Below are 72,089 nucleotides of genomic sequence, written 5' to 3'. Positions count from 1 at the left end.
ACCAAATGAGCGCTTACAAACTTTTTGTAGATGCACAAAGTCTCAGTCACATCTTTTAAATTTATTATGTGATTATTTAAATTAACTGATGTATTTCCAAAATACTGAATGGGGGGGGGGGGAGGAGAGAGAGAGAGAGAGAGAGAGAACACTTCTGTAGAGAGCCCCATGTCACTCTACTACTCTACTATTTATCCCACTGTAAGAGGGGGCACTTTTAACTCAGAGTGGGGTTTTGGGGGGTGGTTTTACATATAGAGTAGGAGGTAGGAACAGCAAAGTACACATCACTGAAGATTTTCTGCTGTTTAACTTGATGAAAGGTACAAGAGGAGTTGATTTGTACAATGCACTTTCTACCTAGCTTGTTGCAATGATAGTAAACTACCCTACTCCCTCAACCCAAATCCATTTTTAAAGTGCCCCCTTTTACAGTGGCATAAATAGTAGCGTGACATACTGTTCTCTACAGTCTATATCTCTCCCTCTCTCTATCTCTCTCTCAACTGGGAGTGCACAGCCACATGAATCCAGATATGAGCAGTGCAACTGGGGGGATTGTATAACTGGTGTGCATCCATACCATAACTAGTATCGACCTAGGTCCTCCATAACCTGCAGTTATCCCCTTTTTTTTAACTTATACTTCTTCCATAACAGAAGTAAAGTTATGCAGCACTGAACCAGGCACATAAGTATTTTCATGCACATCTCTGGACCCCATTCCGGAATGCCCATGCCTATTCCCTGTTCAAACCACACCCACACTATGTCCCTTTTTGAATTGGAATGAGATAGTCATGCATCGGGAGATGTGTGCACAAATAGGTGGCTTTTAAAATCCTCTGGGTGCGTGCATATCCTGTATGTGTTTACATCTCCCAATTTTGGTGCACACTAGGGCCTGGATTTTCTAAGGTTACAGACATTAGAGAATCCGGTGGTAACGGGGGGTGGGGGGGGGCACGGGCCTGCGAAAGCCGACAGCAATCACACCACTGCGGAGTAATCGCTGCAGGCTTTCGCACCGAATAGCGCCATCGTAAAAGGTAGTGCTATTAGGCGCACTACTGGCAGCAATAAGGGTTCTTACCTTTTCACAGCCAGCGATGTTTACGCCATGTCCACCCCGGTGCCACCCCGACTCCTCCTCTTCCGGTGCCGGCGCCGCCCCGATTTAGCTATCGCACACGAAAAGGGACATTCCGCGTGCAAAAAGTCCCTTTTCATGTGCGATCCCATTAGAAAATGACCCCTTGGCTTTCAAAATTCGCCTTTACATGTCATCAGGCTGTCATATAAATTGTACCTGTAAATGATAAAATACTCTTTTTCATATCAGAATTTAATACAGCTTTGACTGCACATTTTATATTTACTCATATTGCCATGGAGAATAACCTTGCATAAAGATATTAAAATGTGTTACAGTGCCTGTGACTTAATATTAAAATAATACAAAATGCAACTACATGATTCTGTTTTAGTTGAATTTCATTCATAATAAAAATGTTTTTCTTTCTTTTATTTTGAAGAGCTGACCCCTAGACAATGATGAAATGAAATCAAACTTCTTTATTTCTACCAATGGGATAAGCAAGCATAAGCAAGTGCTGACTAACTGTTCATTTAAATTTGTATCACTACTTGTAAATTTTGAAGCATCTTGTTCATTATTAACAGATGAAACTGTAATTTAATGAATCTCAGTAAGAATGACATGGTTGATATATTTATTCATGACTAAAACAAAATAGTGATGAGGTACCACTTTAAGATAATAATGCTTCTTATTCCTCTAAAAACAGCACAATTAATTGCATTATGTTTTTTTTTCTTATAGACACATTTGTCATCAATTTAATTATATTTCCAGACATGTTTTCATAAATTATATGGAAAGCTAATTCTTAAAAATTTCTAAAACTTGTATATGAAAGAAGTGATGTGATTCATATTAGATCACTTGGTTAAGTGCATAGATGTTAGCAAACAAGTTGAAGGCACTGGTCATAAAAGCATTAAGGGGCCTATTTACTGCCTTAAGCTCTTAGAAAATACCATGTTAAACAACTAATGGAGCCAGTAATTACTGGTGGCAATAACACACATGTGCTATGAGTCATGATAATGCAATGATGATAACCTTCCAGAAATAAAGGGGAATCTAACCCCAAGCAACACCCATCCCACTGCAAGAACTGCTTCTCCCAAGAACAAAAGGGACACACAGACCAGGTTCCAATCCTGGATCCCCATCTTCCTCCTTCTCCCCAGCAGATAGCCTAAACCAGGACCTCACACACTCCCAAACAACATCCCCTCCAAAAGTAAACACCCCTTAGAGCAAAACTCCTGTGCCCAAAAGAAGCTACAACCAGCATCTCTCTCCCTTCTTAGCAGCCCTTACTGGGATTCCTTAAGTTTCAGAGTTCCATGGACAAGAATAGTCCCCAGTCATTGCTGTCCCATGGCTCTATCATTCAAAATGAAGCTGGCTGACCTGAGGCTATCATTTGCTTATAATGTTATCTACTTGGATATGGTATGGGAGATATTTGATGAGACAGGGATGAAAAGGACACTAAGGGGTAGAAAGGGCACTAAGGGAGGACAAGGACATATCAGAGAGATTAAATGATTATTTGCTTCACTCTTTACTGAGGAAGATGTAAGACAGATACCTATGCCAGAAATGATATTTAAAGGAAATGAAACAAATCTCAGTGAACTTGGAAGTTATACTAGGGCAAATTGACAAACTAAAGAGTAGCAAATCACCTGGTCCAGATAGTATACTTTACTTTCCAAAATACTGAAAGAACTGAAAAATGAAATTGCAGACCTTCTATTAGTAATCTGTGAACTATCATTAAACTCAGCTACAGTAATGGAAGACTGGAGGGTAGCCAACATAACTCCAGTTCTAAAAAGCGTTCCAAGGGTGATTTGGGAAGCAACAGATTGGTGAGCCACATCAATTTGGGTACATTGTAGTGGCAGGCCTGGAAGTTCTGACATTAACTGTCTGAGCTGCAAGTACTTAGGGGAGAATTTGGTGAGGCACTGCTCATCACAACTAGGACCCCATCTGGCAATTTGCAAGGTGGCCCAGTCAATGTGGGAATGATGTACTATGAAGCATGGCAGACCCAGGATAATTGCACTAATTGCTATGGGCTTAACAAAGAGGTTGATTTCTCCTCTATGCAAGACCCCTGTTTGCATGGTCAATGGTACTGTGACTCTTGAAACATGTCCAGGTAGGTGTTCTCTGTAAATGGAGGAGATCGATAACAGGGTGTCCAAGGGAACCATGGCTAAGTAGTTGGTGCAGAGCCTCAGCAATCTGTGAATGGTAGCAGCTGTGTGAGCCCTTAGTGCTGCAGAGTAGTTGATGCAGACTCGAGGGCAAACCCCTGAGGCCTATGCCGGCAGGAGATGAATGTGCCCTATGGCTGGACAGAATGGAGAGTCACTTTTATCAGCTGTCTTCCTTGCAAGATGAGTCCTTGGGTTCTGTCAGCTAGGAGGACTTAGGCAGGTCCCTAGGGAGGTGGTGATAACTAGAGTCCAGAGTCAGGGCAAGCAGGAGGCTAAGAGAGTCAAAGACAGGCCAAGGTTGGGGCAGGCTGCTAGCAAGAATACTCAGGGCCGGGCAAGGGGGTCAGATCCAGGTGGCAGGTAAATATGCAGTTCAGGCAAGGGGTCAAGATCTAGGTGGCATGTAAATGTGGTCAGGTCCAAGCAAAAGTTAAGATCCAGAGAGTCAAGCCAAGGGTAGATGAAGACATTGGATGAGATGAGTAGCAACACATACTGCAAGCAGAAGTCCCATTACTGAGGTGTTTGATGCTTCTCCAGAGGAGCCTTATATGCAGAGAAGACCACAATGTCATCAGAAAGTGCTACTTCCAAGTTCCCATGGACCCTTTAAGTGTAGGGCTGACAGGTGCGCACACATCTATGAGATGCTAAGAGGACTGGTGGTTGGCTGTGTCCCATGCCGTGTGGAGTTGCATCTTGGACCTTGCTGCTGGTGTGTTTCTTACGTGCAGGGAATGGCAGTGGCATGCAAGCCACAATGAACCTCTCGGTGTCCTGGTATGAGTACCATGGCTCGCGCGGGCCTATCCACCTATTTGGATTAAACTTCAGTTCTATTACATCTGTTGAAGAGAAATGAAGTGAAGTCAAACTTGATTAAAATTAATACTGTCATTTAAAGTGGCAAAAGTTCTTTTTTTTAAATCAATTTCTACAATAACACAAGAATATCTTGTACCATAAATAATGAGTTATCAGTAATCTTGGAAAATTTATACAATACCATAAACAAAAAAAAAAGTTATTTACAACAATTTCAAAAAATACAAAAGAAAATAAAGGGGAGATCAAGGAAAAACGAATGAAATTACCATGAAAATATGAAAAAAGAAGAGTGAAAAGACCCACACAATCAAATGATCAATTGCCGAATCTACAGAAGAGCGATTTCTAGGTATGGGAATCCAGGAATGTTCGGAGTGGAGAAGGTTAAAAAAAACAAATTTACATTTAAATGTTTTACCTAAAACTTAAAAAGTTATCGTAATATAAATTGAGCCCCCCCTTGACAAAACTTCAGGTATCATAACAAGGAATTTTATCCTATGCTCCTGAGTTATTCAAGTGACATCTGGATAAATCCATATTTTTTTTTTACCATAATACATAGATGATCTATTTTGAAAGAAAAATCTGAGAACATTATTCCTATCACTTAGAAAGGCAAAAGAAACCAACAATGTCCCTCTTTTAGAGATCTCATAGGGTCATTCATCAAAATGCGTTATGGAGTTAACACACGCGATAATGCATTAATACATGCATTAACGCCACAAAGCATGCGATAGGAAAATTAATGGAAATGTTTGAAGTGTGTTTTGGCGAGAGAGAGAGAGAGAGAGAGAGAGAGAGAGACTGACTATATACAAAGCCTTCATATTAGTCAGGTATTTATATCTCTATAGGAGGGCCATCTAAAAGGTTGAGGTGAGGTGTTGGGGGTGGTTTAGGTTGCAAGAGTGGACATACCTGAAGGTTTAGGTTTTAGGGGCCAGTTTCTCATATAGAGAGACATACGAACAGTAAGTTACACCTTGGTGAAGATTTTACATCATTTGGAGTGAGGAAAGTCTCACAAAGATGAAATTTCTACTATGTTCTCTCACCTAGCTTGATGGTACCTTGTTATAGAGTCCATCAAGCTAGGGTGAGAGAATATAATTTTTAAAAACATCTAAAGAGGAAATCAATTTTATATACGGAAAATTCAAAACCCTCAAATTGAGCCTTCAGAAATAATTCTCAATCTCCTTTATTTGAACTAACTCAGACTGCACTAAACCACTTTGAATTTTTTCCACTGCTGCTTCTCATATATATTAAAAACTTCTAATTAGTGGCAAATCATTTCTATGAAAAGGTTGCTGTATATAGAATTGACACACAGAGAAGAAAAGCCATTTTATGTTATAAAAAAAAACAAAACTCTCATCAAGTTATGTTGTCTCAGTCGTCTCATCTATTTACGAGATATTAAGTTATACGATAGCATAAGTTACAGTTTACGATATGTTAAGTTATAATTCATTTCATATTTATATGCCTTCATTGTTCTATGTAACACTCCTAATCGAATTTTGTTGTTAAAATGTAAACCGGTGTGATTTGTATTCTTACAGGAACATCGGTATAAAAAAATTAAAAATAAATAAATAAATAAATCAGTGCTGGGAAAAATGGTTGAAACTCTTCTAAAGAGAAAAATTACTGAGCATGTAGATAATCATAGTTTAATGAGACAAAGCCAACATTGATTTAGCCATGGGAAGCTTGCCTCATCAATCTGCAACATTTTTTGATGGTATGAATAACATATGAATAAAGGTGAGCCACATGATAAATTGTATCTGAATTTTCAGAAAGCATTTGAAAAAATACATCAAGAAATATTTTTGAGGAAATTAAAAAGTCATGAGTTGGTAGGCAATTTTCAATTGTGGATTGAGAACTAGTTAAAAGATGGAAAACAAAAAGAAGGGCTAAATAGTTAATTTTCTCAATAGAGAAAGTTAAATAGGACCCTGCGGATCTGTACTGGGATCACTGCTATTTAACACATTTATAAATGACCTAGAGATGGAAACAATGAATAAAGTGAATTTGCTGATGATACAAAATTATTCAAAGTTGTTAAATTAGCAGAGGATTGTGAGAAATTGTGAGACTGGGAGACTGGGCATTCACACAGCAGAATTTAATGTGGACAAGTGCAAAATGAAGCTCGTAGGGAAAAGCAACCCAAATTATAGCTACATGGTATAAGGTTCCACATTGGAAGTCACCACTCAGGAAAAGAATCTAGGCATTATTATGAATAATATATTGAAATCCTCTGCTCATTTTGAAGTGATGCTGGCTGATAAAGCAAATTGGATGCTAAGAATTATTAGGAAAAGAATGGAGAATAAAACTGAGGGTGTTGTAATGCCTCTGAATCACTCCATGGAGAGCACATCTTGAGTATTGTGTGCAATTCTGGTAACTGCATCTCAAAAAAGATATAACAGAATTAAAATAGGTACAGAAAAGGCGACCTAAATGATATGGTTGAGGGAAGATATGACAGAGGTCTATAATGAGTGGAGTGAAACAGGCTAAACGTAATACACAATGAAGTTACTAGTTAATGCATTTAAGACAAATAGCAGAATATTTTTTACTCAATGCATAATTAAACACCGGAATTTGTCGGTGGGAGGATGAGGTAAAATCTGTAATTGTAGCTGGGTTTAAAAAAAAGGTTTGGAAGAAAAGTCCATAAAGCATAAGCATTATTAAGATGGACTTAGGGAAATTAACAACTTATCCCTGGGATAAGCTGCATAGAATCAATAAACCTTTTGGTGGGGATGTGCATTTGTTTAAAACAAAATGTGCAAAATGCGACAAATAGAGGAAATCATTTCATTTGGAGGGGGGGGGGGGGGTCCTATTTTAAATGAATCCATTTTAAATGAATGCTTCAGGCCTAGGCCTAGGCTTGAGGGTAGGTCCTCACCTGGGGAATATGCTGAGGCCTAAAGCAGGAGCCATGGCCTATTTCCGAGCTCAATGAATGTTCCTTGGCCCTGACCGTGGCCTAAGCCTGCAGCCAGGGAATCATCTAGTGCATAGGCTGAGGACCAAAGCAGTGGCTGTAGCCTAGGCCCAGGCCTTGGCCAAGACCCAGCTTTCCCTCAAACAATCACTTATCTGATCTGCTGAGTATCTGCGAAAGCAGCCAGGTCAGGTCCTGATTAATGAGCCTCGACCTGGACCCTGGTACGATGCTGAGGCCCAGCCTAGAGGCCATGTCCAATGCTTGGGTGGAGCCAGGTTGTAGGTATGATGCCATGGTCTGGCCTGGAGGCTGGGTTCAAATGCCAGGGCCACGACCTAGATTCTGGCCCTATGTGTGCACCACAGCGAATGGCATCAGTTAAAGAAGAAAAGAAGAAATAAGAGGAAGTCACCAGAGCAGATCAGAAGCCTGGGCATCATGCCTGGTCGTGACCCTAGGCCGAAGCCCAACCATCAGGATTCAGACTTCAGGCCAAACCCCGGCATCAAGTCTGTGTCTGGGCCAAGGCTCTGGTGTTGACCAAGACATCAGCCTTGCCAAGGTCAAGGTCTCAGCAACCTTCCATGTCCTCGGCCTACACAAAGCCAAGGCTTCAGTCTGGGCCTAGGCCTCTCTAGTGCAACCCAATCAGACTGGGTAAGTGGGGACTGGAAGGGATCCTGGCCCCAATATTTTTTCCGGGCGGTAGGGAGGAAAAAATGTGATGTCCCGGGATGTCCCGTTTTTTTATTTTTTTTGTCTCCTTTCTTTTTATAAATGCTTGATTTGTTTTTTTTCACATGAATGAAATGAATTAAACATTCCATAAACCAAAATTCACGGGAAAAAGCCTCCTGAAAACAAAAATGAAAAATAAAAACAATTTTTTTAGCCCTGCACATCCCTACCTTTTGGTATCCTGCCAGGTACTTGTGACCATTTAGCCCTTCTTTGGAATCAGGATATTGGGCTTGATTAACATTTGAATTAACCCAGTAGGGCAATTCTCATGTTATATCTTATCCTTATTCCAGTTTACTGAGTTTGATTAGTCAATCTCTTTTACATTGTCTACTACTGCCATCTGAAAATCTAGAATTATCAATTCATTTGTGTGCGTTGTATTATTATAAAAATTATACCAGTCTCACAGAGATTTTATTCAAGGTGGAGGCGCTACCCAAATAGAGATGCACTTGCCTTTGTAAGTTAGTATATTGAAAGCCAAAATATATTTCCTTTTCTTTTTTATGTAGACATTAGTAGTTAATAATTTTTTTTCAGGTAGAACATATGATCTTGTTTTCGCCCATTTGTTTCTTTGAAATCTGCTGATTTCTAGCAGAAGTCCTTGTGACCTTTCTCTTTTATTGTCTATCATCTTGTTTCCTGCAACTTTTCTGCTCTCTGAGATAAGGAAGGAGGGAAAAACTTAAGGCAGATGGTGGGTTAGACAGCAATCACAAGCTGATAGCAAAAGACTGTGAAACTCTCAGAAGTAGACATCAGTGGTCATCAACTCGTCAAAGATAGACATTTGAAACTGCAAAGCCTGCACAGAATCTTTTAGTCTTACAAAGTGCAGAATGTGTGACTTTAGTAGGTGAACTGTGTCAAATCCCAGACTTCGGAAGCATCAGCTATCAGATGGCAGGTAGACTTTGCTGAACTGGAAAAATTACAGTATCTTGCATGAACAGTGTTGGTATGATGTCACGGCAAGTTGGCTATCTATTGATTCGGAGAAGTATAAGGAACTAGAAGACAGTTGCTGGGAGCACTCATTCTTGATAGAAGTCATTCTTGAAAGAACTAATTCCTGAAAGAACCCACTGTTAGAGAACTTTTTAGTTACTAACCAATTCACCTATACAAACACAAACAAAGCTATGCATAACTGCAGTAATAAGTAAGAGAAATTCACTGCGCTAGTGACAAATCTAACAGTAACAAACTCACGCAACTGCTGCAGCATTCACAGCAGCCTCATCATCATGAGAAGCAGAGAGAGAGAGAGAGACCTCCATGAGAGAACCTGAGGACATCTAGGAAGAGACAGACGACCACTGGCAATTGCCAGTTCCAGTCTGTAGATGAGAAATTTTCATTGAAAGGTGGGATTTATAAATATTGTTTTCCTATTTTTCAAATCTGATCTATTTTTATTTATTTTATTTTTAGATTTTTAAGGGTAATTACAAGGAGTTTAAGGTAACATACTACCAAAAAACTTAAAGGTAGATTTTGAGAGTCACACGTATGTTTGCTGGCTGGATGCACCAATTTTATAACATGCGCTCATTATGCGAACATGTTATAAAATAGATTACTCATGTGCATGTGCACGCATGATTTTATATGGATGCGTGCATGTGTATGCAAATACTGTCTCGAGTGCATAAGGGGGAGAATTTTAGTAGGTACGCATGGCGATGCTATAGACCTATTTCCCAGTTTCCTGCCCTAGTTTGCCTAGTAGAGGAGCGGACTTCCTAAATCCCCTATCTAACTTGCCTCCCTTTTACTCTACTAGTCCTGAACCCTAAATCCTCGCTGATCACCCTTCCTTTTCAACTACTTACATGTTGTCCATAGCAGAACCAAGTTATGTGGTTGTGGGATCCCGATACATGTGGTGCGTATAACTGACTTCATGGGTGGAGTCCCAGCCCACCCATGCCCCAGACAGACCCCACCCCCATCCAACCCCTTTTTCGCCAAACCTTTTTTATCCATGTACAGGGAGATATGTGCGTGGCTGCGGGCCTCTTAAAATCCATGCTGCCTGTGCACATCCCAGTCACGCTCATATCTCCTGGATTTGCCGCATGCAGGGGCTTTTAAAATCCTCCCTTTATGTTTTTAGGGATATGTTTGTTTTAGACTGGCGATTGCTGAGATTATAGCATGGTGAATTGTTGTTGACCAGTGACAGGTTTAAGTCAGACAGGAGGGTAGCTGAATTTATCAAAATGATGTGTGATGATATATCTTGTCTGCTATTATGAAATGCATTTTGTTTGTGGTTAGGAAGCTTTATTAATAAATCTGGATGACTTCTTATCCTTTATCTGCCTAACAGTGTGGTTTACTTTCATTGTATTTGGTGGGAAGTGGTGCTTTGAGATAAAAAAGGTAAAGTTTATAAGGGTAGTCTCACATCAAAGTAGTAGAAGACATTTCGAGGAGTGGATTTAAGACAATTAAACTAGGGTTTGTTCCTTAGTTGTTTACACCTTCATGCAGTGGCATAGCCACAGGTGGGCCAGTTTGGACTCAGGCAACCACCCAACCAGAACTGCAATGCCGTCACAGGATCCCATCCCCATGATGATGAAGAGAAGCACTGGAATTGCAAGGCCATTGTGTGATCCCAGGGAAGAGGAGTGCTGGAACTACAAGGCCAATGTGTGATCTCATCACCATGATGGTGAAGAGGAAAGCCAGAGTTGTAAGGCTGCCATGGGATTCCATCCCAATGGCAGCATAATAGTAACTTTGGCTGTGCGGTTGTGCCTAATGAAAAGGCCCTGCGTGTGTGTGGTTGAGAGTGGGAGCTTCAATGTGTCTATGTTGGGTGAGAATGGGAGCTTGAATGTGTGTATGTGGGTTAGAATGGGTGCCTGGATGAGGGTCTGCGTGTCCATAAGAATGGGAGCCCTGGGGGGTGGGGATGAGAGAGTGAGAGCTTGTGTGTTGTGTGCATGATAGAGCATGGAGAGTGAGAGCTTGTGTATGGGGGGAGAGCATATGAGAGCGAGAGCTTGTGTGTATGACGGAGTCTGTGAGAGAAAGTGTGTGTGTGTGTGTGTGTGTGTGTGTGTGTGTATGTGTGAGGGAGGAAAGGAAGAAGATAGTAGAAGAGAGACACTGAAAAGAAATTAGGAAATGAGTGACAAGGGAAAAACGGGAAAAGAGACCATGACCAACTGATTAGAAAAATACAAAGATCAGGCAACAAAGGTAAAAAAAAATATTTTGAGATTATAGCAATTTGAATATGCCATCCTTGGAAAAGTGCATTTCTTATAATTTTTGTGTTTTTCTCTTCCTTCAGTAATCCACTGTTCAGTTTCTCAGGCTATTTCGGTTTTGTCTGCATGTTTCTGCTTCTAATTTATAGTCTCTAATTTCTATGACCTGGATTCATCATTCATCGCTGAATGATGAATCCAGCGAAAATGGGGGGTGGGGGGGAGCAGGCCTGTGAAAGCCCACAGCCTTTGCATCACCGCGGTGTCTTCGCTTCCCGCTTTTGCACCGAATAGCGCCACCGTGATAGGTGGTGCTATTCGGCACGCTACTGCCAACGGTATCATTTTCGCCAGCAGCGAAGACACCGTCGACTCCTCCCTCCCTCTGTCCCGACTCCTCCCCTCCCCCTAATTAGCATTATATCACATGCAAAAAATCCCTTTTTGCATGCGATATGGTCTTATCGCATGCGTTAGGGCCCTAACGCACACGATAAAGCTTTAGTGAATGACCCTATATATTAGGTAAAGATCAGTCTCTGTTTTGCCTGTGTGTGTGTGACTCAAGTGCAGTATTTCTGCTCGCATGTTGTTTGTCTGTAGTAGTCCAGCTTGTGCTGTTATTCCAGTAGGTGATATATTAATATTCTATTTACATTGCTGCTTTTTCATAAGGTTGCTGTTATTTGAATCCTGCGAGTCAGTGCTGTGACTGTATGGTATTACAAGGTTCTAGATGTCACTTTCTTTGCAGGAATTTGTGTTACTTCACAAAATAGCAGTGGAGGGATAATTTTTGCTGAGGTGACACAAGAATTTGAATATTTTTTTTCATGTTAGTTGTAATATGAATTGTACTAGCTCTGCTCTGCACCTGTTCTGATGATTAATGATTTTATTGTAGTTATGATGATTTCTGGCTTTCTGCAAAGAGGATTCATGAAATAATACATTATTTTTTGTTTTATTACATGATTGATTGGATCTGATTGTTTGTTTTCTTTGCTTTTTACATGATATACTTGTACACTTATAATTAATTGCATAAATATAAAATAAATTTATACAGATTAATAAGGAATTTTTAATGCTGGTAATTGCTTTAAATAATTGAGATGCAATATTTTAAAGTTTCATGCATAATAGCTGTTGTAAACTACTTAGAAAGCCATTGTAGGGTGCAGTAAAATGCATTATTTATCAATAAGGATATGACTAGTAGGTCTCAGACCCGCATGCCTACAGCCTACCCAAGTTATCCTTGTGCCCACCCAAAAAATCAATTCTGGCTATACCACTGCCTTCATGAGGTTAATTAGTTCCTTAGAGTTTTCAGTTCTTTCACCTTCTACTGCCCAGATGTTGGCTGATGGAAGGGATTCTTTACTTATTGCCAAATTGTTTTGTCATTGTCCAAGATGAGCATGGAGAGGCATATGTTGCTTACATAAGCAGACAGAGATGGTGTTTACAGCTGCTGTAGTAGATGCAACACAAATGGGTAATGTGCTGTCAGCTAGAATGCAGGCTGCCACTTATCAGCTGAAGCTATTTGCATGCGAAGATGAATACATAACAACATTAATGTTGAATGTTTCTGAAAGCACCTCTTACATAACCATTATGAATTTGCTGTGAAAACTCAATAACAACCTGATGCTACTATAGCAATAATATATGTAGAGCATGAATATATCCCAGATAATCAAAGCACAAGCTCACTGAAGAAGATATTTTAAAATGGTGTGAGAATAATAAAAGGTTCATACATTTTATTCCAAGAAATAGTACAAATAGTTGTAAATTAGATTAAGAAAACCATGAAGTAGAGGTAGGAATTATACCAAGTGAGGACAAAATTCAGAAAAACAAGACATTTTATATTGTAAAAACTATAGATAGTACTTCTGCTTTAAGTCTTTTTCAAGAGAAACTTGCATTCAGCAATAGAGGTGCTGGTTGAATGTGCCACTCTTTGATGGCCTATAGAAGCATTGATACATGATGGCAGAAAAGGATCATATGTCCTATCTGACCTGTTCATCCACATTAACTATTCAGCTTTACAGTTAGTACTACTCCCTCAGAGAACCCCTGTGTTTATTATACCATGCTTTCTTGAATTCAGATGCTGTCCTTGTCTCCACCACCTCTAAAGGAAGGCTATTCCATGCATCCACTATTCTCTGTGTAAAGAAATATTTCCTTAGATTACTCCTGAGTCTACTTTTTTCACCCTCATTTGATGACCTTATTCTAGAGCCGCTTTTCCTTTGAAAGATGCTCACCTCCTGTGCATAGAAACTTGGTTGAATTTACATGTCTCTTTCATATGTCCCCATCCTGTCTTTTCTCTAGGATATACATGTTTAACTATATGGTGGAAATGCAAAGTGGCAGAGATATGCAATAACCTTTGTGTATATGTTTTTATGTGCACATGCAGATGTACATGTTTTGCATTAATTATGAGTAGCAATTAGGAAGGGCTACCTACAAATTCTTATTAGGTGAGAAATAATTGGTTTAACAAACTAGAATGATATACCTCAGTTTAGCCCTCTTCCTATACATGGTTAAGTGACTGCTTGCTTAGGTTTACAGTTTTCAAGTATATTATAATTGTCTTTAGTATAGAATTTATGGAAAACTGGTATAACTAACCCTGCTGTTAATATTTTCAAAGTGACTGGTATAACTAACCCTGCTGTTAATATTTTCAAAGTGAAACTCACCTGGGAATTTCACCTGTGGGTACGAAATTCCTGTGAGCATGCAAGCTCCTCAGGAAAAATGAAAATCGTGTCCACAAAGAACTACAAGGGCAATTTTTAAAGGCATTTTCATGGGTAAAACTGTTTTAGGGGTAGAAATGAAACTTGAGTACCTTCTCTGCACATGAAAGTACATGTTTTGTACCAGCACAGAGAGAGGACATGCTCGTGGCAGTGAAATTGAGAAGGGGTTGGAACTTAAGCATAGAATTTCAATGGAAAAACTACTTGTACAAACAGCAGATTTCGGTCTATGCATATATGTTACTGATCTAATTATCAAAGGGAAAGTTTTCCCTTTGAAAATTGCCATGGTTGAGTGGGAAAATGGTACCAGCAGACTTTACACTTCAGTGCAATGTTTGAAAGTTGCCCTGAAAGTGACACATTCTTGGCAAATTCCGAAAGGATAAAAGAAAATAATAAAATATCCATCTTGAATTCCACAGTTTATCCAAAAAATTAAAGAAAAATATTAGGGTTCATTATGGATCATTTCTGTGGGAATTTTCATTTGTTTTTGTTATGCTGTGAGTCAGAGAAACTTCTGTTAAAATGCAAGTTTGCCAAAGAAATGGAATGTTTGCTTTTTTGTACCATGCCAGACCGGAGGAGCAGGAAATAGAGAATGCATAAAGCTCCTATTCTAGCCCTTTAAATGTGAAAGATTACTAAAGTTCAGGAGGAATGAGCTTCTGCAAAACAATGTCATGTGTGGGGAGAGAGGAGCCCTTCCATTGTGCAGGCAGCTGTAGTCCCACATCCATGTGGACAGGGAGAGTGGCGCTATCACTGATGTCATCTTCACAAGACCTCCTGCCCATAGACTGTCCTCAGTGGCGTGCTACCACCAGCGAACCTAAGCCATGTATCAAAGAGGTGCATCCCCTTTGGGCAGATTTGTTTGTCTCTTCATTTCTTGTATAGGTTTAGCCATGGGCAAGAAAATGAAAGGCCAAGTTTGAGCTTCCCCTCCAAGCCTCCTGTGCCTTCTTCTCTTATCCAGATAACTGACTCTGGGGCCGATGCAATACAGCTGAGCGCACTGTATAACCCGCACCCCGACGCGGGTTAAATAGGCGCTAATCCACCCCCTAATGCAATAGGGGGATTAGTGCCTATTTAACCCACATTGGAGGCGGAGTGAATGTGATAGTGCTCATTACATGCAAAGGCATATGAATGAAGCTATTACTCATTCACTCCACTTGCAAAAAAAAAATGAATGTGCGTCTCAGACGCATATTTATCGTCCAGCTATTAACGCCTGCCTGGAGTAGGCGTTAATAGCTGAGCGCAGGTAAAAGAGGTACAAAAAATAAATAAATAAATAACTCGGCAGACCGCCGAGTTATGAAGACCGACGCTGGGAAACTCGAGTTTATCAGCGGCCATTTTCATTACTGGCAGAAAGCCGGTTGTGAAAACCGACGCGTCGGTCTTCATAACGGCATCCGCGGCGGGGTCGCGTTAGCAAGGAGGCGCTAAGGTTGCGCAAGCGACCCTAGTGCCTCCTTGCTAGCGCGACCCCCTAATTTGGATATTGTATGGTGCCCCCCCTTGCGGGCGCCATGCGCGCATTAGGAAAGCGGGCGCTGACTTTTCAGCACCCGCTTTCCGTGATTTATATTGCATCGGCCCCTCAGTAAGCATTTCCGTTTCAAAGACTTAATACCTGAAGACAGTGTGAACTAGGAGATTCCACCTCCATTCTATCAGCGTCACCAATATCCTTAAATCCTGAAGGGGCCTTAAATTTCACAGCTTAGAGCTACGCTGTATGCAGAAGCTGGGACAGAACCTGCAGCAGCCTATGCTTCTGCGGCTTCAGTTCTTCCTGGAGGGGAGCCCGCAGCATTGAGAGAGGTCCAGGCTCCTGTCCCTAATATATTTGAGACTGAACACGATTTTTCTGTTTTATTGTGTGGACAGCAATAACTAAGTTAAAGGAATTCATGTCCACTAAGATTGACGCTACATTGGCCTCCCTTGGAACCTAATCCTCTCAGGTTACTGACTGCTGCAAGCTTCTTTAAGATCGTGCTGATCTAAGCCCCCGTCCCTCTGGGGTGTATTCATAGTGACCCACCCGCTGCGGTGCCAGAGACGGCTTTGGAACAGCAATGGGGTTTCAGGTGGTATCAGAGGAGTCACCAATTGTAATTGCCCAGCGGGGGAGGAAGGATAGAAAAGGAATTCTCCTTCTTACCGGGTCTCCCAACATCAGGAATAGGGGTCTGGAACCCACCCAGCGAGTGAGAAAGCAGAGCTCAAATAGAAAAAAAAATTGAATGTAAGCAGATAAAATGTTACAAATTCTGAGCTGTGACTCAGAGTTATTATCACAAGTTTGAACAGTAAGAAACAGGTAATGAAAATATTATAAAAGTACTATAAGTTTTTTCACAGTTAGCACAAGTTGGTTTCTCTATCAAGTATTTTAACTGAAGAGAACCGGTTCTCCTAACTTTACCATAAAGCAATCAGATAAGTATGGTTTGAGTACTAACTGCTATATTTCTATATCAATAATTTAGTAATTAATAATGCTATGAAAAAAGTGAATCTTGTGTCCCAATTCTGTCCTGCAGGTGCAGCAGGACAAAATCACCACTCTAATTGCAGGTACTGTAGATAACAAGTGTTCTCTGTTGTTTGTTTTCTGTGTTGTTTTACTCTGTATGTCTATTTAACTCTTTTTTTCTTTCTCTGTCTCTTTCCAGTGAACGCTCCACTCCCTGTGAATGTTGAGGTGTTTGTACTGTGTGTTCTTCACTTATGTCTCTGTGGCACAATTACTTAGGACTGCTGCTGCAGTGTTTCTGTACTCTCTTTAAATAACAAAAAAAAAATATATATATATATATATATGTTCCTTCACTACACTAACGTGTTTAACTTCTAGAGTGCACTAAGAGTGCTCCCTCGATGTTTATTCATGGCAACTAACAGGAACTGGGCTAGCTGATTTGGAAAACAAAAGATAATTAAATATCCTTATTCTAGCTAGCACAGAGGAATTAAATTCAGATGCTCGCTCATGTGTGGTGGGGATTATTTTCACACTTTCTTTCACTCACCTCTCACACTATTATAACAGTGCACTGAGTAAAGGTTCAGGTGTTCATCAGTATGTAGTCACATCCAGTGAGAAGATGCCACCAAGTATTTTCATACTGGGGACTATTATCTGTACTTCTGTGTACTCTGTCTATATTCTCACCCTGGTGCAGAGTAAAGACTCACAGTGGCAGACTGTTTCCACCTAAGATAAGTAACAAAATGATTCCTCTCACTTTAGAAGCAGCTCTGCTGTTTGTTACCACTTTTCTTTCTTTTAACTTTCTCAGTGGTTTCAGTTATAAGCTTTGCTATAAGCGAGCTTACAGTTTCATATATCCAGTCTGTCTGTCACTGCAGCACTTCACTATAATAAATTGGACCTTCTCCTAAGTCAGACTCTGGTTCTCCTAGATCAGTTCCATTGGAGAGAACATACTTCTTTAGAAGATATGTGTATTCTCCTATATTATTGTTATTCGTCCCGGCCGTGGTAGGCCCACGCCCGAGCCTACTCACCCCAGGAATCCAGCTGCCAGCTCCGATTCACCTTCGCTCGCGGCGATGGGCAGCCGCCTCCATCCCCGAGCGCCTGCAGCCACCTCTGCCGCTTCTGACACCTGCGCGGTTCCTCCCTGTGCCTGGTGGGTTTCCCCGAATGGGCCACGGAGTGACGCCACCACCCTGCTTCCTCTGGGCCCTGGCTTAGGTGCGTGCGCGCGACTCGTGCTCTCTTAAAGGGGCCGTGGCGGAAAGTAGCCCGCGGCCCTGGATGATGACATCACTGTGCCTCTGTATATAAGGCAGGGACCAGCCACTTGTTCCCTTCCTTGGCAATAGTTCTCCATGATTACTTGTGTGCTCGTTGCTCGTTCCTGGTTCCTAGTTCCTGTTCCTGTCATCGTTCCTGTCTCCTGTTCCTGTCGTTGTTCCTGGTTCCTGTTCCTGCTTGATCCCTCATCTGCTTCATGTACGTTTGGACTGATTCTCTGGTATTGACCCCTGCTTTGTCTGGACTATGCTTGGACTGATTCTCTGGTATTGACCCCTGCTTCATCTGGACTATGCCTGATCTGATCTCCTGGCTCTGACCTCAGCCCTGCTTCTGGTACTGTGCCTTCCTGCCACCTGCCCTGACTCCAGCTTGCCTTGGACTCTCCTTTGGTATCCCACGGACCTGGTCTCTCAGGCTTCAGCCTATTTTTACCTGGACGCCCCCTGCTCTCCTCTGTTCCCATTGGCGTCTGGGTTTCTGGAACCCTGCCTCGATCGGACCGTCCTCGGCCCTCCAATACCTCTGCTGGTTCCTGGCGTACCCTTGTCTACACCAACTGGGAGTTGTCACACGGAGGCCTGCCTAAGTCCAGCCGGCCCCAGCACCCAAGGGTTCAACCTAAGGGAAACGTGGGCTGGTATTGGCGAAGCTCCAGTCAGTCCCCGTCTCCTAGCCTGCTCAACCTCCCGATGGTGGGGACCCATAGGGCTTGCCCTGCAGGTAGCGTCAACCCCACCTCAGGCCAAGGGTCTACCATCAGCGCAACAGTTATGAGAGCTTGTTAGAGAAAGTCAAGATCACTTATTTATATATTTCTTAAAAGCAAGCCATAACAGTGGCATATACAGCCATATATATGTATATATGCTGAATGTGCTTTCTTTTCCTTTATCTATTAGGGATCAACATCATCCAAGTGACTTTGCATGTGAGAAAAAGGATAATCAGGTTTAGTAAGATTACTATCAATAGACAGTGTCCCAAGAACAATCTATTAAAATAGGCAAGCATAGGTAACATAACGCGTGCCATAATCTCAGATATGCAACCATTATTGTCCAGTTCATTGCTATTTGTCCTTCTACATAAGCTCTGCTAAAACGTCCAATAGAAATTATGTGTATTTACCAGCCTTCCCAAATAGCTATTCTCCATGGCATCCTTAATAGTATTAAATTGGGTAAGAATATAAAATATGTCATGCTGAGTCATATCAAAGGAACATTAAGCCTAGCTTCCTGTCTCCCACAGTGGCTAATCCTGGTCACAATACCTAGCAGAACCCAAAGAGTAGATCCACTCCTTGTTGTTGACTTTTTGGGAAGAGTGATGGCTTCCCAAATTTACCTAGCTAATACTAGGTTTATAAATTTTTCTTTCAGTAACTTGTCCAAATCCATTTCAAACCCAGCTGTACTAAATGCATTGACCACATCTTCCTGCAACAAATTACACAGCTTGATTGCACATTGAATAAAAAATAGTTTCTTTGATTTGTTTTGAAACTGCCGTAAGTTTACATTTTTCTTTAACAAACCATAAAGTATGTGCAGTAAAAAGGCTTTGTTACATTTTCTCCTGCCAGCAGGTAAGAAAGACTGGATGATAACTACTTTTGATTAATTACAGAATGCGTGACATGGAATGTAATCAATGATACACATATTAATTATAAAATAAAAATACATATAAATTTAACCTGACTTACAGGGTCATTTATCAAAAGTTGTTATGGCATTTCCGCATGCGAAAAATGCCTTAACACATGCGATAAACACAATAATGCATGGTGTGATGCAAATTTTTAAAAGGGGAGGCATTGGTGAGGAGTCGGTGGGATTTAAGTAAAAGTGGGCTGGCTGAGAGAGAGAGAGAAAGAGAGAGAGAGAGAGAGAGAACCTCTGGGAGTGACACCATAATTAGCAGCTATTTATGCTACTTTAGGAGGCCCACCTAGTAACTCGAGGTGAGGTTTAGGTAGTAGTGAGGGGTTAGGGGCCACTTTTACTTGTAGAGTGAGATGTACGAACACAACAGTACACTCTTGTGAAGATTTGATATCCTTCAGAGAGAGAAAATTCACTCGATGAGGTTTGTACAAAGTTCTCTCAATCTACTTTGATGTTACTCCGAAGGATATCAAATCATCACAAGAGTGTACTATTCTGTTCGTACATCTCACTCTGCATGTAAAAGTGGCCCCTAACACCTACACTGCTACCTAAACCTCACCTCGAGTTACTAGGTGGGCCTCCTATGGAGATATAAATAGCTAACTACTTCAAGTTGGGCTATTACAGCATATTGATAAATCTAGGCCTTAGTCTTCTTTTATCCAACATCATAAACCTAAAAGAGACCAGATATATTTGCTTTGCTTTTTGATGCTACTTTATTACTAAAAATTGTTTTATGAAGTTTTCTGTCATGGAATAAGCTTATATTTTTGTAATTTTAATTTTTTATTATTCTAAAGATCGTTTAATTTTATATTTCTGGTTATCTATGTTAATAATGTATTATGTATTTTCATTAACATAAGGACATTATACTGACACATCATTTGACTGTGACATATTTGTATATTATCCTTGAATGTAAAATTTCTTGAAATGGTGATGTCCTTCAAAATATATTCTGTATTTTATTATTGAAAGGCCAAATAAAGGAGACATTACAAAAAAGTATTACAAGATACATAATTTCTTAATCATGTAAATCCATGGTGTATTATTTCTTCTTAAAGGGATATGCAATGCAATATATTTTATATAAGGCATGGATAATCATGATTTAATTTGCTAAGACTGTCAGTCCGTAAAACTTTAAAGAAACTTTCATAGACATTTAAATGAGGTGGGTAGTTGAAAGCAGAATGAAGTACTATTAACCCATGTTAATGTTTTTCAATGCTTTCTTAATTGTATTTCTTAATGAATATGTAGGATCCAATTTAAGAGGATTAACAAGGTGCTGTTGATTAAATGGTCATCTTTAACTGATGAATTCAGTGTGAGTTCACTAATCTATTGCAGCAGTTTGGATATTTTAGGAGTGGTAGTGGGGTTAGGGAAAGATTGGTTGTTTGTCTTCTCATCCTCTGCTAATTTTTCTCTTTTTTTTCTACTGTCTTTTTTTGAGATGTTCCAGGCTGCTCATGAAATTTTGCCTACTCTTATCTGATGACAAATAATTTGTGGACAATTTATAAACAGAGCTTAAAACTAAACAGTTTTCCTTTTTAGAAAAGTTAGAAACAAATATAGTTTATATTATAAAATAGTAATGCTCCATAATGTTATTTTAAATTTGTCTCAAATCAGTGTTTCCGCATGAGCTATGTCGTTTCAGCTAAATAACCCTGATAGAGAATATTCTTTAGGATTTGTGCATGTTTAACAAGTTGGAAAACATTTGTCACAATCAACCCTTTCTTTGTGAGACACATTTGTTTTGCTAGTATTGCCAAAATAAATATTATTGTTCTCGTTGACATAAAGGAGGTAATTTTCAAAAGCAGTTATACACATGAATGTGATTTTTGAAAATTACCCCAGGGATTGTTTTTGTAAAAGTATGTGCTGAAGAATGTTCCCAGATATGGAAAGAGAGGTTCCTGGGGCAGAATTGGGGCAAGAAACTATTTACACACTTGCTATCAATATTTAGTTTTCAAATTATGGGAATAAATATATGTGTAAACATTTATATATGCTCCTAAGGAGACATAAAAATGTGTATGCATGCCATGAAGTGGTACACATATACCTCCTAATTTTCAAAGTGGATTTATGCATTTGAAGGATATCAACAATAGCCTCATGATGACCTTTCTGTTACAGGAAGCCAGGTCATTACCTCTTTGACCTGTCATGAAAAGTCACTTGCATTCTTTCCTCTTACATATAAGAGGCCAATGCAATAAGATGCACGTTGAAGACGGGCACTCATATTGAGCACCGGTTTTCTAATTTATTTATGTATTTATTTATTTTTCTATACCGACATTCGATTTGATATATCACATCGGTTTACATATAACAAGATGTCTAAGGCTAGCCTTAATGACATGATACAGTATAACAGCTTAATTGAGTAACTAGCTAAATACATGTAACAGTTTTACAAGATAGTATTACAATATAACATGCTTATTAACTTAACTTATTACAGAATATATTCAGGTTTAAATTAATTATGTACAGTGGCTGGACTGGGAACTGGGGGGGGAGGGGGGCAGGGTACGGGGTGAGGGGGGTTGTTATTTGGAGGGAAGGGGGCTGTGGCGGGATTATTTATCTAGAGTGAATGCTTTCCGGAAGAGCCAGGTTTTGAGGTTCTTTCGGAAGGTGGGTGTGGAGGGGTCAGTTCTGAGAGCGGGTGGGAGGTTGTTCCAGAGGTGAGGGCCTGCTACAGATGCAGCGCGTTCTATAGTGGAGACTCTATGTACTTCTTTGGCAGGGGGAATGGGGAGTAGGCCTGTGTTGGTTGAGCGGGGATTTCTAGTGGGGTTGTGGGGGGTCAGAGGTCCTTGTAACCAGCTGGCTTTGTCATTATGGATTGCTTTGTGTATGAGCATGAGTGTTTTGTATTGAGATCTGAATGGGATGGGCAGCCAGTGGAGTTGTTTGAGTGCGGGCGTGATGTGATCTGATTTTTTCTTATTTGTTAGTAACCGTTAGGGATGTGCAGAGCAAAATTTTATGTTCATATTTTTTATGTCCGAAAGGGGGTCCCACTTGCGGCCAATATGGACATAAAAAAAATCCAATGAGTTGGGTATATGTACATATGTGCAAAAAAAAAAAATTAAACCCCCTCACCCTCCTTAATCCCCCCCCCAGACTTACCACAACTCCCTGGTGATCAAGCGAGGAGTGAGGACGTCATTTCTGCAATCCTTGGCGAGAAGCATGTGACGTCGGCGGCACGTCGAGTGACGCCGGCGTCACGTGATTCCCGGCTCGTTCGCGCCGGACGGCTCGTTCGGCCCAAAAAGAACTTTTGGCCAGCTTGGGGGGGCCTCCTGACCCCCTCAAGCTGGCCAAAAGTTCTTTTGGGCCGAACGAGCCGTCCGGCGCGAACGAGCCGGGAATCACGTGGCGCCGCGTCACTCAGACGCGACGTCACGTGATTCCCGGCAAGTTCGCGCCGGACGGCTCGTTCGGCCCAAAAAGAACTTTTGGCCAGCTTGGGGGGGCCTCCTGACCCCCTCAAGCTGGCCAAAAGTTCTTTTTGGGCCGAACGAGCCGTCCGGCGCGAACTTGCCGGGAATCACGTGACGTCGGCGTCACGTGATTCCCGGCTTGTTCGCGCCGAACGAGCCGTCCGGCGCGAACTTGCCGGGAATCACGTGACGTCGCGTCTGAGTGACGCGGCGCCACGTGATTCCCGGCTCGTTCGCCAGGCCGGACGACTCGTTCGGCCCAAAAAGAACTTTTGGCCAGCTTGAGGGGGTCAGGAGGCCCCCCCAAGCTGGCCAAAAGTTCTTTTTGGGCCGAACGAGCCGTCCGGCGCGAACGAGCCGGGAATCACGTGACGCCGGCGTCACTCGACGTGCCGCCGACGTCACATGCTTCTCGCCAAGGATTGCAGAAATGGCGTCCTCACTCCTCGCTCCATCACCAGGGAGTTGTGGTAAGTCGGGGGGGGGGGGGGATTAAGGAGGGTGAGGGGGTTTATATTTTTATTTTGGCTCAACAATCGCGATTTCCCACATATCGAACATATCTATGTTCGATATGTGGGAAATCCGATCGTTTATGTCGAATCAATTTTTTAAGTAAAAAAAAAATATGAGTTGCGTTTTACTAATGCGGTCAATCCGAATGCACACCCCTAGTGACCGTGCGGTGGCATTTTGTAGAAGCTGGAGGGGCTTGAGGGTGGATGTGGGAAGGCCAGTTAGGAGGGCGTTGCAATAGTCAATCTTGGCGAAAAGGAGGGACTGCAGTACCGTCCGGTACATGCAGCCACATCCCCTGGACTCCCGATGCTGTATTTAAATGAGGAGCTGTATAAAAAGGACACGCTGGGGGAGAATTGTGCATCCCTAGTGCTCAAATGCATCGGGTACCCGCAATTGCAACAGGCATTCAATACTAGTGTCCATTTTTACCCTGCTTCTTCTGGCCAATTTTGCTGAAGTTACTGAAGATGCCCACAGCTAAGTGCCCCTTGCTATGGGTGTCTAAATTGTGCATCCAGAAGAATTATTCCTGAATTTAAATGAAATTAGCACATAAATATTTACATAGATTGGCATGTGCCTGTGTCCTCTTCCTCATAACTTTTCTTCTGCTATGGATGACGTGTAACAAAAAAATCTGGCGGTCCGGAACCCCCGCTGAACGACCTCCTGCAGTCGATCTCCTGCCGGCGCCATTTTCTGTACGGAAAATGATTTGCGGCAGGAGATCGCTCCCGGACCCCTGCTGGACCCCCAGGGACTTTTGGCCAGCTTGGGGGGGCCTCCTGACCCCCACAAGACTTGCCAAAAGTCCAGCGGGGGTCCTGAATGACCTCCTGCAGTCGAATCGTGTTGGTCTATGGCCGCCGCCATTTTGCGGCCGCCATTTTGCAAAATGGCGCCGGCTGAAGACAACACAATTCAATTGCAGGAACCCGTTCCGGACCGCTGCTGGACCCCCAGGTAATTTAAGGCATTTGGGGGGGGGGGGGTTTCGGGGGGGTGGGGGATTTAATTTAAAGGGTCAGGGGTGGGTTTTAGGGGGTTTTAGTGTGCCAGTTTTCCTGCCATTGGTTTAGGGCAAGTAAGTACTTCCCTCCCAAAGTTGATGAAGTATTAAGGCATTTGGGGGTGGGGGATTTAATTTAAAGGGTCGGGGGTGGGTTTTAGGGGGTTTAGTGTGCCGGCTCACGATTTTAACGATTTTCATGATATTTTAAACACCCAAACGGCAACAATACGATTCCCTCCCCCTCCCAGCCGAAATCGATCGTTAAGACGATCGAGGACACGATTCACATCTCTAGTCCACAATGACTCAAATGACAGCACATTTGTTGGAAGAAGGAAGATCCATAACAAAATCCATTGCAAAATGGGACTATGGCCTTTTTGGAAATGGAAAAGGTTGTAACAGTCCCCAAGGGTGGGCATGAGAGGATTTGTTAATCACACAGTTGTGACAAAATTCCACATAGTGGCAGATATCATTTCTAACTCAGGAACATCAATAGTGGTATGAGAGAAGCTCCAGAATTTCCTCACACGTGGAAGGCCTGCTAAAAGAGTTATGTGCTAAGTGGAGAACCTCCTCTCAGAGGCACCTTCTCTTGGAGGCAAGTAGATCTTTCACGGCAGGAAGATACTAAAGTTCAAAATCAAAGCAGTTAAAAAAACAGGGTCCAATGGGCTTATCACAGATTCAACCGTTGTGCTTTTTAGAAGTATTGGAGATTCTTGTGGTCAGTATATATAGTGACCAGGTGTGCCATTCCCTCCAGCAAGTGGTGCCATTCCTCAAAGGCAAGTTTAACTGATGGTATAGTTTCTCTCATTAGGAGAAAACATCTTGGAATAGAAACAGGACAGAAGAGTTCCTTTATCTTTGTTATGAGAGAGGACAGTCCTCACCCCAATGCTAGTGGTAGCTACCTCTAAGATAAAGATTTTCAGAAGGTAAAGGTAAAGGAGCCAGGAAGCCTTACAAAATGCTGCATTACGCTAAGCAAAGAGGGACAGTAAGCAAATCCACAGCTCTCGTGCTAAACTTTCAAAAGGGAAACTTTGATAAAATGAGAAAAATTGTTAGAAAAAAACTGAAAGGAGCAGCTACAACAGTAAAAAGTGTGCAAGAGGCATGGTCATTATTAAAAAATACCATCCTAGAAGCACAGTCCAGATGTATTCCACACATTAAGAAAGTTGGAAAGAAGGCAAAACGATTACCAGCATGGTTAAAAGGGGAGGTGAAAGAAGCTATTTTAGCCAAAAGATCTTCATTCAAAAATTGGAAGAAGGATTCAACAGAAAAAATAGGATAATGCATAAATTTTGGCAATTTAAATGTAAGACATTGATAAGACAGGCTAAGAGAGAATTTGAAAAGAAGTTGGCCGTAGAGGCAAAAACTCACAGTAAAAACTTTTTAAAATATATCTGAAGCAGAAAGATGATCGAGGAGTTAAAGGGGCACATAGAAAAGATAAGGTCATCATGGAAAGATTAAATGATTTCTTTGCTTCGGTGTTTACTGAAGAGGATGTTGGGGAGGTACCCGTACTGGAGAAGATTTTCATTGGTAATGATTCAGATGGACTGAACCAAATCATGGTGAACCTAGAAGATGTGGTAGACCTGATTGACAAACTGTAGTAAATCACCGGGACCGGATGGTATACACCCCAGAGTTCTGAAGGAACTAAAAAATGAAATTTCAGACCTATTAGTAAAAATTTGTAACCTATCATTAAAATCATCCATTGTACCTGAAGACTGGAGGATAGCAAATGTAACCCCAATTTTTAAAAAGGGCTCCAGGGGCGATCCGGGAAACTATAGACCGGTTAGCCTGACTTCAGTGCCAGGAAAAATAGTGGAAAGTGTTCTAAACATCAAAATCACAGAACATATAGAAAGACATGGTTTAATGGAACAAAGTCAGCATGGCTTTACCCAAGGCAAGTCTTGCCTCACAAATCTGCTTCACTTTTTTGAAGGAGTAATAAACATGTGGATAAAGGTTTAACCGGTAGAATGTAGTGTACTTGGATTTTCAGAAGGCATTTGACAAAGTTCCTCATGAGAGGCTTCTAGGAAAAGTAAAAAGACATGGGATAGGTGGTGATGTCCTTTCATGGATTACAAACTGGCTAAAAGACAGGAAACAGAGAGTAGGATTAAATGGACAATTTTCTCAGTGGAAGGGAGTGGGCAGTGGAGTGCCTCAGGGATCTGTATTGGGACCCTTACTTTTCAATATATTTATAAATGATCTGTAAAGAAATACGACAAGTGAGATAATCAAATTTGCAGATGATACAAAATTGTTCAGAGTAGTTAAATCACAAGCAGATTGTGATAAATTGCAGGAAGACCTTGTGAGACTAGAATATTGGGCAATAAAATGGCAGATGAAATTTAATGTGGATAAGTGCAAGGTGATGCATATAGGGAAAAATAACCCATGCTATAGTTACACAATGTTAGGTTCCATATTAGGTGCTACAACCCAAGAAAGAGATCTAGGCATCATAGTGGATAACACATTGAAATCATCGGATCAGTGTGCTGCGGCAGTCAAAAAGCAAACAGAATGTTGGGAATTATTAGAAAGGAAATGGTGAATAAAACGGAAAATGTCATAATGCCTCTGTATCGCTCCATGGTGAGACCGCACCTTGAAAACTGTGTACAATTCTGGTCGCCAAATCTCAAAAAATATATAATTGCGACGGAGAAGGTACAGAGAAGGGCTACCAAAATGATAAGGGGAATGGAACAGCTCCCCTGTGAGGAAAAACTAAAGAGGTTAGGACTTTTCAGCTTGGAGAAGAGACAGTTGAAGGGGGATATGATAGAGGTGTTTAAAATCATGAGAGGTCTAGAACGGGTAGATGTGAATCAGTTATTTACTCTTTCGGATAATAGAAAGACTAGGGGGCACTCCATGAAGTTAGCGTTTGGTACATTTAAAACTAATCGGAGAAAGTTATTTTTCACTCAACGCACAATTAAACTCTGGAATTTGTTGCCAGAGGATGTGGTTAGTGCAGTTAGTATAGCTGTGTTTACAAAAGGATTGGATAAGTTCTTGGAGGAGAAATCCATTACCTGCTATTAATTGAGTTGACTTAGAAAATAGCCACTGCTATTACTAGCATGGTAACATGGAATAGACTTAGTTTTTGGGAACTTGCCAGGTTCTTATGGCCTGGATTGGCCACTGTTGGAAACAGGATGCTGGGCTTAATGGACCCTTGTTCTTACCCAGTTTGGCATGTTCTTATGTTCTTATAGTATTCATAATACCCGTCCTGAGTGTTGAATGCTTTCTTCCATTCATCTCATTCATGTATACGGGTAAGGTTATAGGCATCACAGAGATCCAGCTTATTAAATATCTTGGCTCCTAGCAGGAAATTGAACAACTTGGTTATCAGTGGTAATTGATATCTGTGCTTACGGGTAATGGCATTAAGACCCCTATATTCAATACATAGACTGAGAGTCCTGTCCTTCTTCCCCACAAAAAATAAACATGCTCCCGCTGGAGATGAAAATTTTCAAATTAATCCCCATTCCAGGCATTCCATGGCATACTCTGTCATGGCTTTAGTTTCTGTAGTTAGACAGGGGATAGACTCTGCTTCCAGGAGGCCCCTTCCCTGGGAGCAGGTCGATTGGTAGTCATAGGACCCATGGATCTCTGGACCTGCATGTTTCTTGGTGAGTATATCAATGGATATCGCAAACTGTAGAGGAAGTCAAGAGAGGACTGGTACCACCATCAGGGCTATCGTTACTGGTGGGGTGACTGTAAGAAAGCATTGTTGCTGATAGTCCGCTCCTGTGACCAGATGTCAGTTCAGATGGAGAGAGTGATTAGGTCCTTGAGGCCAGATAGGAGGGCCCTCCAGGCCAGTTCATCCTTAATCCTTTCAGAAAGGCCTTGGCAAAAAATGGCAGTCAGGCTCTTCTCATTCCAATGTACAGTAACTTGGAGGCCAAAATCCAAGTTGGAGGCTATGCTGGAAGGGGATGGCATAGTCTCCAGTGATTCTTGTGGCTTGCTTGAGGCAGAGTAACTCTATGGCTGTTGATGAGGTATGCCCAGGTTCTTCAAAGATACACCTAATGTGTTTTAGGAATTCTTCTAAATCACCCATGAGAGAGTCATAACTTTCCCACAGGGGTGAAGCCCAGGCCAAGGGCAACCTGAACAATAAGGAAAGAATATATGTCACCTTGGTCAGGTCAGTGCAGGGAGAGAGAGGGGGGCTGTTGCTGAGCAGGGATGGGGAGAGAAAGGGGCTGCTGCCAGACATGGGGCAGTAGGAAGAAGAGAGAGAGGGGGAAGCTGTTGCTGGACAGGGCATGGAAGGAAAGATAGGGAGCTGCGGCTAGACAGGATCACAATAGAAAGACGTATTGTTTCTGGGCAAGGGGATAGGGTGGGGGAAGCTGTACTGTAGCTGCTTCCACTGGTAAGTCATCAAGAGGTGGATGTAGTTCTGTCACTGGGCAACAATGAAAGTGTTACTGACCTAAAAAGGCCCTACTCTGTAGTATCTTGATGTGCTGAACACGAATATGACCATGAAAAGTTTTTATTGGCTCTCGATTTGAAGATATTTAATATAGTTCACTTTCTATGTTTAGTCATGTAAATTTATCCAGTAGGACTGTAAATAAGCCTAGAATGATGTAATATTGCATCATATTGCATAATACCATCATGCACACATCATCCAGAGTTTATTACATCATTTTCTGATGCAATGCAGTTCTACTGCCATGCTGCTGCTGGGTAAGCTGACGTCAGCAGTGTACTATATGAAGCCCAGTCAGAAAGGGTGAGCATTTGAAATATTCATGCTGGCTGACTACTGCTGGACACTACGCAGAGATGCTCCCAAACAGGTGTACAAGAGACAAGCAAAGAAATCTAAGACGTAGTCTATGACTTCATTTTTCAAACGGTATTAACCGTAGGTCTCCTACTATTGGCATACAATTCAAGATGTAATTATATTATTGCATATTACAAAAAAACTAGAGCCAATTTTGCATTTTCACAGTCACATTCATGTTTAGCACATGGAAATTTATAAGAATTGACTAAATTCATTTCAGTAACATGACTTTTGTGAAAATCTGTTGCCCAGTGAGCTATTGGCATACAGTTCACGATGTAATTATATTATTGCATATTACAAAACAACTAGAGTCAGTTTTGCATTTTCACAGTCACATTCGTGTTTAGCACATGGAAATGTATAAGAATTGACTAATTTCATTTCCGTAACATGACTTTTGTGAAAATTTGTTGCTCAGTGATATCTGCCCCAGATGCTGAAAAAATTGGCCCCTGCACTGGTATCAAGATGTGGATGCTATGGTAGGTAAGTTAGCATAAGCAAAGAACAAATATGTTGGCATGTACTAACAGCATTGTATGAGTCTCAATAGTCAAATTCCATGAAGGAATATTTAAATGTTTAAACACCATTTTTCCAGTGTTTCTGTTACAATGTTTTGAAATCACAGAACAATATGACAACCAAAGTCATATCATAGGAAAAATTAAATGAAAAGCAGATGTGTTCCTAATGAATGTTCTTAATAAAATGTAAGCCACGATAAGATCAAATGGTCATACTGACAAAGTCTTATTTCGGATTTAATGAAATCAGTTCTAAACAGCAATAGCTTTATACAGTTTTTAATTAAGTGCTGTGAAATGCTATTACATTTTCAATAACATTCTATTAATTTGTCAGGAACAATAATGTATATTTAGAACTATGGGAAAATTGTGCAAGTGGCTGATTTAGTTCATTACCTGAGTAGTTAAAGCTGGTAGACTATTGGCAAAGACTATTTCACCATGATTAAACCTACTGTGAAAAGAATAAAAACATGTTTTTATGACTGTGCTACAATCTGTTCGGAACTCACAGTAGACTGCTCTAGCCATAGTGAACCCACTTTAAATTTAAGTAGTTAAATTAAAGTGGATTCCAATTGATTATACCTACACAGTGTAAATGATTAGTTTAACTTTAACTCTTAAGCAACCATTTCAAAAGCCGATTTCTAGCACTGTAGTAATCATGTATGCTTTGGGAAGAAAACAACAATATGACTGTAGAAACTACTTATTTCCATTTTTCAAAAATGTTTTACTTTAATATTCAGCCTATCTGAAAAAGACGATCACTTTTGCCAAGTGGCAACATGATCAAATTTAAACTAATAACTGGAAGGGGGACAATAAGTAAGTAAATCTGCAGCTCAAACATTAAACTTTCAAAAGGGAAACTTTGATAAAATGAGGAAAATAGTTAGAAAAAAACTGAAAGGTGCAGCTGCAAAGGTTAAAAATGTTCAACAGGCATGGGCATTGTTTAAAAATACAATCCTAGAGGCACAGTCCATATGTATTCCACACATTAAGAAAGGTGGAAGGAAGGCAAAACGATTACCGTCATGGTTAAAAGGTGAGGTGAAAGAGGCTATTTTAGCCAAAAAAAAACATCGTTCAAAAATTGGAAGAAGGATCCGTCTGAAGAAAATAGGATAAAACATAAGCATTGTCAGGTTAAGTGTAAAACATTGATAAGACAGGTGAAGAGAGAATTTGAAATGAAGTTGGCCATAGAAGCAAAAACTCATAATAAACATTTTTTAAAATATATCCAAAGCAAGAAACCTGCGAGGGAGTCGGTTGGACCATTAGATGACAGAGGGGTTAAAGGGGCTCTTAGGGTAGATAAGGCCATTGCAGAAAGACTAAATGAATTCTTTGCTTCCGTGTTTACTAATGAGGATGTTGGGGAGATACCAGATCCGGAGATGGTTTTCAGGGGTGATGAGTCAGACAAACTGAACGAAATCACTGTGAACCTGGAAGATGTAATAGGCCAGATTGACAAACTAAAGAGTAGCAAATCACCTGGACCAGATGGTATGCATCCTAGGGTACTAAAGGAACTAAAAAATGAAATTTCTGATCTATTAGTTAAAATTTCTAACCTATCATTAAAATCATCCATTGTACCTGAAGACTGGAGGGTGGCCAATGTAACCCCAATATTTAAAAAAGGCTCCAGGGGCGATCCGGGTAACTATAGACCAATGAGCCTAACTTCAGTGCCAGGAAAAATAGTGGAAACTATTCTCAAGATCAAAATCGTAGAGCATATAGAAAGACATGATTTAATGGAACACATTCAACACGGATTTACCCAAGGGAAGTCTTGCCTAACAAATCTGCTTCACTTTTTTGAAGGGGTTAATAAACATGTGACTAAAGGTGAACCGGTAGATGTAGTGTATTTGGATTTTCAGAAGGCTTTTGACAAAGTCCCTCATTAGAGGCTTCTACGAAAACTAAAAAGTCATGGGATAGGAGGTGATGTCCTTTCGTGGATTACAAACTGGTTAAAAGACAGGAAACAGAGATTAGGACTAAATGGTCAATTTTCTCAGTGGAAAAGAGGAAACAGTGGAGTGCCTCAGGAATCAATATATATTAGGGATGTGAATCATTTTTCAACGATTAAAATTATCGTCCGATAATTTTAATATCGTCTTAAATCGTTAAAGAACACAATACAATAGAAATTCTAACGATTTATCGTTAAAAATCGTTAAATCGTGTTAGTGTGCACTAACGGGAGTTAGTGCGCACTACCTCCCAGTTAGTGCGCACTAACTCCCGTTAGTGCGCACTAACAGAATATGATACAAATTGACACTTTCCAGGTCAGTAAAGGTCAGTTAGGAATGAATATGTATTCCTATTGGCTGGCTGCCCTCTTATCTATTGATGTTACCAAGGTTCCCACTGAGGTGATGGTTGGGGGGATGGGAAATGGAAATGGAAACTCAGGAACACTAACAGAAAATGATACAAATTATTGACATTTTCCAGGTCAGTAAGGGTCAGTTAGGAATGAATATGTATTCCTATTGGCTGGCTGCCCTCTTATCTATTGATGTTACCAAGGGTCCCACTGAGGTGATGGTTGGGGGGATGGGAAATGGAAACTGTTGTTAGTTGACAAAAAAAGTAATGTGATCAGTCAATGTGACTAGAACTTGTGCCCTATTCCTGATACCAGGGGTGTTGTGATCTTCCTGCACTCAGTGCCCTATCCCTGATACCAGGGGTGTTGTGATCTTCCTGCATGCAGTGCCCTATCCCTATTAATACCAGGAGTGTTGTGATCTTCCTGCACACAGTGCCCTAACCCTGATACCAGGGGTGTTGTGATCTTCCTGCACACAGTGCCCTAACCCTGATACCAGGGGTGTTGTGATCTTCCTGCACACAGTGCCCTAACCCTAATACCAGGAGTGTTGTGATCTTCCTGCACACAGTGCCCTATCCCTGATACCAGGGGTGTTGTGATCTTCCTGCATGCAGTGCCCTATCCCTATTAATATCAGGAGTGTTGTGATCTTCCTGCACACAGTGCCCTAACCCTGATACCAGGGGTGTTGTGATCTTCCTGCATGCAGTACCCTATCCCTATTAATACCAGGAGTGTTGTGATCTTCCTGCACACAGTGCCGTATCCCTGATACCAGGGGTGTTGTGATCTTCCTGCATGCAGTGCCCTATCCCTATTAATACCAGGAGTGTTGTGATCTTCCTGCACACAGTGCCCTATCCCTGATACCAGGGGTGTTGTCATCCTCCTGCACGCAGTGCCCTATCCCTGATACCGGGATGTGTGCAAGAAGATCACAACACCCCTGGTAACCGGGATAGGGCACTGCATGCAGGAAGATCACAACACCCCTGGTATCAGGGATAGGGCACTGTGTGCAGGAAGATCAAAGCACTCCTGGTATCAGGGTTAGGGCACTTTGTGCAGGAAGATCACAACACTCCTGGTATTAGGGATAGGGCACTTTGTGCAGGAAGATCACAACACCCCTGGTATCAGGGTTAGGGCACTGCATGCAGTAAGATCACAACACCCCTGGTATCAGGGTTATGGCACTGCATGCAGGAAGATCTCAACACTCCCAGTAACAGGGATATGGCACTGAATGCAAAAAGATCACAACACCCCTGGTATTAGGGATAGGGCACTTTGTGCAGGAAGATCACAGCACTCCTGGTATTAGGGATAGGGCACTTTGTGCAGGAAGATCACAGCACTCTTGGTATCAGGGTTAGGGCACTGCATGCAGGAAGATCACAACACCCCTGGTATCAGGGTTAGGGCACTGTGTGCAGGAAGATCACAACACTCCTGGTATTAATAGAGATAGGGCACTGCATGCAGGAAGATCACAGCACCCCTGGTATCAGGGTTAGGGCACTGTGTGCAGGAAGATCACAACACTCCTGGTATTAATAGGGTTAGGGCACTGCATGCAGGAAGATCACAACACCCCTGGTATCAGGGTTAGGGCACTGTGTGCAGGAAGATCACAACACTCCTGGTATTAATAGGGATAGTGCACTGCATGCAGGAAGATCACAACACCCCTGGTATCAGGGTTAGGGCACTGCATGCAGGAAGATCACAACACCCCTGGTATCAGGGTTAGGGCACTGTGTGCAGGAAGATCACAACACTCCTGGTATTAATAGGGTTAGGGCACTGCATGCAGGAAGATCACAACACCCCTGGTATCAGGGTTAGGGCACTGTGTGCAGGAAGATCACAACACTCCTGGTATTAATAGGGATAGGGCACTGTGTGCAGGAAGATCACAACACTCTCATTATCAGGGATAGGGCACTGTGTGCAGGAAGATCACAACACCCCTGGTATCAGGGTTAGGGCACAAGTTCTAGTCACATTGACTGATCACATTACTTTTTTTGTCAAGCTACCAACTGTTTCCATTTCCCATCCCCCATATATTGTCAGTGGGAACATTGGTAACATGAATAAATAAGAGGGCAGCCAATAGGAATGCATATTCATTACTAAACTGACCTTAACTGACCTGAAAAGTGTCAAATTGTATCATATTCTGTTAGTGCGCACTAACTCCCGGTTAGTGCGCACTAATCGGAAAAAACGATTTTTTAACTAAAAAATCGTGCCAAACACGATTTTCTTCTCCTGCCAGACGATTTCAATCGTTAAGACAATAGGGTACACGATTCACACCTCTAATATATATATTGAAAAGGACCGGTCCTTTTCAATATATATATATAAATGATCTGGAAAGGAATACGAAGAGTGACATTATCAAATTTGCAGATGACACAAAATTATTCAGAGTAGTTAAATCACAAGCAGACTGTGATACATTACAGGAGGACCTTGCAAGACTGGAAGATTGGGCATCCAAATGGCAGATGAAATTTAATGTGGACAAGTGCAAGGTGTTGCATATAGGGGAAAAATAACCCTTGCTATAGTTACACGATGTTAGGTTCCATATTAGGAGCTAGCACCCAGGAAAAGGATCTAGGCATCATAGTGGATAATACTTTAAAATCGTCGGCTCAGTGTGCTGCAGCAGTCAAAAAAGCAAACAGAATGTTAGAAATTATTAGGAAGGGAATGGTTAATAAAACAGAAAATGTCATAATGCCTCTATATCGCTCCATGGTGAGACCACACCTTGAATACTGTGTACAATTCTGGTTGCCGCATCTCAAAAAGATGTAGTTGCGATGGAAAAGGTACAGAGAAAGGCAACGAAAATGATAAAGGGGATGGAACAGCTTCCCTATGAGGAAAGGCTGAAGAGATTAGGGCTGTTCAGCTTGGAGAAGAGACGGCTGAGGGGGGGATATGATAGAGGTCTTTAAGATCATGAGAGGTCTTGAATGAGTAGATGTGACTCGGTTATTTACACTTTCGAATAATAGAAGGACTAGGGGCATTCCATGAAGTTAGCAAGTAGCACATTTAAGACTAATCGGAGAAAATTCTTTTTCACTCAATGCACAATAAAGCTCTGGAATTTGTTGCCAGAGGATGTGGTTAGTGCAGTTAGTGTAGCTGGATTCAAAAAAGTTTTGGATAAGTTCTTGGAGGAGAAGTCCATTAACGGCTATTAATCAAGTTTACTTAGGGAATATCCACTGCTATTAATTGCATCAGTAACATGGAATCTTCTTAGTGTTTGGATAATTGCCAGGTTCTTGTGGCCTGGTTTGGCCTCTGTTGGATACAGGATGCTGGGCTTGATGGACCCTTGGTCTGACCCAGCATGGCAATTTCTTATGATCTTATATTCTTATGTTCTTATGACTTCCCTTTCCTTTGAGCAGGAAAGGGCTCCAGGATGATCAGGCACAGCATTAGAGGTCAATCCCTTTTAGGGACATAAGGCCTGGACAGACAGGCACAGAAATCGAGGATAGAGGTCAAGCCCTTTTAGGGACATAAAGCCTGGATGGACAGGCACAGCATTCGAGTATAGAGGTCAAGCCCACATAGGGACATAAGGCCTTGACGGACAAGCACAGCAATCGAGGATAAAGGTCAAGCCCACATAGGGACATAAGGCCTGGATGGACAGGCACAGCATTCGAGGATAGAGGTCAAGCCCACGTAGGGACTTAAAGCCTGGCCCGACAGGTCCATCAATCGAGGATAGAGGTCAAGCCCACATAGGGACATAAGGCCTGGATGGAGAGGCACAGCAATCAAGGATAGAGGTCAAGCCCATGTAGGGACATAAGGCCTGGGTGGACAGGCACAGCAATCGAGGATAGAGGTCAAGCCAACGTAGGGACATAAGGCCTGGATGGACAGGCACAGCAATCAAGGATAGAGGTCAAGCCCACATAGGGACATAAGACCTGGACAGACAGGCACAGCAATCGAGGATAGAGGTGAAGCCCATGTAGGGACATAAGGCCTGGACGGACAGGCACAGCATTCGAGGATAGAGGTCAAGCCCACATAGGGACATAAGGCCTGGACGGACAGGCACAGCATGCGAGGATTTCCTTTGTGCAGGTATGTTGTGGCTTGATCTGTTACTTCTTCTTGAACTGGTTCACTGCCAGAAGAAAATGGCATCTTTTTCATTTCTGAAATATAATTCAACAGAGGATGTATTTAAAGCAATAGAGACGAGAAATGAGCTTCATTTTTTACTACCAGGTAGTGTTTTGAGTCGGACGCTTCGGGTTAAAGTTCATTTTTCCTCGGTTAGTTGTTTGGAAAAACGAACAAAAACTAAACAGGGAAAAACAAAACTGGCCCAAAAAATGACACGGGAAAACGAAGCTCAAAAAGCCCCACCTCAAGTATTAAAATTCACTTTAATACATTAAATACAACCTCCCCACACCATCCCAATCCCTCCCCAAGACTTACTAACATCCCTGATGGTCCAGCGGGGTCCCGCGAGGGATTTTTCCTTTTGTGTCATCTAACTTTTGGGCCTGCTCGATCAAAATGGCGCCGATAGCCTTTGACCTACTATGTCACAGGTGCCACCAGTGCCATTGTTCAGCCCGTGACATGGCCATCGTTGCCATCTTGTGCTCCTACCATGTGACAGGGGCTGACCTATGGCACCGGTAGCCCCTGTGACATAGTATGGGCAAAGGCTATTGGCGCGATTTTGATTACTGGCAGCTGACAGTTTGAGTGCAGGAGGTCGCTCCCAGACCCCCAGTAATCAAAATGGCGCCGATAGCCTTTGCCCTTACTATGTCACAGGGGCTACCGGTGCCATTGGTCGACCCCTGTAACATGGTAGGAGCACAAGATGGTGCCGGCCGTCCATTGCTCCTACCATGTGACAGGGGCTGACCAATGGCACAGGTAGCCCCTGTGACATAGTAAGGGCAAAGGCTATCGGCACCATTTTGATTACTGGCAACCAATGGTCCGAGTGCAGGAGGTCACTCCTGTCCCCCGCTGGACTTTTGGCAAGTCTTGTGGCGGTTAGGAGGTTCCCCCAAGACTTGCAAAAAGTCCCTGGTGGTCCAGCAGGGGTCCGGGAGGGACCTCCTGCCCTCGGACCGTCGGCTGCCAGTAATCAAAATGGCGCCGATAGCCTTTGCCCATACTATGTCACAGGGGCTACCGGTGCCATTGGTCAGCCCCTGTCACATGGTAAGAGCACAAGATGGCAGCAATGGCCAGGTGACAGGGGCTGACCGATGGCACTGGTAGCCCCTGTGACATAGTAGGTCAAAGGCTATCGGCGCCATTTTGATCGAGGCAGACCTGAAAGTCAGACGGCACGGAGGGAGAATTCCCTCGCGGGACCCCGCTGGAACACCAGGGATGTTAGTAAGTCTTGGGGAGGGATCAGGATGGTGGGGGTGGGGGGGGGGTTGTATTGCAGTGAATTTTAATGCTTGGGGTAGTTTTTTATTTAAAAAAATAAAATGTGCCCCTCCCCCCGTACAAATCCGAAAACCTAATTTTCTTCGTAGTTCGGGGAAAATCAGTTTCGGGGTTCGGGGCCCCCGACCCATGACGCATAGCCGCACGTATCCTCTAAAATCCTGGATCGGCACGCGCAAGGCTGCCGATTTTGAGCAGCCGGCGCGCGTCGAGCCGCGCAGCCTGCCTCCGTTCCTTCCGAGGCCGTTCCGAAATCGGAGCGGCCTCGGAGGGAACTTCCTTTCGCCCTCCCCTCACCTTCCCCTCCCTTCCTTTACCTAACCCCCCCCCCCGGCCCTATCTAAACCCCCCCTTACCTTTGTTCCTAGATTTACGCCTGCGAGAAGCAGATGCAAATCTACGTGCGCCAGCAGACTGCTGGCGCGCCGTCCTCCGACCCGGGGGCTGGTCCAGAAGCCTAGACCATGCCCCCTGGCCGGCGCCACGCCCCCGGTCCCGCCCTCGAAACGCCGCGTCCCGCCCCCGAAACGCAGCATCATCAGGTCCCGCCCCCGACATGCCCCCGACACGCCCCCTTCGACAAACCCCGGGACCTACGCACGTCCCGGGGATCTGCGCGCGCCGGCGGCCTATGGAAAATAGGTGCGCCGGCGCGCAAGGCCCTGCTCGCGTAAATCTGGGCGGATTTACCCGAGCAGGGCTTTTAAAATCCGCCTAATAAGGAGGAGGTTGGAGGTTAATGATTATTAGGGATGTGCAGAGCAAAATTTTATGTTCATATTTTTTATGTCCGAAAGGGGGTCCCACTTGCGGCCAATATGGACATAAAAAAAATCCAATGAGTTGGGTATATGTACATATGTGCAAAAAAAAAATTTAAACCCCCTCACCCTCCTTAATCCCCCCCCCAGACTTACCACAACTCCCTGGTGATCGAGCGAGGAGTGAGGACGTCATTTCTGCAATCCTTGGCGAGAAGCATGTGACGTCGGTGGCACGTCGAGTGACGCGGCGTCACGTGATTCCCGGCGAGTTCGCGCCGGACGGCTCGTTCGGCCCAAAAAGAACTTTTGGCCAGCTTGGGGGGGCCTCCTGACCCCCTCAAGCTGGCCAAAAGTTCTTTAGTACCGCCTTATTAACAATTAGACTAGACTGCTGTAATTCAGTAAATGTCGGCTTGCCTCAAGCTACATATTGCAGGTTAAAGTTGTTACTTACTAGAGTGATCAGGATTATAGGGACTCAGTGCCTCAGTTTCCTTTATTGGATGCCCAGATCAAATATGTACCTCGTGCATGCCCCCCCCTCCCCCAAGCAAGCTGGGGCTTCCTGGGTCCCTCCGCTCCCTCCTGAAAAGAGCAGGGGCCTTCCCAAACAACAGGGCCATCAGAAATCCCAGGTTACTTCTGTTTTGCTGGTTCCCATTGGACGTTGGCATCCGCTAGCCCTGAGACTGGCTCCGGTGTTTCACATCCATAAAATATACAGTTATTAAACAAAACGGCACTGATTTCTGGACCAGTTTGCACCATGTTATTATATGGCTGTATATTTGTATGACTGTACAACAAAATGGCATTAGTCTCAGAGCCAGCAGGAGTGATGGGGTAATTGTTCTTGCCCCTTCCTTCATTGAAGACACCATGGGAGGGGCAAGTGGGGGCTAGGGGGGGGGGGGGCCCTGTTTCAGTACTGGGGTGGGCAGGAAGGTCCACAGGAGCTTTTTTCTTATAATGTACCGAAAATATCCACCTCCTCAAACAGAGAAAAACAACAAGTATCATGGAGGTATTCTATGCAGCTTCATTGGCTGCAAACAGAATAATATTCGTAGGGTTTTAAACCTCTCTCACACATCTATAAAGCAAACTCTTTGTACCACAGAGGTTTTGTAAGTAGTTTTCTTGGTTCCAAGCAAACAGATATGGGTGAGGATTAAATCTGTCCTCTAGCAAAATATTACCCAGTGCAATCCAGTAAAAATGATATCAAAGCGCCAAGCACAATAATCCCCAGAATGGTTAAAAATATCAGTGAAAAAAATCTTCTATAAACAGAACTCCATTTAATGTATAGCCAGTTATATAACAGGCACTACCAGCATTCCAATGCCTTCATTGCCTTACACTTAATCATAAGCTATGATATTTACAAAATCCTCCAAAGGCATTTTTTTTTCAAATATTTTTTAAATGCAAATAAAAATTTTAAAGCTGTTTCTTTGAGTCCATCTAGAATTTTTTTTTCATCTTAGAACACTTTATTTTAGCCTACAAGTTTTTTTTCTATTGAACCCAATTTGATATTTTATGTTTTTTTTATCTTTGACCAGCATGTTTTATTATTTATTACACATTCACGGAGCGGGATGCCAGTGGCCAGTGGTTGGTGTTCCGCCTTCAGGCAGCAAAACACTGCACGGAGCAGCAGTAGCCACAGAGGCATTCACGGAGCGGGATGCCAGTGGCCAGTGGTTGGTGTTCCACCTTCATGGAGGGCTGCCATCGCCAAAAAAAAAACAAAGCAAAAAACAAACAAACAAACAAAGCAGGGGTGGGTAAGAGTATGGGGCAGGGGTGTGGCCTGCTTGTTGCGGCGGTTGCTACCCCTGATTGAGCTGGATGTTCACTGGGATGCGGATACAGCGCTGCTCTCTGCATTGGTGGAGGGGTGGAAGGGAGTTGGGGCGGGAGGGTGCTGGAAGCCAATAGTGACAGGTGGGAGGGAGAAAAAGGGGGGGGGGGGGGGAATGGATAAACTGCGTGGCTTGCTGGGCAGACTGGATGGGCCGTTTGATCTTCTTCTGCCGTCATTTCTATGTTTCTATGTTTCTATATTACTTGTTATGTGCCGGTGCGTTTTATTATATTTTGACAGCCCATGTTATTTTAGTCTGTTGTTCTATGTGTTTTATAATGTTTTAGTAGTAAGTTTACCTTTGTCTTATCATTTTATATATGTAACATTTTTTGTTCTCCGCCTAGGCCATTCTGAGTTAGGTGGGCTATAAATCCAAATAAATGTAAATGTAAATCAGGAAAATGCCCTGACACTAGCCATGATTCATTCATCTGCCTCAGGGGATTGCAGAAACCCATGGTGCATAAGAGATTTGAGACACCGGAATACATTGGCTATTACACAATACAAACAAGTGCATGAAGAGCTTTAAGAATTACAGCTAGTTGTTCCATCCGCAATCCCCTGATGCAGACGAATGAAACACCGATGGTGCCGGGGTATTTTCCTGATCTCTAGATGGACTCAAGCAAACAGCTTTAAGATAATTTATTTTAACTTGCATTTAAAAATATTTGAAAAAAAAGTACTTGCAGAATTTTGTAAATACCATAGCCTATGATATGAAGGCATTGGAATGCTGGTAGTGCCTATTATGACTGGCTATAAAGTAAATGGATTTCTGTTTATAGGCGGGCTTTTTCATTAGTTTTGGTTTCATTATTTTCCCTCATTTCTTTGACATATCTTTGACATTTGTTAAAAAGTATCAGTCCCAACTTTCTTGCCTTCCGTGTCTGTCATCTTCACTTCATGTCATCTTTTCCACTGTTGAAATTCCAGCTATGCAGAAGAAGAATAGAATATTTTTAGTTTCAGGAAACAAAAAACTCCTTGCATCTATCAGACCATACTGTTTTAAAATAGCATTTTGGGAGGGATAGGCTCTTCTTGATCCTCTGGACTAAATTGTCAGTAGGGTGCCTAACTGGTTCTCTATGCACCTACTTTTCACCCTGCACAAACCCAGTCAACGTACAAACACAAATTATGCAGGGAGCTTGTGTTTGAATATCAGGCTATTGTGTGACTACATTTATGTGCATATACTTCTAAAACAATTTTAAAACTTTTATGTATGCACATAGTTTTCTCCCACAACCAAGTTTGGCCCTCAGAAATGCTTTTTTTTTTTTTTCTGTGGCTAAAAATATGTGTTCTGAAACTTTTAGCCAGCTGAACATCTGAAACTTTTAGCCAGCTAAACATACTTTTAGCCAGCTGAACATTCACTTAGGTGATTTCAGCCATTCTGGTAATATTAATAAAACCCATTTTGATTTGCTTAGTTTCCATCCATAAGCCTTTGAAAATTTAGCCTTTTGTCACAGACAGTACACTGTAGGGGTGTGCATTCAGTCCCTACGTATTGGCAATCCGCAACAGATGTGCCAAAATTCGTTGTATTTGTGGGGAAGCGAAACGTATCGCGATTCCCCAAGGATACAATGAATTTTCGCTGAATTATTCGGCTGCCAATTTAAACAACCCCCCCACCCTCCTGATCCCCCCCAAGACTTACCAAAACTCCCTGGTGGTCCAGCGGGGTGTCCGGGAACCATCCCCCGCACTCTCACACCCTAGGTACCAGTTCAAAATGGCGCCGATAGCCTTTGACCTGCTATGTCACAGGGGCTACCGGCGCCATTGGTCAGCCCCTGTCACATGGCCATCGGCGCCATCTTGTGCTCCTGCCATGTGACAGGGGCTGACCAATGGCTTCGGTAGCTCCTGTGACATAGTAAGGGCAAGGCTATCGGGCCATTTTGGTTCCTGGCATCTGACGGCACGAGTGCAGGAGATCGCTCCCGGACCCCCGCTGGACCCCCAGGGACGTTTGGACAGCTTGGGGGGCCTCCTGACCTCCACAAGACTTGCCAAACGTCCAGCGGGGGTCCGGGAGCGACCTCCTGCACTCGGACCATATTGCCAGTATTCAAAATGGCGCCGGTGCTACCTTTGCCCTCACTATGTCACAGGGGCCAAGGGTCGGCCCCTGTGATATAGTGAGGGCAAAGGCTAATGCCGGTGCCATTTTGAATACTGGCGGCCGCTAGCCTTTGCCCTCACTATGTCACCGACCGTCAGCCCCTGTGACATAGTGAGGGCAAAGGCTAGTGCCGGCGCCATTTTGAATACTGGCAATACGGCCCACGTGCAGGAGGTCGCTCCCGGACCCCCGCTGGACTTTTGGAAAGTCTTGTGGGGGTCAGGAGGCCCCCCCAAGCTGGCCAAAAGTCCCTGGGGGTCCGGGAGCTATCTCCTGCACTCATGCCGTTGGGTGCCAGGAACCAAAATGGTGCCGATAGCCTTGCCCTTACTATGTCACAGGGGCTACCGACGCCATTGGTCAGCCCCTGTCACATGGTAGGAGCACAAGATGGTGCCAATGGCCATGTGACAGGGGCTGACCAATGGCACCGGTAGCCCCTGTGACATGGTAGGGCTATCGGTGCCATTTTGAACTAGTACAGAGGGTGTGAGAGTGCTCCCGGACCACTGCTGGACCACCAGGGAGTTTTGGTAAGTCTTGGGGTGGTCAGGAGGGTGGGGGGTTGTAGTAAATTTAATTTTAGCCGGGTAACGAATAGGATTAGACGTATAACCGTATCGGGACGCCATACGGACGTATACAACATATCTGCCACCCGACGAATACGTATCCCGAATGCAATGTATGGCATCCCTCTGCACATCCCTAGTACACTGTGAGATCAGACAGAACAGGAATGAACAGTAGTCTCTGGCATTCTCCAGTGGGAGGTGTCTTCTAAGGAGTGTGCTTTCACAAAACTCATGAACCTACTTTGGCTTATGTTTTTTCATCCAGTCTTCCATCCTGAGATTGGAGTCCTCAGTCCTTCCAAGAAGTAGGGAGACTTCTTGGGATCCAAGGAGAATCCTGAGATTGAGAGAACCAAAACTGGTGAAGAATAATGAAAGGGAGCTTAGTGCTATGCTGCTTGTATTTCACAGAAGATTTGCCTTAAGGTTTACAGAGTGGATTTTGGATTGGAGTCAAAGTAAGGATTGACAGGATGGAAGGTCTACTTTCAGAGTTGCTGTTTAGAAGGAATCAACAACTCATCTGTCCAGGAGAAAGGGCCGGTACAAGGGGATTAGGCGCCCTTGGCATCTTCTGCTTTGGGCCTTCCTGCTTCTCCCCTCGTCGCACTGCCCCCACCTAGTTGCACCCTCCCGGATGCACCATCAACCCCATTAGGGGACGCAAGCCATTGGGGCCATGAGCGGCAGCACCACAGTGGGAAAGAGGAGTGCCACTGCCCCCAGTCGTGCCACCACCCCCATTAGGGGGCGCGAGTCATGTGGGGCCACGAACGATGGCACCACTGGAGGGAAAGAGGAGTGAAGATTACATGGCTTGCATCCCCTAATCATTGGTGGCATAGACCCAGGCCTAGTTTGCCTAGTGGTTCTGATGGCCCTGCTAAGAGATTGTTCCAGTTCAGCTACTGTACCACAGAGAGCTGCACATCAAAGAGCAGGTACCAAAAAGAAGAGAGTTCAGGAAGCATCCTGTCTCCAAAGAGCACCTCAAACTACAGGGTAGAGGAGGAAGGAAAGTTGCAACCCCCTAGTTTGTGAAGATTTGCAGTGACATTTGGGACTAGATATTGTCTTTTGTTTTTGCTGAATTGATTGCATATTGCGTTATTATCCAAGGTGCCCTCTACTGATTTTATGAATCTGTATCAGTTATTCCTGTCAACAATATATATATATATATTTTTTTTTTATTTTTTATTTTTTTTTTTTAAACAAAATCAGTACCAGTTTAATTCTTGCTGGAAGGTGTCTGAAGAGCTCCTAGTAACCTATGGGGCTTAAATGACGTTTTAGAACAGCACCTGGAAGCATGAGTCACAATTTGGTCCTAGCACTGCCAAATCAGCCCGTAAGCTCTCACTAACCAGTGAAACAGGGTTTTTTTTTTTTTTTTTTTACAATAATGCATGAAATGTTGACAGAAACATAGGTAGCAATTGCTCTAAAAAAAAATTCAGCAAGGCTAGTAATTACCCAGCCAGCATTAGAGGTAAGGAAAAAGGAAATGAGAATAAAAGAGCATAATCTATTTATGTATGGAGTTCTTATGAAATCTGATAAAATGCATTACTCATTGAGCAGATCTGAAATGGAGGAATATGAACTGGCATCCTGTACCAGTATCCTGCCATGCCCCAATCTGACCCCATACCAGACCTCTGCTCATTCTCATCATCTTTCTCTGTAGCCCTCCTTTCACATGCTGATTACTTTCCTGCCTGGCTCAAATTGAATCAATGGAGCTGTGCAGCAGAGTAATTAGCACTTGCAGGGAGTGCTGTTGTCCTGGTAATTTAATACTTCAGAAACCTACATGCAGCTATATCTGGGGCATATAGCCCGTCAACAAATTTCTGACAAATGAACTACATGAAAACATTAGAAATATCATATAATGTCCTTGAGGTAAGGCTACACAGTGGTCTGCATGTTATTGTTTTCAATTAAAAATAGCTTTCTTATTTGAAAATGTACTTATTTGCTTAACAGGACAAGGTCATACTTTCAATAAGCTTCAGTAAAGTAAACTTGTTCTAATGGCTGTACTGCAAAAGTTGTATGAAAATTGATGATGTGACCAAATGTTCCTTTCTATGATTTTTTTTTACTTCAATTTTTTTTTTTCTGTTTTCTATACTTCACATTCAAGGGTAAATTTTCATCACTGTGTTGTGGGACTATGTACACACTGATAATTCCCATTATGGATAATGGGAATTGTGCATCTAATTTCCCTCACACTGTGTTAGCAATTTAGCCTTAATAGTGTTTCAGCTTGAGTCACCAGTAATTTTATTTTTTTCTAAGGTAATTAACTAATAATCACCATTAGACATTGTGCTAGTCAATAGTTAATGCTCCATGTAGGAATGCTTAAGGCTTCAGGCAGCTCTGAAGCTGAAGTTAATTAATGTCCTAACCAGGGATTATTATTGTTATTTTCAGTCACAGTTAATTTTTCATTGGGATACTGTCGCCCCCCTAGTGCCACATAGAAAGTAAATGTTTTCCAGTGAGAGTTGCTGTAGAGCAGAGTTCTTAAACTTTCTGCTTCTAAGCCCCGCATCTTCTTTTGTAAAACTGATTCTTCCTCTCCTGTTCAACAATATGAGTATTTTTCTGTACTTAAATTAACTAGACAACATAGAGAACAATTTTTAAATCTGTTTTTGCAGGTTTATGAGGTTGAAAATCAGCTGAATTTAAGTGGTCAATACTTAGCTACTTCAGGCCTGGATTTATCAAAATGCACTAAATATTGCATGTGATAGGAAAAGGGGTATGTTTTATGGTAATGTTTAAGCTCCTGGAGAGCCAGCTGGGAGAGAGAGAGAGAGAGCACCTAGCTATAATGCCCTCACACTAGATTGGTATTTATATCTCTATGGGAGGCCCACCTAGTAACTCCAGGTGAGGTTTAGGTATTAGTGTAGGGGTTAGGGAACCCTTTGACAATCAAAGTGAGACGTACAAACAGAACAGTGCTCTCTTGTTGAAGATTTGATGACCTTCGGAGTGAGGAAACTCACCCAATGAGATTTGTGCAATGTTCTTTCAACCTAGTTGATGTTACCCAAATAGAGAGTCCATCAAGCTAGGTGCGAAAAAGTTATTGCAGTAAACTGCCTATGACCACAAAACACAAATCTTTTCATATCACATGTGATATTTAGTGCATTTTGATAAATCCAGGCCTTAGCCAGCTAAATTCTAACCAGATAATTCAGGGGGTGGGCAGGAGGCGATTCGGGGGAGTTAGCTGCATAAGTTAACTGACTAACTCTAATATTCAGAGTTAGCTGCTTAACTTATGCGATTAACTCTGGTCATGCTGCTGATCTGTCCTAAAGTTATCCGGATAAAAATATACGGCTAACTTTAAGATGTCGGGTATATTCAGTGTTGTGACTGAATTTATCCAGCAAACTAGCCAGCTACTCACTGGCTGAATATTGCCACTTAAGTTTTTATGAAAATTAGCCTTTATTGACATTGTCATTCTGAAAATTGCTCTTTTTAGGTGAAGCAAAAAGTACAATCAGGAGGTAATTTTAAAAGGAGTTGCACATGTAAATGTAACATACTATCAATTTTCAAAAGCATTTTATGCACGTCAAGTGCACTTATACATGTATAACCTATAACCTATGGACAATCCAATGGAATATATTGTAGCAATTGTCAAAAGTCCACTTAAGTGGGAAAAATTCATTTACTTGAGTAAAACCCACTTTTATGCATATAAATGCTTTTTAAAATCTGGCCTTCATTGTTTTACAACACATGCATTTTTAGCCACATATAGAGGACATCTTTCCAGGACAACGTTTAGGTTGGGGGAACAAAATAGGGAGGATAACTTTAAAATGTGTGTGTGTGTGTGTGCCCATATATGTGTATATATGGACATGTACAAAACTGCTTCAGTATTTTATAACCTGTGCATATACAATGTAATTAAGTTACAAAATATGCTTACATGTAAAATGTAAATGTACCCTGGAGCATGTGCACGCATGTAAAAAAAACACGCAAATATATTTTTGCCCTTATCTGGATAAATTCCAAAGTATCCAGCTAAGTAGCGGCAAAGCCACTTCTTACCCAGATAAGTCAGATAGCTGGCTATGTAGTGCTTTTCAGACTAATCTGGATATCTGTTTAGCCAGATCACTAGCATTATATGGCTAAGTAGAAGATTTCCCACTACTTAACTGGATAAATCTGAACTTGTTAGGACAAGTACCCTCTGCTTATCCGGATAACTTGGAACTTATTTGGCTAAGTACAGAAAAGCTTCCTCTTAGCCGGATAAGTAGGGATTTAGTGGGATAAATGTGCACAGCTGGTATACCTGCATATTTTGATATCTAATTTTAAAGTGATATGCAAATACATTTAACACATTTAGATGCATTTATCCTACTACCCCCAAAAGTCAGCTTTTACAAGCATAAATCAGGAGATTTTCTAACATTCTGTTGCGGCTCCGGGTCGACCCCGGCCGCTCCACTTACCGCCGCGGGCTTCCGGGTCTTCTCGGCCCTCTTCGGGCCTCCGGGGGCTCTTGCCGCCACCCTTTCGGCGTCCCCACACGGCGCCCGGGCCTGCCCCCGCTCCCACCGCGCAGCCTCTGTGCCGCCGAAGCAGCCGGCGTCTCGCCGCGGCTGGCTCCGCCCCCTAGGGGCACGCGCGCATCTCGGCCTGAGATTTAAAGGGCCAGGCGCGGGAAACCTGCCTTCTTCCTCCAAGTGACGTCAGACGCTGCAGGGCTACTTAAGCCCTGCAGTCCCTCTCCTCAGGGCCTTGCAACGAGGTTCCCAGGCTTGCTCCTGTCTTCAGTTGCTGCGTTCGTGCTGTCTTGTCTCCTATTGGCTCCTGACTCGGATTGGCTTACGGATCTTCTTGGCTCCTGACCCCGGACTGGTATTTGGTATCCTCTGGCTTCTGACCCCGGACCGGCTTACGTTGACCCCCTGGCTTCTGACCCCGGACCGGCTTACGTTGATTCTCTGGCTCCTGACCTCGGACTGGCTGACGGCGATCCATTGGTTCCTGACTCTGGACTGGCGAGCAACGACCCTTCGGCACTCAACCTTGGACCACAGCTGACCAGGCCCCCGCGGGCCCTCCTAAGTCCCAGCGGCCGGGTCCCTACGGGCTCCTCCTGGGGGGACTCCGGCTTCCAGGGTGAATCTCCTAAGTCCCAGAGGCCAAACTCCTACAAGCTCCTCTCGGGGGAGGATCGGCTTCCAGGGCGAAGGTTCCTGCGACACAGTGCCAGCGCCTTCATCACCTCCGCCCTCGCCAGAGCTCTTGGTCGCATAGGGCTCCCAGAGTTCCACCTCCGGCCAGCCACTAGTCTGTCCTCTCCACCTCCCGGTCGGGGTCGCTGCTGCAAACACCTACAGCAGCTCCTCTTCAGGCTCCGATCGGCCCAAGGGTCCACAAATCCAACAGATTGCAAGGCCATGGACCCGGCGGACCTTGCCGGCCTAAAGGCCATTCCGGGCATTGCCCAGAAGCTGCAGCAACAGCAATCCTGCCTGGATACATTGATGTCTGCCGTCCAACGCCTGGCGGATCGTGTAGAAGGGACTTCTGCAGCTCACCCCGCAGCATCCACGTCTCAGAGCCACTCGAGTTCCCCTGTTCCGGTACAGATGCCAGCGCCTCCTAGGTACTCGGGGAATCCAAAGACATGTCGGGGATTCCTTAATCACTGTTACATTCGTTTTGACCTCCTGCCTGCGCAGTTCACCACAGACCCGGCAAAGACGACGTACATTATTTCTCTGCTGGATGGGAAACCTTTGACTTGGGCTTCCTCCCTTTGGGAGCGCCAAGATTCCCGCTTAAATAACCTCGTGCAATTTGTCAAAGCATTCCGGAGGATCTTTGACAAACCATCCCGGGCCTCCACAGCCGCCTCAGAGATCCTCCAGCTAAAGAAAGGTAATCGCCCCCTAGAAGAATTTGCAATGGAATTCCAGACCTTGGCCACCGAGCTGGCCTGGGGCGAGGACAGCTTGCATGGGATCTTTCTGGAGGGTCTGTCTCCTCGGCTCCAGGATGAACTTGCGGCCCGAGATCTTCCGGACGATTTACAGGAACTCATCGAATTGGCTGGACGCGTGGACCAGCGTATCCAGCGCCGGTTCCGAGAGCGAAGGCCCGCCCAGGGGCTCTCCGCCCGTCGAACCACCCCGCCTCGAGTTCGGCCTTCACCACCTGCAGCCACAACTCCATCTACAGAGGAACCCATGCAGTTGGGCCGCGGCCCTCTATCTTCCGAGGAGCGCAGACGCCGCCGTACCCTAGGACTGTGTCTTTACTGCGGGGGCCAGGGGCATTTTCTGGCCCGTTGTACCGAGCGTCCGGGAAACGCCCGAACCTAGAGCTCAGCGGGGAGTTGACTCTAGGCAACATTTCTCCCAGCTCCCCGTGTACCGTTCCGGTACGACTTTGCCTTACGGAGGGAGACTTTGACACCCTAGCCTTACTCGACTCTGGGTCTGGGGGGAATTTCGTCCTCCAGGAGCTGGTACAGCAGCTACAGCTCGAGGTCCATCTGCAGGAACCGCCTGTGCGGGTTTCTTTCATTCAAGGGAACCCACTTCCTGGTATAATATCCACTCGCACCAGTCCTCTGAAGCTCCAGGTTGGAGTCCTCCACCAGGAGGAAATCTCGTTTCTTATTCTTGAAAAATCCATCCACCCAGTCATCCTGGGCCTACCCTGGCTTAGGGAACACTCCCCGGTGATTGATTGGAGGTCCCTTCAGATTACCTCCTGGAGTCCGGCGTGCCGCCGTCATTGCCTTCCCGCATGTCCACTGCAACCCATCTCACTCTGTACGGCTCCTTTAACGGTCCCTCCACAGTACCATGCCTTCCAGGATGTCTTCTCCAAGGAAAAGGCAGAGTTGCTCCCGGAGCATCGACCCTTTGATTGCGCAATTAATTTACTACCAGGAGCCACACCGCCCCGTGGGAGAGTCTACCCTCTGTCTCTGCCGGAGACCCAAGCTATGTCAGCCTATATTAAGGAAAACTTGGACCGGGGTTTCATCAGACCATCTAAATCCCCGGCCGGGGCTGGGTTCTTCTTTGTAGGAAAGAAAGACGGGTCTCTCCGCCCCTGTATTGATTATCGGGGCTTGAATCAAATCACCCGCCGAGACCGTTACCCGTTGCCTCTGATTCCGGAACTTCTGGACCGCCTCCAAGGGGCTCGTGTCTTCACCAAATTAGACCTCAGAGGTGCTTACAATCTCGTTCGTATACGCCCCGGGGATGAGTGGAAAACCGCTTTTAACACCAGGGACGGCCATTACGAGTACCTTGTTATGCCGTTTGGGCTCTGTAATGCCCCAGCGGTATTCCAAAATCTTATGAACGAGGTCCTCCGCGACTTCTTATACACTTTCATTATCGTATACCTGGATGACGTATTGATATATTCCCAGGATCTCAAGACACATCGGCAACACGTGCGGCAAGTCCTTCTGAAGCTAAGGGAGAACCACTTGTACGCTAAACTAGAGAAGTGCCAGTTCGAACAAGAGTCACTACCCTTCTTAGGATATATTGTATCTTCTACGGGCTTCCGAATGGATCCGGACAAGGTGAGCGCCATCAAAGGCTGGCCGCAACCATCGGGAGTGAAAGCGCTTCAGCGGTTCTTAGGATTCGCTAATTTCTACCGCCAGTTTATCCCGCATTACTCCAGCCTGGTAGCTCCTTTGACGGCCCTCACACGGAAGGGTGCGGACGCACGAAACTGGTCTCCCGCTGCTACGCAGGCCTTCCAGGATCTCAAGGAGGCTTTTCTACAAGACACTTGTCTCCGGCATCCTGACCCTCAACGCCAATTTATAGTAGAGGTAGATGCTTCCGATGTCGCGGTAGGGGCAGTGTTGCTCCAAACCGCTCCGACCGGCAAGACCTGGCCTTGCTCATACTTCTCCCGTAAGTTTTCACCTGCAGAAAAGAATTACGGGATTGGCGACAAGGAGCTGTTGGCCATAAAGTTAGCATTCGAGGAGTGGCGTCAGTGGTTGGAGGGAGCCCAACATCCGATCATAGTATATACCGACCATAAGAATCTGCAGTACTTGTCCCATGCTCAGAGACTCAATCCCCGACAGGCCCGCTGGTCCCTCTTTTTCAGTCGGTTCGACTTCTCGCTTCACTACCGACCTGTAGCCAAGAATGTCCGGGCGGATGCTCTCTCCCGCACCACAGAGGTTGATGATGCTACAGAGATCCCTCAGTACATATTGGATCCAGCTAAAGTCCTACTGGCAGCCACAGACTTAGGACCCGAAGGGAAGACGGTGGTTCCAGCTCATTCACGGAGGAAGGTTCTGGCATGGGCACATGACTCCCTGACGGCTGGCCATCCTGGGGTTTCTCGAACCCTTGAATTACTCACTGAGTTTTATTGGTGGCCACGAGTGAAGGAGGACGTCCGGCACTACGTTCAGTCCTGTCCCACATGCACTCAGCAAAAACCGCCACCAGGGCGCCCGTGGGGGCTACTCCAGCCGCTCCCTATCCCCACAGAGCCATGGTCTCACCTATCCACAGACTTTGTGGTGGAGTTGCCTCCCTCCGAGGGGAAGACTGTAATTTGGGTCACTGTTGACTGCTTTTCTAAGATGGCACATTTCATCCCTCTTCCCAAGCTACCTATGGCTCCTGAGCTGGCTGACCTATTTGTCCAGCATATTTTCCATTTACATGGACTACCCTCGCATATCGCTTCGGATCGCGGCCCTCAATTTACGGCCAAGTACTGGAGGGCATTATGCAAAATGTTTGGGATACAGTTGGACTTTACCACGGCATTTCATCCCCAGGGAAACGGCCAAGTGGAGCGGACCAACCGGTCTTTGAAAACTTTCCTCCGAGCTTTTGTAGGTGAGCTCCAAGACGACTGGGTCTCTCTCCTTCCCTGGGCGGAATTTTCGTACAATCGCCATAAGCACTCCGCTACACTTCAGTCCCCCTTTTGGCTAGTTTATGGGAGGATCCCAAGACCTCCACTACCATTACCGGTGCAAGTCGTCTCCCCTGCAGCGCAACTAACAGCTAGCCAGCTTCATCACCTTTGGACTGCCACTCAGGAGAAGCTGCGCAGGACTGCGGCTCGCATCAAGGCGTACGCAGATCGGTCTCGACGGCCCGCTCCGGTGTTCTTACCTGGGACGAGGGTATGGCTAAGTACTAAGCACATTCAATTGCGGACTCCCTCCATGAGATTAGCGCCTCGTTACATCGGACCCTTCCCGGTGGCCGAACGTGTAGGGGCGGTATCCTATAGGTTGCGGCTGCCCTCCTCGCTTAGGATCCATGATGTCTTCCACGTGTCCCTCCTCAAGCAGCTGGTGCTCTCTCGATTTCGGGCTGCTCCGCCAGTGCCCTCCAACATTTCCTCGGATCCAGATGTCGTCTACACAGTAAAGGAGGTCCTGGATGTCCGGCGCCGTCGCCACCGCTGGGAGTACCTACTGTCCTGGGAGGGATACGGTCCGGAGGAGAATTCGTGGGAGCCTTCTTCCCACATCCTGGATAAGGACCTTCTTCGGCACTTCCACCTCCAGCATCCGGACAAACCACGGCCCCCCGGGAGGGGGCGTAAGGGAGGGGGTACTGTTGCGGCTCCGGGTCGACCCCGGCCACTCCACTTACCGCCGCGGGCTTCCGGGTCTTCTCGGCCCTCTTCGGGCCTCCGGGGGCTCTTGCCGCCACGCTTTCGGCGTCCCCACGCGGCGCCCGGGCCTGCCCCTGCTCCCACCGCGCGGCCTCTGCGCCGCCGGAGCAGCCGGCGTCTCGCCGTGGCTGGCTCCGCCCCCTAGGGGCACGCGCACGTCTCGGCCTGAGATTTAAAGGGCCAGGCGCGGAAAACCTGCCTTCTTCCTCCAAGTGACGTCAGACGCTGCAGGGCTACTTAAGCCCTGCAGTCCCTCTCCTCAGGGCCTTGCAACGAGGTTCCCAGGCTTGCTCCTGTCTTCAGTTGCTGCGTTCGTGCTGTCTTGTCTCCTATTGGCTCCTGACTCGGATTGGCTTACGGATCTTCTTGGCTCCTGACCCCGGACTGGTATTTGGTATCCTCTGGCTTCTGACCCCGGACCGGCTTACGTTGACCCCTTGGCTTCTGACCCCGGACCGGCTTACGTTGATTCTCTGGCTCCTGACCTCGGACTGGCTGACGGCGATCCATTGGTTCCTGACTCTGGACTGGCGAGCAACGACCCTTCGGCACTCAACCTTGGACCACAGCTGACCAGGCCCCCGCGGGCCCTCCTAAGTCCCAGCGGCCGGGTCCCTAAGGGCTCCTCCTGGGGGGACTCCGGCTTCCAGGGTGAATCTCCTAAGTCCCAGCGGCCGAACTCCTACGAGCTCCTCTCGGGGGAGGATCGGCTTCCAGGGCGAAGGTTCCCGCGACACAGTGCCAGCGCCTTCATCACCTCCGCCCTCGCCAGAGCTCTTGGTCGCATAGGGCTCCCAGAGTTCCACCTCCGGCCAGCCACTAGTCTGTCCTCTCCGCCTCCCGGTCGGGGTCGCTGCTGCAAACACCTACAGCAGCTCCTCTTCAGGCTCCGATCGGCCCAAGGGTCCACGAATCCAACACAGTCCATCTGCAGGTCATCGAAATCCTTCTGTTTCTTCATCCTGAAGTCCCAGACCCTCCCATCCAGTCACAGTTTCACTTTTCAGATGTTTGTGCTCACTTCCTCGTGATATTGAGCAGGAGTAAAGTTTACATGCGTAAACTGTAATGTTTACAGGTATAAATTGCCTATAAAATAGCGACTCCCGTAAATGTGGCCGTGCCCCAGAATGCCCCATTTTTATACATGTAAATTTATGCATTTATGTTGAAGTTTCTAAAATAGCGTATACTCACGTAGGTGCAAAGTATACAGGTAAAAAGTAACCACTGACTTTGTCATAATGCAGATAGTCTGAAAATTTCTTCCTATTGTTGTTTCACTTACCTGATGTGAACTTGCTTGCTGCAGCTCTGTCTAAATGGAGAGGTATCTTCGACAGGAGCAAGTACACTAAATGACCATTTGTTTATTTCAGCTTAGTGCTTTGTTTTCATTGCTAAAAATCCAATGTTGTATATGCAGATTGTAGTGAACAGAACCAAAACTTTCAGTGCTGCAGAAGAGATGCACTATATTCATTGGAAGATTCACACCAAATTGATTCCAGGGGCATTTCATTGAACTTGGTATTTGAGAAAGCTGTCTGATGAAATGCCAATGAACTATTCTGATGGCTTTCCTTGGAAAGAGGGTGACCTTTTTACTTTCACATTGTTACTAAAGGGATTTATGGGCCACAGGTGTCATATTAGATTCTTCCTCCATGAGTTCAGGAAAGTAGATATTAGATTTGTTGAAAGATGCTTTGCCACCTGTAGTTTGATTAAGTTAAAGTCAGTGATTTGTTTTCGAATGAAAGGATGCAAGAGCTCAAATATATCAAGGTTCCCTTATAGATGTAAACAAAGACCTGTAGTTTTCTTTAAAATGAGTCAACTTTTCACACTGGGCTAAAAATGATTTATTCCACTTTGCATATTTTTAGGTTTATTAGTTTCACAGCATATGCCAACAATGTAAGCCAGTTTAGTCAGCTCACATATCTTCTCTCACAGCTCAACAAGTTTAAGTTTTATAACTGCTAGGAGAGTACTTAACTCTTCCTTTAGATTAAATCCATAAATGAGCATTCTGCTTTGAGATAATCATTTTATTTCTATGTGTATGAATAAGGAATTGTGCTTTTTACCTACTTCCTCACAAAGAACAGCAAAACACCTTGAGTTTGTTACCATGGCTATAATAAAATCAACAATTGTTACTGCTAGTTTCGGAACGGTTAACACCTTGTTCAAATTATTTTGCAATCAGTGCCTCTCAGTATAAAAAGCAAAGTGTCCACATAGTGCTAGTTGCAGTGGCCTTTATTTTTTGCACAATATTGTAATGCTTTCCAGTCATGCTTGTAGCCCCATCAGTACAGACCCCAATGTAATTGGTCAACCTGATTCCTGTTGAAATCACAAAATCATCTAAGACTTTGAAATACCATCTGACTTTGTGGTTGACTTCATTTCTTTGCAAAACAAGAGTCTTCCTTTATTTTTTTGTCCCACACATACCAAACATAGGTGAATAAATGGGATATTTTTGAACTATTATGATTCAGCAGAAAATTCATTGTCATACAATCTATGTTCTGCAACACTATGATGGTAAATTTTAAACAGCCGCGATGGGCGCACATACATGCAACTATGTGGCTCGCGCTAATGGATACAGAAATTTTATAACATATGCACGATTATACGTGCATGATACAAAATAGGCTGTATGCGCGTATATGTGCGCTTGAGCTAATGGACATGGTACATATATGGGTGCGTGATATAAAATAGACTGTATGCACATACATGTGTGTGCAATTTTATATGGACACATGCAAGTGAGTGCAAATGCCGCCTCTACCAAGTAAGAGAAGACATCCTTGATGAAAGAAAACATGGCAGATGATGGGAATATCTTATTTCCTGGGAAGGATTCTGTCCTGAGGAAAATAATTGGGAGCCTGCATGTAACATCCTTGACAAGGAGTTAATCCAACAGTTCCACAGGACACATCCTAGGAAGCCGAAACCCCCGGGGAGGGGTCCTAAGAAGGGGGGTACTGTTATGCCTGTCGGTCGCAGATGACTGCGACCTCTCAAGCTCACCTCTTTTTTCCCTGCTCCATCAAGTCTGGGAAGAATGGCGGTCTCTATCAGTCCCCGCCGACTTCGCCGGCATTCCCGGGACAGCGTGGGTGCTGCTGACTGCCATCTTGGACCTGGAGTTACCTAGATGCACTTGAGCACGCACAAGGGCCTCATTTGAACACATCATGGCGGGAACCTCAGGAGCGTCCCTGCCCAATGACATCAACCCGCTAGTGTATTTAATCTAACCAGCCCTTATCTTCCTCGAGTTAGCAAGGAGGTCCATCTTGCTAAATTCTCCACTTTCAAGGACTTCCTGTTCCTAACTAGGTATTGGCATCCGGACGCTCTGAGTACCCGCTCCTCGGGGGCTGCCCTGCATTCCCGGTTATTCACTCCTCGGAGAGCCTCCCTGCCTGACTGCAACTAGATCTGCTTCTCAGATCTTTATTCCTCTCCAGGAACCATCTACTGTGTGTACCTCTTCTGACTTTTCCCATACAGAATGCATTGTGGATTCCACGTGGCGTACCCGACCCTCAGGCCACTACCACCTTTCTTCATTGGAAGTCATTCAGCTTTCCTGCTCTACAGAATACCTACACGCCATCTACAGGAGCCACTTACGAGTTCCAGCATCACTACCAGTTCTTCAACATCTACTGTACAGACATCCTCAGCTTACCCCGCTCCCCGGGCCACTACCGGATCTGTATTCCTGAGGTGCCAACACTCATCAGAGGAGATCCCCGGCATACCCGCTCCGTGGGCCACTACTGGATCTTCTCAGCTGTGGTCTCACTCTGGGTAATTCCCATTGCCCGGGACTGTAATACTATTTCTCCATTATGTGGACATTACTTTTTCCTTCCTTCATAATAAAGCCTCCACTTCTAGCTGTGTCCCACGCAACTGAGTCTGCGCCTGCTGACGATGAGGCTCACAGGGCTCCTCCCTGTGGGCAGAGTCATCTCTCATCTCAGTCCAGGGTTCACATCCTTCCTTAAACATAACACACACCTTGTTAACTAGCCTAACTTTTAACCTGTTAGCCCCAGCCTTTAAACCCTGCTAACTTCTGTAGTATTTTTTGTTTCAGTACTTACATGCCTTCCATAGCAGAAGTAAAATTATATGATAGGGGACTCTGGTGCGAGCTTGGGCGCGTAAATACTTTTGCGCAGATTTCATTGAGAAATCTAGGAATGCCAATGCCCCACCCAGACCATGCGCACACCCCGCCCTTTTGTGCGCGTACTGGGAGATACTTGCATGCTTTTTAAAATCTGCACAGCATGCGCTGGCCTGACTTCTGCTTATACGCATAGGGCTTTTAAAATTCGCCCATATGTCTTCTGATAGTACACAGCTAACGTATTTTGGAAGGTTTCCAAGTGAAGATATTTCTCCATTTCTTCAGATCAAAGACCTGAAGCTCCCAATCATTAGTTGTGTAAGAAATCTGGGGGTCATATTCGATACTCCATTATCTCTGTGGAGATAATGCTAAGAATGTTGTGCAGAGTGTATTTTTCAAACTACAAATTATATGTAAATTAAGGCTTTTATTGCAGCCAAATCATTTTCATTCAATAGTACAGGCATTATTAATCGATGGCCTTGACTATTGTAATTCTGTTCCTGCTATCACAATAAAGGTTTAGCACTTACCCAGAACATGACTGCACACTTGATTGTTGGCATACCACAATAGGAACATATCCCCCCTGCAATCATCTGCCACATTCAATTTAACATTTCACTATTTGTATTTAATGTATTGCATAGTGAGGTGACCCCCTGTATAAATTTGGCCTTAAAGATTTATGTTCAAAGCCAACAATTGCAGGCACAGAGAAGACATCTACTAGAAATACCATTGTTTCTACCGCTAAAATTATTGAAAACAGAGAATGTTTGCTATTGTTGGCCCAGCAACGTGGAACTCATTGCCCAAGGGATTGAGAGCCAAGACTTGATTCAAATAATTTAGGAAGAAGCTTAACAGGTTCCTGTTTGTGCAGGCATTTGATGCCTAATGCCTTCCTCCAGCTTTGATTATTTAGTTTACATCAAAGTGTAAGATCATTCAAGTACCCTATGATTGACCATTAGTCTTTCATGATTTAGAGGCTGTCATATTTTCTGTTTTATGACTGTTTTATGTATTTTCTGCATTTTTTATTGTAGCCCACTTAGGATTATAGGTAAAGCAGGCTAGACATATTCTACATAAATAACTAAATTAAGAAAGAATCTTTCCGTTGCCTGGCAGTGTCATTAGACATCAGTAATTTTTAAAACTCATTTGCATTCTGCTCTTCAAATTTTTCCTTTACAATTTTAATGGCACAGCATTATCAACTCCTCCTCAGCAATTGTGAATGGAAATTTTTTATTTTTACTTTAGTAATTTTCTTTCCCACTAGGTAGGATGAAAGAACAAGCTTTTTTTTTTTTTTTATCAGAGGTAGTTATGGATCTCATTATTGCTTTGGTACAGAGCAGTTCCTTAGACTTTTGCTCAGAAAATGAATGCTGCTTGTCCCTGGCTTACACTATTTATTTCACGCTTTATAATTGCATGTCTCTGTAAATTGGAGAGTTTCAGAGATTCAGTGGACTGTACTTTTGTACAAATTACATACAGCAGTTAAGGAAAATCTCCACTTCCAGTACAAAAGAAAAGTTCAAGAAGCTGTTTTTGTATTTCCTCAATTTTGCAGGAAAAAATGGTGGCTTTGTGTTATTTTGCTCATGACTCCAGCTCCTTGGGGTTTTTAAGCCCATACATTTTACCTATATCATCACTATAGGTATCTTTGTTTTGAAGTTAATGCTGAAACTAAAAAAGGCAAACCTGGCCTCGAGCTTTATCCCCTCAGCTCACTGGCCATCCCATGTAGCAGCCCCCCCCCCCCCTGCTACATGAGCTCCCTCCCCCTTTTGCCCTTTTTAACCCCATATTCCTTCAACAATCCCTTGGGCTCGGGTTTCTGCCACAAACAAGAGCAGCACTTGCAGCCCTTGTTCTCCCACTGTGGCCTCTAACCTACCCATTTTTTTTAAATTTCTTTTGCAAAACCTTCTCCAACCCCTCCTGCAAATCATTATTTAACAGATCCATTCCAATATCAGATAAATGGATCACATCCCCTCGGAAAAAACTTTCATCCACCCCCCCATGACCAACTATGTCGCATGCAGAACCCCCCTTCACAAATCACCCATTTTCCAATTTGCTTGTTTATCTTGGGGACCCAAGACCTCCAGAAAATATCATCTTTGCACCACAACCTAACAATAATGTCTGACCAACCAATCTTAACTTGTGGCCATCAAGTCTTTTTTCACACACGTTACCCACACCCTAGACGTTTTAGACCCCACATCATTACCACCCAAATGCAAGAGTAATATATCGGGCACCCCCCACAAGCCCTCCCTTTCACACAGGAAGGATAGGAGCTTGTCCCACTCCATACTGTGCTTGCTGAACCAGGCAATGGTCACGTTCTGGCTCTCGAAATCAAAGTGCTCACCATACGGTCTCTTCAAAGCCCATCGTTGCGCCCAGTGCACATAGGAATGGCCCACAATCCAGACACACTCTGTTTTACCGCTGCCCTGCCACACTCTGCAAAGAGAAAAAACTGTTAATCACAGCACCACCAACCCAGCTCCATGCCCCTGCCCCCCCCCCCCTTCATCCCCAGGCAAACAGAAAAGTCTGATATCCTTTCTCCTTCCTTTAGTTTTTTTTTTTTTTTTTTTACAACCTCACATAAGATAAGAAAGCCTTCGACTTCCACCTCCCACTTTCTTGTATGCCCCCTCCTGACATTCCACCTTCAGCCGCTGACATAGCAGCACCAATTCGGAAAGAATGCAAACTATACGCATTCACATCTTTCCCTGTGGCACGCACTGCCATCTGCAGCACTCTGGAGAACTGAAAGCTGGTTAAAGGCCTCCCATTCCAATGCACCAATAAGGACCCCGGCACCACTGGTCAATGCATCCGATACAACTGCAATGCTCACACTGGGCAAACCGAGGCTGGGAAGACTGGAAGAAGCGTGATGACATGATCTTTACCATTTTGATCCATCTTGGATTTTGGTAAGAACAAAACCGCTGAGTCCTCACACACCTGTACATTCTGTGCTAATAACCCCTGGTCACCCAACACCTTGGCGGACTTAGCCACAAATTCAATGATCCGCATGGCCCCAAAAAATGCTAGAGAAAAGGCCGTCCTGAAGAGCAACACCTCATAATCTGACCAACACACCACCAGCAACAAACTGATCAAACCGATTAATCACCATATCTAATGGGCTTTCTAGCATCCCCTACCCTCCCCGTTTCCCTCTACCACCGCCCCCCCCCCCCCAGGCAATGCTTAATCCAGAAACTACACATTCGGATTCCTCCAGCCTTGTAATTTCTGGAAAAAGGCAAACCCTGCTAGCTGCACCCGAACAGTAGAAACAGAATATTAGGTCTTCCACCACCTCCATCCAGCCCAAAGCTCAATAAAATGAGCCACCGCATTCCAACCAGCCATGTATGCCGCCCACGTTGCCGGTGCCACCGATTGCTGAATGAATGTCCATTTGTTGTCCTTCCAAGGTCTACAACTCCTCTGGAAACTGCTCCACTGTCTCCTTCGCCAAACAAGCCAACTCCCGGAAAACCTTTCACTGAAAACGAGAAAGAGCATCAGTGATTAGAGATGTACATTCGTAGAGTTGTGAATCGGAACCGGAATCAGTTCAGATTCCGGTTCCGATTCACATGTGGGTTTTTTTGCATCGGGCCTGGTTTTGTTTATCGGCTGCGCCCGAGCCGATAAACAAAAAACCCACCCCGACCCATGGGAGGAGCACTGGATGGCCGGCGCCATCTTGTGCTCCTACCATTTGACAGGGTCTGACCAATGGCACAGGTAGCCCCTGTGACATAGTAAAGGCAAGTCCCCGCTGGACTTTTGGCAAGTCTTGTGGGGGTCAGGAGGGTCCCCCAAGACTTGCCAAAAGCCCCTGGTGGTCCAGCGGGGGTTCGGGAGCAATCTCCTGCACTCGGGTCATCGGCTGCCAGTAATCAAAATGGGGCCGATAGCTTTTGCCCTTACTATGTCTCAGGGGCTACTGGTGCCATTGGTCAGCCCCTGTCACATGGTAGGAGCACAAGATGGTGCCAGCCATCCAGTGCTCCTACCATGTGACAGGGTCCGGCCAATGGCACAGATACCCTGTCACATGGTAAGGGCAAAGGGCCATCGGCGCCATTTTGATTAGTGGCAGCTGACGGCCCGGGAGTGGGAGGACGGCCCGGAGTGGGAGATCGCTCCCGGGACCCCCACTGGACCACCAGGTACCTGTAAAAAGCTTTTGGGGCATCAGGAGCGTGGGGGAAGCAAAGGGGTTAGTTTTAAAGGGTCGGGCTGGGTTTAGGGGTTATTTTTGTGTGCCATTTGTCCCGCCCTCCCCCAAAATGATAAGGGAATCCCCACGATCAATATCGTGGGATTTTCCTATTGTTTTGGGGGATCCCCAGATTTCTGACGATTTTGAAAATATCGACGATATTTTCAATCGTCCGAAGCCCGATTCACATCCCTACCTACTCTACTATCCCCATAAGCTAATAAAGCCCCGTAAGCAGTGGGCTGTAGGAGTGTGCATTTGTTCCCTACAAATTGGCAATCCGCAACATATTGGGACATATTCGTTGTATTCATGGGGAAGCGAAACGTATCTCGATTCCCCCGAATATAATTAATCTTCGCTGAATTATTCGGCCATCTAAAGGAGCCAATTTAAACAAACACCCCACCCTCCTGACCCCCCCCCCCCCAAGACTTACCAAAACTCCCTGGTGGTCCAGCGGGGGGTCTGGGAGCCATCTCCTGCAGTTACACCCTGGGCTGCCAATATTCAAAATGGTGCCGATAGCCTTTGACCTACTATGTCACAGGGGCTACAGGTGCCATTGGTCAGCCCCTGTCACATGGTAGGAGCAATGGATGGCCGGCGCCTTTGTCACGGTTGGCCCCTGTGACATAGTGAGGGCAAAGGCTATCGGCAACATTTTGAATACTGGCAGCCGATGCGCCGAGTGCAGGAGGTTGCTCCTGGACCCCTGCTGGACTTTTGGCAAGTCTTCTGGGGGTCAGGAGGGTCCCCCAAGACTTTCCATAAGCCCCTGGTGGTCCAGCGGGGGTCCGGGAGCGATCTGCACTCGGGTCCTCAGCTGCCAGTAATCAAAATGACGCTGATAGCCTTTGCCCTCACTATGTCACAGGGGCTACCGGTGCCATTGGTCGGCCCCTGTCACATGGTAGGAGCACAAGATGGCGCCGGCCACCCATTGCTCCTACCATGTGACAGGGGCTGACCAATGGCACCGGTAGCCCCTGTGACATAGTAGGTCAAAGGCTATCGGCGCCATTTTGAATACTGGCAGCCCAGGGTGTGAGTGCAGGAGATGGCTCCCGGACCCCCCGCTGGACCACCAGGGAGTTTTGGTAAGTCTTGGGGGGGGGGGGTCAGGAGGGGGGGTGGTTGTAGTTAATTTAATTTTAGCTGGGACAAATAAGAATTAACATATAAAAGTATCAGGGGCCCCCCTTGCCGAATGCAACATATCTGCCCCCCCCCCCCCCGACAAATACGAATCTCGAATGCAACATATGGTGTCCCTCTGCATATTACTAGTGGGCTGGTAATGCCCCACCACATTTGCTAAGTGGAAGAAACCCCGAACCCAATTTACTATATTCTTTGATACCTTAGGCCCCGCCACCTCACCCTTCTTCTTCTCCTTTCTACCTCCCCTTCTACCCTCTAATGACCTGAAAATATTGACATACTTAAGTCTGCGAGTACTCCTCCTTAACCTACTCGGGACCTCTTCCCATAACTCAGTGAGGGACGCCAATGCGGGGTACCCCATATCCTGCCTCTGCCCCTACCTGCAAATCTGCACAACTACTAATGACTCACTGAAGGAGGATGAGGAGGATGAAGAGCTTGTCTCGGACCCAGAGCGGCACGAACTGGATCGCTTCTGCTTCCTGGCAGACCCCTTCTCTCTCCTCTCTCCCAAGAAATTCACCTCACCTGCTCCCAGGCTCCCGCTGTATCTGCCATCATAGTCAACACCAGCACTGGTCTCCGATCCGCTAAGTCCAAAGGATGACCTGTCCCTGGGGAAACTTCGCTCCCTCCATGCCTCCACAAGTGAGGTTTTCGGGTACTCCTCTTCAGCAATACCTGAGCAAACAAACGGATAGGCCACAGAACCAGCCAAAACCCCAAACCCCATGCACTTCCTGCTGCTTCCCACCTCCCTCCAGTACCTAATTCAATTCAGAGTAGCAATCAAAGACCTTTTATGTTGGAAGCGTATGACGTCACTATGGGGGGATACCCCCAAGGTTCGCGCCCTTGCTGGTACAAAGTCTGGAGCGTGCACACACGCCCTTACATCATCAGGAACATGGCGGATCCGTACCGTCAGGCCAGCCCAGGGATTCCAGGAAGAAAATGGCGAAAAGAAGCCATGGCAGCAACTGTCCGTCAGACCCAAAGGGAGTCGCCACAAGGTAGAGAGGGTGGAGAGAGGGTGAGAATAGGCACAAACACAACACCAGCAATGATGACTCAGGGCTGGAGGTAAGTGCGGCAGTTCATGGGGGAGTTGAGCGGATCATCAAATGCAACAAGAGGCATGAACAAGCAGTGAGGACGTGAGCATACCATGAGAGAAAGTAGTAATAAAGTAGATGGAAGAGAGGTGTGAAGTAAAAACAGCTCATACCCATTCTATGGCTTAAAGTCAAGGAGAAAATTGGGCCAGATATTCTCAATTTATACTTAGGCGGTAATAATTTGATGTCATTAAAAGTGATCAACTAGATCATCTTAATACAAAAAAAAAAATGAACTGTTGGTAACACAACAGACAAGCATGATTATTGTCTGGTCCTATTTCATTCAAAGGCTGGCAAACTATGAAAAGGAGCCCAAGAACATGAAAAACATAACAACAAAAAGGAAAAAAAATAGAATATGAAAGTAGCCAACTTTGTTACATCATGGGAAAGGTGAGGATGAGAATACTAATAAAGCACAAGTTTGCTTAGACTAGACAGGGTACACCACATGGACAAAGAGCTGGACATTTTTAACTTAGAATTCAGACAGCAATCAAAGACCTCATAAAAATGTTGAGGTCTATATTCATACAAGGTCCAGATTGCAAAGTTAGCAAAATAAATTGATCTGGCTTCCCTTGAAGGCATATTCAATAGTGCAGACACATTATTGAAAGTTGCCAGCAATCTTAGGGGGTCATTCTCTAACGCTATCACGTGCGATAGCTAGCTTGGGGCTGAGTCGGCCCCGGAAGAGGAGGTCGGGGTGGCACCGGGGCTGACGCTGTCAACACATTGCCGCCAGTTTCATACGAAATAACTATACCTTTTATGGTGTAGTTATTTGGCGCGAAAGCCGGCAGCGATTGCACTGCGGAGGTGCGATCGCTGCTGGCTATCGCAGGACCACCCCCCGCTTTGCCCCCCCCCATCCCATTCTCTAAGGTCTGCGACTAAGGTCAGCTAACTATAGCTGGTAACTTTAGGTGACTCTTTGACGCAACCAGACTTAGGCCTGGATTTATCAAAATGCACTAAATATGGTAATAGGCAGTTTATTGCAATTTGAGCTAATACCTTAGCAAAGTGCGATAACGTTTTTGCACTTTGACATAAGTGCCAGAATTATGGTATTTCCTACATACAGGATTTACAGTTTAAATACTTTAGCTCCAAACGGACTTAATGCCGAGTTAGAGTGGTATCATTTTCTGTGATTTGATTTTGACAGCTGAGGAATGTTGGGTAATTAGTTAATTATTTGTGTCTGTGATTAACGCCGGTTTTCGCGCCAAACAGCCTGAGTAAGGGCTTTAAAAACGAATATGTGACACAGTGTCACTGTGCTCCTGTAAATATGTTTGACTGATTACCACACAGGTATGTGAGATTTCTTTGTATTGTGTGTACTTCGGATAGCCTAAATGTTTAAATTTGGTCTGATTTTCACTACTTTGATTTATAGATTTGTTAAGAATCCCCCCGAAGCAGCCGACAGGCGAAACACGGGTCCGTGTCGGGGACTGCTGTTAAAGTTTATGTCATAACTCTGTGGGGTGTGTAAAGAAGGAGTCACCGTTTGAGACAATAAATGAAACAACTTTGCAACTTTGACCAAATTAAGGTTTGAGTGCACTTTATTGACAGTACAATTTCCTACATACAACCATATATACACTAAAACTGGGACTGCTGTATGCGCACACCAAGCTTGTAACTACAAAAGAGGCCCACTAGGGATTTTGCTTCAGAGAGCACTGCTGTCCCAATAATATATATGTGAGTCTGCAAAACTGCCGAGTGCCCACTAATGCCCAGTGAGTGCACAGCCTTCTTGGCTTAAAAGAGCACAAAGAGGCAGCCTGAGTTCAATAAATATATGTGAGTCTGCAAAACTTCCCAGTGCCCACTGATGCCCAGTGAGTGCACAGCCTTCTTGGCTTAAAAGAGCACAAAGAGACAGCCTGAGCTCAATTAAAAAAAACTGCAGTTAAATAAAAAGGATGGATTGCTTGGCACAGCAGGAAAAACGAAGAAATATCTTTTTCAATGGAAAATTTTATCAAAGTAGCTAGCAATTTAATATATCTTCCACCTACAACACCCAAATCCTGCTTGCAACCTACCTCAAGGGGTAAAATAAGCAGAAAAATGCCACTGTTAGCAGCTTCTCTCAGCAGCACAGACAGAGAGACTGTCTCAGATCAAGAAAAAATTGTGGTCAAAAACAGGATGGCTAGCTGGCGGCAGCACTGCAGCCAAATCGAACAAATATCTTTTTCAATGGAAAATTCTATCAAAGTAGCTAGCAATTGAATACAGATTTGAAACACTCAGAATAGCTCTGAGTGCGACCACCCTGCCAAGAAAGTGATTGGCACGCCACGTGCTTAACATATAAATAGTGCTGCATCATCAGGAATAGCGTCACAGAGCACTGAGTAAGAGCGGTGATTTGCTGCATTACAGAAAATGCTTAGCTCTGATAGATTTGAAAACTGTACCCAAACTTTTATAACATGATACAATATACAATAAATGCAAGACTTGTTATATATAGGATGTAAATTGAGAGTGCCTTCATACAATGCTAAACTGATGTTCAGCTATCGTGTCTGTAAGCCATGCTCTGGCTTTAAAATCATTAGGCACCTCAATGTGGTTTTAAATTACTGTTTGTGTCCACTGGTTTGCGTGCTCATCAAATTATTTTCTTGTATGCAAGCCACTACTTAACTTATACTTGCGAGTGTGTAGTCAATTTTGTGCTGCCGACACCAAGGCGTTTCGGAGCTTGTGCTCCTTCTTCACGGGCTGTGCTTTGGCAAGAGAGACTGCTCAAACACTGTGGCAACTATATAACATGAAAGATAAACCATTACTAAACATCCTGAAACTATTGACATTCTCTGTCACTTAGTGGGGTCGCTCTGATCTGAGTGTGGAATACATACTTGTTACGGTGGCTGTATAAAGAACTGTGGACTCCGGCGCTGAGGATGCAGAGTGTTATGCTCCGCTGTAGAATACAAAATGCTTTCTTGTTAGCCTTGCAGAGTGTATAAAAGATATAAGTATGCTAGACCTGCCAATCACTGTATTTGTAGCGTATTCTGCCTTTTAAATTATTCGGTACTTATGAGGTTGACTCGAAAGTCCCTTTAAAAATGGCGACTTTCCCGCCGCACTCTCGCGCTAGAAAAAGGAGCAGGACGCGGCAGCCGTAAGTTATTAAGTAAGTACCGAATAATTTAAAAGGCAGAATACGCTACAAATACAGTGATTGGCAGGTCTAGCATACTTATATCTTTGGGTTTGGGTACAGTTTTCAGGTATTGTTACAATAATTCCCAACATGGCTACCTCTGAATGGAAGGATACATTCAGTTACACGGCTGAACACGTGGCACATGTAGCATTGGAAGCCTCACTATTTTCAGATCCTATAGTAGTGCAACCCACCTCGACAGTCTTGTTAGAGGATTTAACCAAGCTACATAAATGACGCATAAGAGTGGAATTGCATGGAGTAACCCTAATTGAGTACATCAAACAACAGCTGATACCGAGGGGGTTAAGAATGAGAAAAGAACCACTCATGTTCACAGAAAGAGCAGAATTCCTCACAAAATGGCATGCAATCCTAAACAAATGCTCCCTGGATCATGACTCTCAGTTCCAACCATTGCAGGTTGACATTAACACCTTGCACTTAATTACATATATGTACTTGTTTATTCGTTATGTTTATTTAACAGTCATTATTTACATACTATATAACAGTACATTTGCAGATTATCTTCACTACTAAAGTTCCTTGTAAAAAGTTGTACACACACATTCTATTCCAAAACACTAATAATGTTAATTGCCATTTGCTAAATGTTATTTTTACCTTCAATGTTCCTTGTAATAATGTTTAATGGTTGATTGTTATTGTTCAATGTTTAATGTTCTATGTACAAAACCCCGGTCTAACCTCCCAGACCAGGGCAACCTTTTCGTTACTTGTAAACCGGAATGATTTGTATTGCATACAGGAATTCCGGTATATAAAAATTAAAAATAAATAAATAAATAAATAAATAATGCTCCTAATCATAGAATACACTAAAATTACAACAGAGGAAATGAATGCTGAACTCGTAGTTATACAAGATGAATACAAACAAAGCACCTCATTGGAAACGGTAGAGGCAGCCATGGATCAATTAACATCGGATATGGAAAAATTTAAAATGGACATTAAAAGATACAAGATTAACAAATTCAACAGAGACAAAAAGGACTACGCAGAAGGTAATGTCTACACATGGCCGAGCAAAAAAGATTACAAGGGCAAAAAAGATCAAACCAATCAAGAGCCACGCAGACCCAGGAGGGTGGGATTTTCTGGTACAGATGACTCCTCCACGGGCTCAGAAGAACAAGACAGAGGGGCACAGTCAGCTTTTTTAGAAAAAGGCAAACAAAAACGCAAAGGAAAGAGATACAAAGTACCGCAGGAAGACGACGTACAGTGGCACAAACCCTTCACCAGGTCACAGACCCAACAGAGTCAGCAGTAGTGAACTTATCTAGTCACAATCTCATGCCAGAAGAAGAAGCACTACTCAATCGCGGATTGTCATTTGTACTTACCCACATTCATGATCCTTTTGATTGCAGAGTCTCCTTACACAGGTTTTTTCGGGCTTTAATGATTAAGCACTATTTCCAAGATAATCCTACACAAGTTCCCGATATTTCGATACTTAAAAACAAATCCCGATGGACACCTCCAGGTCCCATCAACGAACAGATCAAAGCTTATCAAACATTAGTACTTAGGGATGTCTCCAGATTGGAGGAAAAAAAACACATACATTTTACAACATCACTAAAGGAGAACGGAAAGCCATGAATAATTTAGCATTAAATTCCTCTATTACCATAAAACCAGCGGACAAGGGAGGAGCCATAGTTTTACAAAACTCTTCCGATTATGAGATAGAAATGTTACGACAAGTGCAAGATAGAAAGTTCTATCAACCTCTGACAACAGATCCCACTATGATGTTACAAGATAGAATACAATCCTTATTAGAAGATGCCAAGATGAGAAGATTCTTAGCCACAAGAGAATTTAACTTCCTACAAGTACAACATCCTCGGACGCCAGTGATATACGGGGTCCCCAAGATCCATAAAACTTTCACGAGACCACCACATCGTCCCATAATTTCAGCCAATGGTTCAATATTAGAACCTCTGGCACAATTCATAGACCACTTTTTACGTCCACAAGTACCTCTGGCAAAATCGTATGTACAGGATACATCAGATATGCTATCTAAGTTGGCACAATTACAATCCGTAGCAGAAGATAGCCTTTTGGTCACCTTGGACATAGAGGCACTGTATACAAACATACCTCAGACAGAAGCCCTATCTATTGTGAAGGAGGTATTAATAAGGAGAACACGCCCACACAGAATACCCACATCTTTTTTGCAGAAATTAGCAGAAATTATTCTGTTTCACAATTATTTTGCATTTCAACAAAAGTACTTTTTACAAGTGCATGGTGTGGCAATGGGGTCCCCAGTGGCTCCCGACGTGGCAAACCTGTTCGTGGCAAAATTTGAAGAGTCGACAGTTTACACTTCTGGATTTTTCAAGCATGTTACACTATGGACCAGATATATAGATGACGTCTTCTTCATATGGACTGATACAGTAGACACACTATTACAGTTTCATCAGTGGTTGAACCTAGCGCATCCCAATCTAAAATTTACCATCACATATCACAAGGAGACCATATCCTATTTAGACATCAATATAATTAAGAAGGGATCAACATTACAAACCACCTTATACAGGAAACCAACAGATAGGAACAATTTACTCCGTTTCGACAGCCATCATCCAAGGAGGTTCAAAGAAGGCTTACCGGTTGGTCAATTTTTCAGAATACGCAGGATATGCTCAGAAGAAGCAGAATTCCACAAACAGGCACAAACATTATCTTCACGGTTCGCGGTCAGAGGCTATCCCAGACAGGTCATTAATCATGCTTACAAAAGGGCAACATATTCCAACAGGGAATCCCTTCTGCAATACAAGCATAAACCAAACAGCACACAATTAATTTGTGTACTCCAGCATACCCAACTTACCACACAGATTAGAAATATCCTTTTAAAATATTGGCACGTCCTAAGTCCATATCCAATATTTACTCAAGTACCCATGTTTGCATATTCAAGAGGATGTAACATAAGACAACATATCATCAGGGCAGCAACCACAGAACTTACTAATCCTGTCACTATTGGGCAAACAATATGTGGAAAATGCATATTTTGTGCACAAGCCCACCAGGGCACCAGCTGGACCCATCCAAGTACAGGGTATGTGGTTAAGTTGAACAATGACGTCGATTGCAACTCGGACCACGTAATATACATTTTACAATGTCCTTGTCCCAAGATATATGTAGGCAGCACCAAGAGGAAAATACGGATCTGACTTATAGAGCACAAATGCAGAATAAACAATAAAGATCTAAAAGCTCCGACGGTGCAACATTGTGTGGATGCAGGTCACACTTTTGGAGATTTCGAGTGGTCAGTGCTGGAACAGGTTAATACATCATGGCGAGGCGGAAATCGTGAAATCACACTTAACAGAAAAGAGAATCAGTGGATTCACCGCTTGAATGCAATAGAACCCGCCGGACTCAATGATAAAATTGAGTGGATGTCACTCATCTAGCATCCATCAAATACGTAGCATTCTGAGAATGGGATAGTCTCAATACAGTGAGACCATTATGACAAGGTGGGACCGTGCAATTATTTCAAGAAGAAAAGAGAATTAGACGATCCTCCGCACGAATTTAACAAAAACCCCACGGTCCAAATGATAAAACAGAGAGATTGTCACTCATCTAGTAACCATCCCATCACGATAATTTGCGTGACGTCAATATCTCCGCCCCACACATCATGAGGTTGACTCGAAAGTCCCTTTAAAAATGGCGACTTTCCCGCCGCACTCTCGTGCTAGAAAAAGGAGCAGGACGCGGCAGCCGTAAGTTATTAAGTAAGTACCGAATAATTTAAAAGGCAGAATACGCTACAAATACAGTGATTGGCAGGTTTAGCATACTTATATCTTTTATACACTCTGCGAGGCTAACAAGAAAGCATTTTGTATTCTACAGCGGAGCATAACACTCTGCATCCTCAGCGCCGGAGTCCACAGTTCTTTATACAGCCACCGTAACAAGTATGTATTCCACACTCAGATCAGAGCGACCCCACTAAGTGACAGAGAATGTCAATAGTTTCAGGATGTTTAGTAATGGTTTATCTTTCATGTTATATAGTTGCCACAGTGTTTGAGCAGTCTCTCTTGCCAAAGCACAGCCCGTGAAGAAGGAGCACAAGCTCCGAAACGCCTTGGTGTCGGCAGCACAAGATTGACTACACACTCGCAAGTATAAGTTAAGTAGTGGCTTGCATACAAGAAAATAATTTGATGAGCCCGCAAACCAGTGGACACAAACAGTAATTTAAAACCACATTGAGGTGCCTAATGATTTTAAAGCCAGAGCATGGCTTACAGACACGATAGCTGAACATCAGTTTAGCATTGTATGAAGGCACTCTCAATTTACATCCTATATATAACAAGTCTTGCATTTATTATATTATAGCTCTGATAGATTGCATTTTGGTCTCCTTGCCAACGTGTCTGACCCACTCTATGACAGGGCTGTGAGGTTACTTATGACTCACAGGAAAGGGCTGGTTTTTGCTATCTCCTATTTCAAACAGCCGCTAAGAAATCACTGCGAGCCAAAAGAATGAAACTAATATGATATGTTCTATCCATGGGGGATTGCGATGCTTTTCGCGAACTCACATGTACAACGAATAGGGACTTAAGCATTGTGGATTGCCAATGCGTTGAAAATGAATGCACAAATGCTGATCCAGTTTCTTCCATCTAGATGGCACAGCAACTCTATAGTGAGCACACACTCTGAGCCAATTTCTTCCATCCAGATGCACAGCAACTCTGTCAAGAGTCCATCCCTGTCTTTTTGCATAAATTGGTTTCTTGCCCCTTACTTGCAATGTCTTTCCTTTTTTCTAGGCCCCTTGCCATGCTGTGACTTTCCACTTGAGGGGGCATATTTTTATGGGGGGCTGATTCCTGCAGCATTGTGATTCTCCCGTACTGCTGTGGAATGTCGAGCCAAGGGATGTAGCTGACTATTTAGATGGTTGGTCCGGCATTCGCTGTAGTATTTGTGTCATCATGTTCGTTAGGTTCTGATGGCTGTAGCTATCATGTTGCAATTTTGTGTGCTAGCTGCCATACTTTGCTGCAGGATCCTGTTTTGATGCTGTACACTTCTTTTCAGGACCTTTATTTCTCTCTGCAAGTGCCAGACCTCTACTGACGAGATGGCTGCTGCAGGTGCTGGTGCTGCTGGAGGTGGCCATGATGGTTGTGGTGTGGGTGCTGCTGGCGGTTGGCCCAATGTTGACAGTGTTGTGCCAGTGGTGAAGATGGTAGTGATGTCAGA

Source organism: Rhinatrema bivittatum, chromosome 2, assembly GCF_901001135.1.
Source record: "Rhinatrema bivittatum chromosome 2, aRhiBiv1.1, whole genome shotgun sequence".
NCBI classification, from domain to species: Eukaryota; Metazoa; Chordata; class Amphibia; order Gymnophiona; family Rhinatrematidae; genus Rhinatrema; species Rhinatrema bivittatum.
Note: the sequence above shows the minus strand (reverse complement) of the source record.